We start from the raw sequence: 72,089 nt of genomic DNA, 5'->3' as shown, positions 1-72,089 counted from the left end.
GCATTCCATTGATGAGTGCTTTTTATACACTCCTACACACCCACGGTTACTTGACTCAGAGTTGATTAAAGTAATTATCATCACCTGTTCTGACACTGGAAGGGCAAGGCAACCCACGGATCAGGTTTGACCATTGTTTGTGATGCAACCCTCAGGAAAGAAGAATTGTAAACAGCACCATGAAGATGTGAACTAGAGGGGAGGAATAATTACCAGCTCCAGTCAATTTACGAACAGTCTGTACTTAGGCAAGCTCAGAGGATAAGGGCTGACCCATCACATATCCTCCACATTGAATATGATATATTGTGCTCTGACAGGCAATACAGAGCATCTCGCTGTAAACTCAACCATTTTACATTAATTTGGTCCTACCTCTATCAAACATTTAAACAATGTTGCTTGTGGCTATAGTAATTCTGGAACAGTTTGTGTTTTACTGGGCGGGGTGAGGGAAATGTGTTACGTGGAATATATTTTTACCATGGAGTGTGTGCAATTATTGTTGTAACTGATAAAGTTGGTGTTGTATTGTTTAGTTCACAATTGTCAAGGCATTATTTATGTGTGCAGCTTTGGAGTCCAAAGCAAATTTCCCTACGGGGACAATACAGTATATTGTATCGTAAAATATATTTAAGAAAAAGAGCAATACAGTTGCAGCAGCAAAGAACGTGAGCTGGCCATATAAAGACTGAATTGCCTCAGCATCCCAGAATGTTTTTGATTTTTTTCAACATGACTTTTCAAGTAAAATCTCAAAGTTTTAAATGGTTGACAGCCTAGTCTGACATCTCATTGCTATTCTAACAAGTAGGTAGAGCATGGGTGAGAGGCAAGCCAGCTCTTACTGTTCTTGTGTTGAGGTTCACTTGTCAGACCTGTACAGCTTCAGTCTGGATCTTGCAGAATATCTACACACACCTTCAGCTCCAAGGTAAAAGCAAGTTTTTTGACCTCTGCCTTACACTTTTAAGTGGAAGGACACCAAGCAGTGCAGAAATTATGCTCATTTGGAGCCAATGATCAAATAAACTTATAAATTGTATGGCAATCCAATTGGCTTTTCCTGCTTACATTTGGTACTGTTTAGGATTTTATTTTTTATGAATCCTTAAATCATTTAACCCTACTGCTTTAACAGACAGCGTGTGTACATTTTTTCCAGCCTGTTCTCATGAACCATTCGTTCAAAAAACTACAAAAACTTAAAGTGCTCATATGCTCATTTTCAGGTTCATAATTCTATTTAGAGGTTATATCAGAATAGGTTTGCATGGTTTTATTTTCAAAAACATGTATTTTCCTCTTTTCACCCTGTGTGTTGAGCTCTCTGTTTTAGCTACAGAGTGAGGCATCTGACTTCTGTTCCATCTTTGTTGGGAGTCGCACATATGCAGTAGCTAAGTCAGAAGCAGAGTATGAGGGCGTGCCATGCTAGCAGCTAGGCGAGCATTATGACGTGTGTTACAAAGTGACGCACGTTTGTCTCTGAAGTAAAGGCTGGACTACAGTAGAGCTGTTTGGAGCAGTTTGTGAACAGTGTTTTCTGTTGGAGATGGTAAGTCCCTTTGGGGGGGACTTTGCTGTATTCACTACACTGACGGCCGCTGTATAAGAACGCGGCTGGCCGTGTAGGAAGGTGGTCGGGGAGGATGCGTGTTCCTTGGTTTGTTTTAATCCAAACTACGATCTTTTTCCTAATCTTAACTAGTCGTTTTGTTGCGTAATCGTAACTTTCATCGCTGCAAAACTGTCATATTTTGTGGACTAAATTTAACCGTAATCTCCGCAAAAACAACCGGCAGCTCGCGGTGCTTTGTACCCCGCTCAAAGTCACCTATTTTTGGGTAACTGAAGCATGATCTACCGCTGATACAACAGAGGTCTGTAGCCAGGGTCACAAAGCTCTGTAGCAGCTTAAACAACTAGCACCTGCCGCTCGGCGTCAAGGAGTTCGTAGCCGGCGTAACGTGACCACCCGACATCACGTGCCGGTGGTCTCCTAATTTCGTAGGATATCATAGGATTTGGTGTGCATACATTTTCGTACGATATCATACGGACCCGTTCATGAGAATGCGTTAATTTTGACACAATGATAATATTGCGTTAACGCGCACATAGGAGGAGCAGCAGCTGACAGCAGCTCTTGATTACGTTATTTCACCCATTCACTAGACTATTAATCAGAATGTTCATTTTTATGACTCAATCCGCAGAGGATGGTTGCTATGGACGCTACTATTGCTGAAACAACGGAGCTTGCGTGTTTGAATCATGTTTTTAGGGCCTGAGAACAAAAGTGCAGGTGCCTCGCAATGAAAGGGGGTTAGAATGCACGAAAACTCAAAAAATATTTGCAGACATGTCAGACACTATGTTTGCTATCTCAAGACCTCAAGGATGAAGATTTGTTAAAATGAAGACTTTTTGTCAAACGGTGTAGGCGTGGCGTGGCGGCCATTTTGAGCATTTAGTGATGAACTAGAAAGCGGTTGTAACTCCATTGTACATTTTCCAATCTAGACATTATTTGTCACGACTGACAAGAGTCCAGGCCTGAGGACATCGACAGGCCAATATTGACTTTTGGTCATAACGCCCCCTGCTGGCAACAGGAAATCAGCCTTAAATGACAAACATCATCCGATTTACTTACAGTGCATTCGGAAAATATTCACAGCGCTTCTTTTTCCACATTTCATTATGTTACAGCCTTATTCCAAAATGGATTAAATTACTTTTTTTCGTCAAAATTCTACACACAATACCACATAATGAATTTTTTTTAAATGTTTGCAAATTTATTAGAAATAAAGAACGAAAATATAATATCTACATAAGTATTCACAGCCTATAATCAATACTTTGTTGTGGCACCTTTGGCAGCAATTACAGCCTCAAGTCTTTTGGAATATGAAGCCGCAAGCTTGGCACACCTCTCTTTGGCCAGTTTCACCCATTCCTCTTTACAGATGTCTTGAGCTGCATCAGGTTGAATGGGGAGCGTTGGTGTACAGCCATTTTCAGAGAGCCTTTCAGAGATGTTCAATGGGATTCAAGTCTGGGCTCTGGCTCGGTTACTCTAGGACATTTACAGAGTTGTCCTGAAGCCACTCCTTCGATATATTGGCTGTGTGTTTAGGGTCGTTGTCCTGTTGAAAGATGAACCGTCGTCCCAGTCTGAGGTCAAAAGCGCTCTGGAGCAGGTTTTCTTCCAGGATCTCTCTGTACATTGCTGCATTCATCTTTCCTTCAATCCTGACTAGTCTCCCACTTCCTGCCACTGAAAAACATCCCCACAGCATGATGCTGCCAGGGATGGTATTGGCCATGGGATGAACGGTGCCTGGTGTCCTCTAAACATAACGCTTGGCATTCACGCCAAAAAGTTCAATCTTTGTCTCATCAGACCAGAGAATTTAGTTTCTCATGGTCTGAGAGTCTTTCAGGTGCCTTTTGGCAAACTCCAGGCGGGCTGCCATGTGCCTTTTACTAAGGAGTGGCTTCTGTCTGGCCACTCTACCATACAGGCCTGATTGGTGGAGTGCTGCAGCAATGGTCGTCCTTCTGGAAGGTTCTCCTCTCTCCACAGAGGAACCCTGGAGCTCTGTCAGAGTGACCATCGGGTTATTGGTCACCTCCCTAACTAAAGCCCTTCTCCCCCAATCACTCAGTTTAGAGGGACGGCCAGCTCTAGGAAGAGTCCTGGTGGTTCCAAACTTCTTCCATTTACGGATGATGGAGGCCACTGTACTCATTGGGACCTTTAAAGCAGCAGAAATGTTTCTGTACCCTTCCCCGGGTCTGTACATTGAGACAATCCTGTCTCAGAGGTCTACAGACAATTCTTTCGACTTCATGCTGGTTTTGTGGTCTGACATGCACTGTTAACTGTGGGCTCTTATATAGACAGATGTGGGCCTTTCCAAATCATGTCCAATCAACTGAATTTACCACAGTTCGACTCCAGTTAAGCTGTAGAAACATCTCAAGGTTAAAATCATTATGGGGTATTATGTGTATTTTTTGAGGAAAAAAATTTATTTAATCCATTTTGGAATAAGGTTATAACATAATGTTGAAAAAGTGAAGCGCTGTGAATACTTTCCGTATGCACTGTAGGCTACTTATTCAACACAGTCTCACGCCCTACTTGTCAAATGTCTGACGCATGGTCAAGGACCCTTGGCGTTAAGTTTCAATGACAGGGGGGGTACCGGTTATAGGGGGTCCGTCAGATAGACATTTGTTATCCCTCACCGTCAGATATAGATAAAAAGAAAAAACACGCCGCCCTTAACTCGAAATCTGTGGCAGTTTTATCATTGGTATTTTTAACCCAATAACAGCTGTCTTAATCAACATTTATTCACGAGATCTTATCATGGTTTATATGTATTTCTCTTAATGTTTTTATTTTGGTCTATTTGGGGCAGGGAAGCTGGGTTGCTTTTTTGTTTATTTATATTTTTAAAACTATAACACTACATCTATCAATATTTATTTAGATGTTATCATGGTATTCATTTCTTATTACCTGTGAAATATTACATTATGCTGTAATACAGAACATTACGATATGATCTGAGCTAGACGCATTCAAAGCCAATATTGTTGTGTGGCAGGGAATAATAGGACCCAAACGCAGAGAGAGGCAGGCAGGAGAAAGTTGGCGTTGAGGATTTATTGTGAACAAAAAACGGCAGCACAGAGACTGGAAAAACACTGGGAAAAACTCACTAGGAAAAACACACAGGAACGAAAGAACGCAGGGAAGATTCCAAAACCAAGGCACCAGGCTAAGACACGCTGACAGGGCACAAACGGACAGGGAGGAAACACAAAACGACCTGACAAAAGACAAAGGAAACACAGAGGCTAAATAAACTAGGTAACAAGCAAACACGGGACAGACCAGGGCTGGGGAACAGGTGGAGCACATTAGATAATCACGCAGGCAGGAAAACACAGGAAGCAAAACTAGACACGACAAGACAGAAAACAGACTATAAAAATAAAACAGGAAACTGGAATATACACAATGCACAGAATACTACACAGTGAAAACAGGATAAACCGAAACAAACAATCCTCAGAATGATACAAAATCAATATACAAAACAGGAAACAGAAACAGAAATATACAAACAGGCAAAATCAATATACAAAACAGAAAACAGGAATATACAAACAGGCAACAGAAACATCCACAACCACGACATATATCCCACAATGCAATGCGGGCCTTCATTCACAGAATCGGACAGCGATCAACGACAGTATCACTTCAATGTACATATATACATTCACTGGTTTTGTCACCAGCAACAACACGTTTGTGTTCCAGTAAGTTATGCATCATAATAATATTTTTAAAAATCCGCGGAATTGACGTAGTAATTACCCCTCCTCGTCTGTGAAAAAATGTTGCACTTTGTACGTGAGAATTTACACAACAAAATACGAATAATGAAAAAATTGTGTTTTATGCTAAGCACTTTGATTTGCCTTGTATACTATATAAAAAACCTACAGTAGAGTGTTTAGAAATACAGCCTAATGGCTTGTTTGACTAATTAGCATTTGTTTTAACTCGTACTGTTGTGAAAAACAAAAAATAAACTATATACAAAGAGAAGCATTTTTTTTAATTTTATTTTCCATGCGTAGTTATTTAAAAACGCAATTTTCGAATTTTGCAGTTGTTGAATATTAATAGCAAAGACTAAAGGGGAAAAACAACCACAAGGATATTTATGTGTGGGGAAAATCACATTGCATTATTAGTTGTTTTAAATAAATGACTTTTTTGAAATATCAATTTATGGTAGGCCTAACATATTCATTATTATATTCAAAAGATGATCCTCATATCAACCACCATGGTTATAGATTGTAGCCATCCTAAGCTTTGTAGCCTTTTATCAAAATTAAAAAGGGACTATTTTTAGGAAGCATTTTCAAGAAATTATAAGGATAAGCACATTGTTGCTGAGGTTTTTGTTCACAGAGTAATATGTACTGTACATAGCTTTGTATATACAACATGTGTTTTGGCATTTTTGGCACACTTCTGCCTCAGCCTATATACTGCACACAGACACAAGGTTGTGGAGATGAAGGTTGTGGAGAGGAATAGACCCCAGGCAAGCACAGAGAATATGGTCTGATCTATCTTTATTCTCCATGCCAAGTATGAGCTCTTATCCTCTGGCAGAAGATATGGATACCCCAATCTAAACTTAACATTTCTAAACTATAGACCTATTCGGACCTACCTCAATTAAAACTTTAAATAATGTTGCTTGAGGCTGCAGGGGTTGTGGAATAGCTTCATGATATAATGCAAATGGTTGTGTGTTGCTCTTGTCACTGTTTGTGAAAGATGAGCAATAGATTGTGGCTGTGTGATGTGCTTCAGTCTGGCTACATATGACTTTGTTCATGTTGTTTTTTATTGTAAGTACAGTACAGGCCAAAAGTTTGGACACACCTCACTCAATGAGTTTCCTTTATTTTCATGACTATTTACATGGTAAATTCTCACTGAAGGCCTCAAAACTATGAATGAACACGTGGAATTATGTACTTAACAAAAAAGTGTGAAATAACTGAAAACATGTCTTATATTCTAGTTTCTTCAAAGTAGCCACCCTTTGCTCTGATTACTGCTTTGCACACTCTTGGCATTCTCTTGATGAGCTTCAAGAGGTAGTCACCTGAAATGGTTTTCCAACAGTCTTGAAGGAGTTCCCAGAGATGCTTAGCACTTGTTGGCCCTTTTGCCTTCACTCTGCGGTCCAGCTCACCCCAAACCATCTCGATTGGGTTCAGGTCCGGTGACTGTGTCGCACAAAGACACGGCGATTGGAACCAAAGATCTCAAATTTGGACTCATCAGACCAAAGCACAGATTTCCACTGGTCTAATGTCCATTCCTTGTGTTTCTTGGCCCAAACAAATCTCTTCTGCTTGTTGCCTCTCTTTAGCAGTGGTTTCCTAGCAGCTATTTGATCATGAAGGTCTGATTCGCGCAGTCTCCTCTTAACAGTTGTTCTAGAGATGTGTCTGCTGCTAGAACTCTGTGTGGCATTCATCTGGTCTCTAATCTGAGCTGCTGTTAACTTGCGATTTCTGAGGCTGGTGACTCAGTTGAACTTATCCTCAGCAGCAGAGGTGACTCTTGGTCTTCCTTTCCTGGGGTCCTCATGTGAGCCAGTTTCGTTGTAACGCTTGATGGTTTTTGCGACTGCACTTGGGGACACATTCAAAGTTTTCGCAATTTTCCAGACTGACTGACTGACCTTCATTTGTTAAAGTAATGATGGCCACTCATTTCTCTTTACTTAGCTGATTGGTTCTTGCCATAATATGAATTCTAACAGTTGTCCAATAGGGCTGTCGGCTGTGTATCAACCTGACTTCTGCACAACACAACCGATGGTCCCAACCCCATTAATAAGGGAAAGAAATTCCACTAATTAACCCTGACAAGGCACACCTGTGAAGTGAAAACCATTTCAGGTGACTACCTCATAAAGCTCATTGAGAGAACACCAAGGGTTTGCAGCGCTATCAAAAAAGCAAAGGGTGGCTACTTTGAAGAATCTAAAATATAAGACATGTTTTCAGTTATTTCACACTTTTTTGTTAAAGTGATGGTTCGGAGTAATTTCATCCTAGGGTCCTTTGCACCATGACCTCGAGCCAAACACCCCCCCAGAAGCTTTTTTCACCTGGGTCGAACATTGGGAGAGTTAGCGTAGAGTAGCGTTATCAGCTGAATAGCTTATTAGCGCAGGGGCTAAAGGACCCACGTTTGTATCTCGTAAATGACCCCACTAATAATGCCCGAAATGATACCAAACGTCTACAGTAGTACAAATAGGTTATGCACTCATAAAACGATGGATTGGAAAGTTTGTAAGTACACCAGAAGTTTATCTTGTAAACGAAAACTGTGACGAAATAGGTTTGTTTTTTTCCATGACCGCGATGAACCAATGACGAGTCCAACCGACGTCATGAGCTCAGCGGTATTAAAATACATTTGTCATGTATTTAGATTAACAGCTTCACAAGTTTTTATCATACATGCATGGCAAAAATATTGACAGAAACCTTAGATTTTATACATTCCTGTGTGTCCGCTGCTAAATAATGTGATTTTTAAAATGACGTGAATTAGAAAAAAAATAAGATTGTCACATTACTCAGTCACAGCAGGTAACAATCCATAGGGCCACCCGTATTTGCGTCTCTAGTCACATGCCGATTCATTTTGGTATTGCAGGAGGATTTAAGTCACACTTGAATACGCCCAAGTAAACCAGAGAAAATGCCATTTGGTATACTTGTTTTGGGGTGAAAGTACACTGGGCTGATTTTTCCTCGTAGAAGATATAGCTCCTCTCTTCTTCTGCTCCGTCTCTGTCCTGCTTGTGTGTGCTGCTGGGTGCTGCCGGGCCCGGCTGCTTGCTTGCTTGTTTGCCTGCCACCGCTGAGTCACGTGAGCCAAGTCGCCTCTTTGATGAAACCGCAGCGGTGCATACTGGAGAGAAACTAAAACTAAAGATTCTTCCAGATCAGGACAACAGTGCTGTCGAAACCCCGTTACATCATTACACCAGCACTTGTAAAAACAGATACCTCCACCTTTCGATTTGCCGGAGAGTTCTGCTCTGAACAACTCAAAGCCATCGGTTACGCTCGTTACTGTAACTACTACAATAAAACCATTAATCAAAAGCCAATACTTTATTAATACTTACCTGTTCAACAGGCTTAAGTAGTTTGTTGACAGTGGAGAATAAAGTCTGAGTGTTATTTTCACTGTTGCTAATAATGTCAGAAAAGGAGGATTTAGCAGCAGTCAGGGCACTTTTATATGAAAGAAGATGATCTGTATACATTTGCTGATGAATAGTTAGTGCAGTTTCTTTAATTTAACTCTTTAAAGAGTTTGGGGTCGTACCACGGAGAAGACCTAGTAAATTATACTGTACATGTTTTCAGAGGAGCCAAGAAATGTTGTGAATGTGATAGAAATCACCTGCTGCTGAACGTGGATCAGACCAGAGAGATGGTGATTGACTTCAGGAGGAAGGGAACGGCTTGCAGCCCCTTTGCATTCTGGAGATGGAGATGTGGACATGGTGGATGAGTACAGAAACCTGGGAGTTAACATCGACAGCACTGCGGTTTATAAAAAGGGGGTGAGCAGACTATTTCCTGAGGAAGCTGAGATCCTTCAACATGTGCAGCAGAATGTTGGAGATGTTCTACCTGTCTGTTGTGGCCAGCGCTCTGTTCTCCTCCGCCATCTGCTGGGGCGCAAACAGACTGCACACACTGATCAGTAAGGCTGGCTTACAGGCTGCAAACAGGAGACATTTGAAGCTGTGGTCGAGAGGAGGTCACTGAACAAATTGTTATCCATCACAGATAACCCCGACCACCCTCTCCACCCGACACTGGTCCACCAGAGGAGCACCTTCTCCACGAGGCTCCGACAGCTTCGATGTCGCACGGACTGCTACAAGAAATCATTCCTGCCTCAGTGAAATAGTATTGATATCGTCACAGTTAGTGTTCAATGATGTTGGTGTTGTCTCGTTATCGTCTCATCTTAGTCATGGAAAAAAGGTTAGTTGACGTACATATTTCCCCCGTTTTTGTTAACTAAATCAACACTGCATGCCAGTTCTGGATTGTATTTGAAATAAAACTTCCTCCTGAGATACTGTAAGACTAACATAAAAAATAATTACTGCTTTACTTTTCTTAATGAAATGCTTTGAAAATAATTTTACTGATAAAACCATACAATCACTTGATGTTGAATGTGATATTTTATGCCATTTTCAACAGATCATATGCACCAGTAAAATCAAAAATCAAATCTAACAAGGATTTGGTATGTATTTTTTTGATGATGCATTCAACAGTAAACATTATTAGCTGCAAAGGTCATATATTCAATAAAATAAGTTTGAATTCTAACTCATTACAGGTGATGGTCCTCAATCCATCTTTTATGAGGTATGTTCATTACATGTGGCTGGAAAAGAAAGGTTATTACCCCTCCACTGGCTTTATGGCTTTTTTTTAATCTATTTTTGCTTTTTTTTATTTGCAAAACTTTACAAAACAAGTTATACACTTTCTGAACAATACGGCTTTATGGCTTTGGTTCTTGCCCTGCATATGTGTGACATGGTAAGTTAATTTTTGGATTAGCGATTTCCTTGTGAATGTCAGCAAGTTTTTTTTCTTCTTTTATTTAGTGAGATTTTAGGCAGGCTCTTACTACGTCCTTGGTTTCTAACATTGGTTACTTTTGTTTTCCTAGGTCAGTGTGTTTGGTTATGGAGCAGACAGTGACGGAAACTGGAGTCATTACTGGGAAGAACTCATGGACAAAAAGTTCAAAACTGGACCACATCCTGGAGATACCGAGTATAGAATGATCCAGGAGCTAGATGAGCAACAGAAACTCAAATTTTATACAGGGTTCTGATGTTTCTCTCAGCATTTAAAGGAAGGTTAGTAGTAGATAACAGTAGAAGAACATGAAGGGATTTCTCAGCTGCCGATTGTCTATGGTTTAGACAGATACCGATCTTTGTGTTTTTGTATCTAAAACTGCTGCGCTTACTAGGCAGATGCTACTTCTGGATTATGTACTGTAGAATGCACAAGTTATAATTGTGATACAATAATTTGTTGAAACAAATGGTTAAATCTATAACGAGACTGTCCCTAAATTATCTGATGTAACCTAAAAAGTAATGGATAAAAAACTGTGCCAAAATGTCTTCTGTTTAGATTGAATCAGAAAGTCTGGGGTTATGATTAAGTATGATGTACGTTATTTAAAGTATTTACTGATGTGGTAACTGAATTAAAAACATGTTTTGTTTTTGGTGAACTTTTCTGTATGTTACTTGTTGCTATATGCATTTTAATGTTAAACACTTGAAAATACCTGCAAAGTTACATCAATGGTATTGTTTCCAATAAAAACTGTATCCCAAATATTTTCAGCTTCAGAAGAACCTCATGGTGGTGCTAGAGAAAAAGTTAGGGGATCACCAACGTCATTAGCATCCATTTCTAGAAACCATAAATATCTATGCCAAAGTTTGTGCCAATACATCCTTTAGATGTTCAGATATTTCAGTCTTGACCATGGATGGTGTTGGTTTTATATCCCATTGATCTGTACACTAAGTGATTTATTAGGCTCCTTTTAATTGCTTCAGATTAAGATTTTTCTTTGTTTCTCACGGCAGTTCGTGAAATGGTCACGTAATTTTTCATCTATTGATTCATGTACACGGACACGTTGATCTTGTTTTTTTCGTGATGGTCAGCACGTTTTTTAAACTAATGTATTTCAATGGGAAGCGCCTTTCGTGATCACAGCACGATTCCGGGTTGGGTTTAGGAAAATGTGACACGCGGGACATGATCCCCGGTCTCTGGGGGACGCGGGACAACAATGGGATGGTTGGGTTTAGGAAAAGAAGAATGGGACTGTTGGATTAGAAAAAGAAGAACGGGACGGTAGGGTTAGGTAAAGAAGAATGGGGAAAGGAAACGTGACACGAGGGACACAGTCCCCGGTCTCCGGGGTGAAAGTCCTGTGTTGTTTGACCCGTCCACCACCCCCACCAACCTCCCTACGCGGATTTCTGGCCTTTCATACTACTCGCTACCGTAGTCGCTCTTAATACATTAGTCTAAAAAACCTGCTGACCAGCATGAAAAAAACGAGATAACATGTCCGTGTACACAAATCAATAGATTAAATTACGTGACAATTTCATGAACTGCCGTGAGACTGTGTTGTATTCCGTGAGACTGGGTTGTTAAATACCTTGGACACCTCAGTTGTCCTCTATGTGTTGTCTATATAAAAAATGTGTTCAGTGTTGAGCACAGTTCCCACACATTCACAAACCTTTCCTTGTTTTGCAACTCGAATTTCATCAGTTGTGAATCAATTTAGCTTTTTTCAAAGAAAATATATTTGTTAACCTCACCCTATTTCTGTGGATTCTTGTGGGACTGTTTTATCGCGCTGTGTGTCAATGTGTCACAATTTGTAACTAGCATAACTGGCAACACCCAGTGCTCTCCAGTAGATGGTGGTAATGCAACATTTATGGATGCCAACTGCTGTTAAACTAATAAATAAGTAACTAAATAATGTGAATGTACATAGAAGAAGATGGGGTAACATAATATATATTTATAATAACCATCATTAATAAATGGTAAATTGATAGTTAATTAATCTTTAGTTAATTGTCATTTTACTTTTAACAAACAATGCAATTATAATTAATAATGTTTACTAATTATTAGTAGTGCTGTAAATTAACAGTTTATTGTTAAACACATTATATCCCTCATATACTATATTAGGTATCTGGTAATGATTAAAAAATGTTTGGAAACCTTTAAGAAACCATTTTTACAACATCTTTAAACATGACATAGATGGACCAGATATTCCTAACACTTTGTAAGGGTTACTAGTTGGTTTGTAAACCGTCTATAAACAGTGTCTGGATGGTAATTACAAAGTTGCAACAGATGACTATAATACCTTGTTAAATAGTTAATAAATACTTCGTAAACCATCTATAAATATTATCTGGATGGCTACTGTAAAGTTGCGACTGATGTTTTTCATAGTTATTGGTAAGTGTACATGTATATATATATATATATATCCTCGCCTATAGCTCCTCAATGATCCCGCCTCCATGCTCGGTCCTCAGGTCAGAAATAAGAGCTTTGAGACGGCCTTCACCGAGGAGGGACAGAACAACTTCCGGTTCAAAATCAAACTAAATCCGCAAATTACCACAGGCCTGCGTCAGCAGCAACCAAATTCACAGCTCTACCGTCAGAGAACAAAAAATCCACAACAGCAACCAACACCCCGTGTTGTCCCTCTAACCAGGACCAACTATCACGCTACCTACCTTCTAAATTATCTGACATCAAGCATTATTTTATTGATTTTACAGAGAGTTTTTGAATTCCCATTAAAATAAATAATATAAAAAAATATATTCAAATGTTGGTTGAGTGAGTTTAGCCTTCGGGAGGGGCGAAGGATTTGTCTCATTTGGAACACAAGACAAAATAAGAGTTTACTTGCAAAATGTGCAAATGAATTGCTTCTCTCGATTATATTGTTTTTGTGATCCTTAGGAGCCAGAATCCTGATCAAATTTGATTAATTGCGCAGCCCTAACTATTAAGATTAATTGTTACATTGCATTAGCTCAATTGGTAACATATAAATTGCTTTTAGTTTTTTCAACTCACTTTCAAGGGGAAAGGCAACAGAGACAAAAGGCAGGGCCAACAGAGAAACTGCCAGTGAAAAAAACAAATAGAAAATAGTAAGACCCCAAGCACCACAGTTTTCACTTCTTTTTTTCTTCTTATATGTGCTTTATTGAATTTTCCTTTCCTATTATCCTATTTATCAAAAGAGAGACCAGCTGATAACAAAAATCTGAAGTTCAGCTCAGCATAGACAAAGAAAACAAAAACAAAATAACCTCTAAAGGCACATCTGTCTGCACACTGCACATTTTGAGTCAATTATCACAGTATCACAACCAGTACCATAGTAGGGCCTTAGCACCTCATATACTTCATAAAAAAGCTCTGGTTAAAATGGCAGATACAAGAGTGGAATATGCTCCATTATTATCCTCTACCAACCGGAGATAGTTTACCCAGTTCCTGAAAATCTTTTTCTCACACATGCTCATACACTGCTAAAATACCGGCAATGATATCTGAATTAGTATAGTGTTATTAACAGTCTCAATAGTAACTTCCCTGATCAGTAATTTCAATGTTTGCCACCATCTGTTATGGTTGTAGCACGTTTTGGTGGACTCGCACTAATGACAGTGGATAGTGGATCCCAGAAACCTGAAGGTTTCCACAGCAGACACAGTGTTGTCCAGTATGATGATGGGGGCAGTGTTGGGCTGCTCCTCCTGTAGTCCATTGTCTTCTCCACAGTTTTTAGGAGCTTTCAGCTCCAGTTTGTTTTGACTGCACCAGAGGGCCATCTGTTCATCCTCCTCCGTCTCAATGCACACTCGTCACCGTCACAGATGAATTCAATTGCTTTAATCTGTTTCTTTGTTGTTGCTGAGCTGTGTTTGTTTAGTGCAAAGAAAATGCCCTGGGGCCACAGTCAGGCCACTGCACGTGCAAATAAACTGAATAGTGCTGCAGTTAGACTGCATGTTGAAAATCAAAATTAGCTTGTTGCGCATATTTTACATGGCCCACTGTTAATTTTATAATGAATTGCGCTGCTCAGGAAGTACATCCTCTGCTGGGCCTTATTCCTGGTGGTGTTTATATTGGAAGTCCACCTGAGGTCCTGATGGTGGATCCCAGAAACCTGAAGGTTTCCACAGCGGGCACAGTGTTGTCCAGTATGCTGCCGTTCAGGGGCGTCGCACCTGTGGGAGATGTGGGTGTTCTAACACCCACACTTTTCCCGGTGAGAGGGTTCAACACCTACACTTTTTCTGCAGTTTTTCCGCAGTTTTGCACAAACGCCTCGCGTCGAACTATATACCGTTGGAAAGCTCTCTCCTCTACAATGCTGTCGGATCCAAATATGGCAATTTCCTTTTCATCAGCAACCAATCGTGAAAGTAAAAGGGGGATTTGACTCTAAAAGGGCAATCTCATTGGCTGATGCCAATTTCTGACAACGTGATTCGCTTAGAATGGTCACGTGACGTGCTCTGACATTTCTGCGGTAGTTCAGAATGTCAAAAAAAGTGCGTCGAAAATGGTCGAAAATCACCTCAGAGAAGACAAAAACAGTTGTTATTAGTAAAAAGACCCAGCAGGGGATTACACACTGAGACAGCAGATGATGAAATACCTTCACATAGGACGTTGATGTGTCAACTGTCGTTCAGAAAACAGAGTTTTCAGACAGCGGAGGTAATTAGACTCTCTCTCTCTCTCTCTCTCTTTCTCTCTCCCTCTCTCTCTCAGCAGTTTACAGAAATTCATAGCCTACAATACATGTCATATATTAAATATGTAGGTGTCACATATATACTATTCTAATATAATTACTATACAATACTAAACAAATCTGTAATTTTGGGATCCTAAGTGGTTGTGAGTCCCTCAGGCAGGCAGATCCATGTTTAGCTGTCAGTAGAGCTGCTGTCCCCTCTCCTAGGAGAACTACCAGCTTCTCTTCTGGTGTTAACTTTGGGAAGTTTTATTTTTTGGGCTATTTTTCCAAGGTGTAAATCTCTTAGTGAAGTTTTTCCCAGTGAAGGAGGAAGTGCATCTCTGTCTGACCCGGTTGGTGGTCACTGAGCCTGTATTTAGTATGGATGGTAACTGCACCTTTTTAACTTCACTAGCAACGTTAAATGAAAGCTAATATGTACGAGTAGTTTCCCATGTAAGAAGTATAACGTTCTGTAACATTAGCTACATTATAGCATTCATAATAAACGGATCATAATATAATTACGTATGTGGTAATTTGCATAAATAGCACAACAGATCTAAATATTGGGTATAGCCAGGTGAAAATGTTTTATTGACATAAAACAGTAAAAGACATTTTCAGCTGGCTATACCCAATGTTTAGATCTGTTGTGCTATTTATGCAAATTACCACATACGTAATTAGATTATGCTCCGTTTGCCCATGTTAACAAACAGTACGACACCGTTCTCTCTACACAGACTTTAAACGCGAACTTATTTTTCATGTGTTTTTATACTTTTCTAGTATCACTCATTTAAATGGGAAGCTTTTTATATCTTGTATGTTATACATTTTGTACCCATCTGTCATTGTTTCCATAATTTTTATTGTTCATAAACAAATCACATCCATCCCCCTCACTTTTGAAAAGCTTGCTACGCCCCTGGCCGTGCAAAGGCAAAAGACCTTAACTTCAATTTTGGTCAAAAATTTGTTATTGCCATTTTTGGAACAATGGACATCAGTTTTATCATGTGGAAAAATATCTTGAGTCAATATTGTTGTTTTCTGCTAAAAATAAGATGTTCTTTTTGCCATAACTTCCAAAAGCATCAGTAACAGTCTTTTAGCTTTGTTCCGCTGCACTCTAGAACGCTGGAATTAAGTTACAGTGGCACTCTGCCTTTGTTTTACAGCTTTGATATTATTGGTATTTTTAGAACTATAACGCTATATCTATCAACATTTATTTAGCCGTTATCATGGTATGCATTTCTTTATTTTAATAATAGTATTTCGGTCTTATTGCCGGTGAAATATTACAGTAAATAAGACAGAACAGTAGGCTACGATATGAGCCGAGCTGGGCGCATTCAAAGCCGATGTCCCACAATGCAATGTGGGCATTCATTCACAGAATCAGACAGCGATCAGCGGGTCTTTAACGCTAGTATCGCTTCAATGTACGTAAGGGATAATGTAGAGCGAGGCGGTTGTTATAGCAAATACAACAACGACAGGGTGATCAGGACCCCGACACCAATCTTCTTTCAGCAGATTGATTGATAGCTCTCCTCCACCCAGACCATGGTATAATAGAATATAAGCAAGCCATTTAATAAATATATATAGTCAGTGGTTTTGTCACCAGCAACAACACGTTGCTCAGTTTTGTTCCATTAAGTTATGCACCGTAATAACATTTAAAAAAAAAAATCAGCTGAAGACTCCGGAAGTGACGTGGTAATTACCGCTCTGCGTCTGTGAAAGATTGCTGCACATAAAAAAATAAAACAAATTGCTGCACGTTGTACGTGAAAATTTATACAATAAAAATACCAATAATGAAAAAAATAGTGTTTTATGCTAAGCACTTTGATTTGCCTTGTCGCAGAAAAATACTAGGCCTATATAAACAAACTACAGTTGAGTGTTTAGAACTACAGCCTAATGGCTTGTTTGACTAATGTGCATTTGTTTTGACTTCTAGGCTACTGTTGTGAAAAACAAAAAATAAACTATATACAAAGAGAAGCATTTTTCATTTTATTTTATTATTTAAAAACGCAATTTTCAAATTTTGCAGTTGTTGAATGTTAATAGCAGAGACTAAAGGGAAAAAAATGTGTGGGACTTAGTTTGATTTAACATCACACTGCATTATTAGTTGTTTTAAATAAATGACTTTTTTTAAATATCAATTCATGGTAGGCCTAACATATTAATTATTATATTCAGAAGATGATCCTCATATCAATCACCATGGTTAAAAGTACAGCTTGTAGCTATAACGTTTGTAGCCTTTACTTAGACTACCTTTTCAAACTGAAGAAGGGACCAGTTTAGGAAGTATTTTCAGGAAATTAAAAGGATAAGCAGATTTTTGCTGAGGTTTTTGTTCACAGAGACGTATATAGCTTTGCATGGGTACAGTACACAACATGTGTTTTGGCATTTTTGGCACACTTTTACCTCAGCCTGTACAGACACAAGTACTTTTGCATAGTCTGCTAAAATAGAGACCTGTGGTGCCATGTCAACAATCTCATTCAACCATTTCACAAACTGAGGAGTTGGTCGTGACATGGACCAGAGGGTATCACAGGTCATAAATGATGAACCAATCAATCAGCTCTGCTCCTATAGGCACCTTGGTGTTGATATGGACAACACCTTTGGCTGGAAGGCCCGTGTTGAAAGTGTGTGTTATCATTTAGAGCTTACACTCACAGTGAATCAGAGGGTTTATGTTATACAAGGCTGCATTACAGAGAATTTTATATATATTTTATGTCAGCAATATCCAAAAACATCTCATTTAAAGCTTGCTTGTCAGGTGAGCACAGAGAATATGGTCTGATCTGTCTTTATTCTCCATGCCAATTAGCTTTTATCCTCTGGCAGAAGAAATGGGTACCCCAATGTAAACTAAATATTTCTAAACTATAGCCCTAATTTGGACCTACCTCAATTAAAACTTTAAATAATGTTGCTTGAGGCTGCAGGGGAATAGCTTCATGATATGATGCATATAGGGTTGTGAGTTGCTCTTGTCCCTGTTTGTGAAAGATGAGGAATAGATTGTGGCTGTGTGATGTGCTTCAGTCTGACTACATATCACTTTGTTCATGTTTTTTTTTTAAAGTAAGTATATGTCATCTGCCGGCGCACGGTTATCTTCTGCCTGCCCCTACAGCCCCGGGAGATAACGAGTTTTCCCTGGCCACCTCTGTTCCGACCCCGTTTTTAGGTAGGCCATATATTCCCGCTGCTGCCAATATCTCTGCCCGCTTGCGTGCGAAAATCTTGCAGGGCAAGGATGTGAATCTGGTGAGCCTGATTCTGCCTTCCCCGGAATGCGAGAGAAATCTGGTGTCTGGGGACGGGTTCTCTGCGGTGTTCAAGTCCACGGACCCCAGGCTGTGCAAGGATCTGTCCATAGGACAGTTCCTGGTTGCTTTCGGGTTGTTTCAGGACGTTATTTGCTCCGTGCACCCGGGCCGGAGACCAGAACTGGACTCCTATTTGGCGCTGTTTGGCGACCTGAACCTGAAGTATGGAAGGAATATTTTCTTCCAATAGCATAAGGTGTTTTCTAGCAAAGCTGCGTTGCATCTCGCACGGTCCAACGTCTGGGTGGACTGGTCCGTGGTGTAACTCGAGCTCCTCGTGATGCTCGTGAGCGGCGTGCAGGTCATTGCAGGCTTGCTGGATCACCTGCTCTCTGGGCTTTCTCAAGGTTTTAGAGTGGGCATGCTTGAGGTTCCTTCCGTCTCGTTCGTCGCTAAAAATCTGCTTTCCGCGGTCTCCGACCACGCTACTGTTTCCCGGCAGCTGGCGTCGGAGGTCGATAAGGGTTACGTCATCGGACCTTTCAGCTCGTCTCCGTTCACGGTGTTTTGCGTCATTCGCATCGGCGTGGCTTCTCGGAAGTATTCGGGGAAGAAACGCCTAATCTTTGATTTATCTGCGCCGCACAAAGGGCCTGTCGCAAGCATCAATAGTCTCATTCCGGCCGTCCCTTTTTCTCTGCATTATGCCACAGTACAATAACGCCATTAGATTGATTAAGCTGGCGGGGGTTGGCGCTTGGCTCTCCAAGGCGGACATCACTGACGCATTTAAAGTCGTGCCCATCATCCTTCGCAGTGGCCCCTTTTTGGCGTTAGGTGGGACTCTAAGTTCTATTTTGGGATGCGTTTCACCTTCGGATGCCGTAGCAGCCCGTGCATTTTTAACCACGTTTCCGAGGCCCTGTGCTGGATCCTGCTTAACAGGGTGCGGGTGCCCTCGGTGCTTCACTTGTTGGACGACTTTTTTCTCGTGGACCCCCCCCCACACGATGGCTCCGGGGCGTCCCTGGGCAGGTTGCGCCGCTGTTTTGGGTCCCTTGGCGTCCCCCTGTCCGAGGCAAAGACTATCGGTCCCGCCACCTGTTTGGAGTTTCTCTGCATTACCCTAGATTCCGTTGGCATGAAAGCGTCTATCCCGCTCGATAAATTGCTACGCATTCGCAGCATCGCTGAATCCCATTCTTCCGCCGTCATCATCTCTAAACATCAGTTGCTCTCCCTCCGTTGCTGGACACTGCGTCCTCCGTCTTTCAATTGCACGATCGCATATCTCTCGATGACGGGTGCCGCTCCGATTTGCGTTTTTGGTCTCATCTTCTGGAGCACTGGAACAGAGTTTCTTTCTTTTACGACGAGTTGGTGAACTCATCGGACTCCCTGCGGTTTTTTACCGACGCTGCCCCTTCTGCGTTTTTTTTTTTTTTTTTTTTCAAGACCAGTGGTTCGCAGGCCACTGGCCTCCCAAATGTTCCCAGTCTGATTCATCCGCCCTGCATGAGATCTACCCCATTGCTGTAGCTTGCCGCGTCTGGGGGTATCATTGTAAGCTTAAACGCATCTCAGTCATGTGTGATAATCAGGCAGTTGTCAGCATAATAAATAGAGGGCGTTCTTCGTGTAGGAAAATCATGTCATTCATGAGAAGCATCACATGGTCCGCGGTAATGAATAATTTCATCATCACTGCCCGCCATGTCCCCGCGGCTGATGCTCTGTCTCGTTTTCACTTTCAGACCTTTCGAAGCCTCTAGGCATACAAATATATTATGTTTTATAAATTACATATGTAACATTAATGTGTTTTTTAACTGTTTTAAGGCATATTTTGTCTTTATGTCTGTCCATACTTAACTAAGGAGACTCCAATATGGCCAATGCTTTTCTTATTTGTATGCTATTTATTCAAACAATTAGCATTTAAATTAATTCATAATGCTTTATTAATTGCTTTATAAGTACAGATTTGATGTTTTAAGGGAAATTCTGTTCTAGATGCCTATGTCCAACAACGAGAGGGCTGCAAAGTTTAGGGCCAAGAAAAATGAAGATCCAGTAGTTAGGGAGTTTCTTGCAAGAAAGAGAGCAAGGTATTATAGTGATAGTGAGCAGTTACAAGTGACCAGCGCTGTTAAATTAACACTAATTTTCTGAGCTATTTTGGATATTTTGCACCCATAGTTCAGTTACTATAAGCATAATACAATGCATAAATGTTAAGACTGAGCTGTAGCCCCATATTTATGGAGCAATGGTGGTTTACACTCAGTACGTTTACATGCACACCAATATTCCACTATTATTCTGAATATGACAATATTCTGAATTTGAAACAGCATATTCTGGTTGGATATTCAGAATAAGGCCTTTTTCCAAATATAGCATTTTCCGATTAATACATGTGGGATATTCTGGTATTATTCGGGTTTTAGAGGCATTCTTTGGACATGTATACAGTGCTTTTGGAATATGCGTCTCAATCGGGGTGTTCACTGCAGGCTTATGGTCAGCTCTGTGCGTTGCTATGGTTTCTGTACACAAACCAACCAGCCAACAGTTTGCAGGGCTGGAGACCCGATAAGAAGGAGAAACACAGCTACTTTTAAACATTATCAAATCTATGTAATGTTTATAGATGTTTTAAACATGGTTTCTTAAAGGTTTACAAACATTTTATAATCATTACCCGATATAATGTGTGTAACAATAAACTGTTAATTTATAATAATTGCATTGTTTGGTAACAGTAAAATGACTGTTTGCTAAGTTAAAGGACAATTAACTAAAGATTAATTAACTATCAATTTACCATCTATTAATGATGGTTATTATAAAGTGTTACCAAAACATCTCCAGATTTAGATCTAACTGAAGAAATAGTGGAAGCTAATTCCTTCTGTTTTCTATATTTAGCAAGTAGTTTTCCTGTTTCGACTACTGTTTTAATGTTAAAATTATGCATTTAAAATAAACATAAAAAGTTCAATGTTAAGTGTAAAAAATGTAACTCTACTTATTAATGATTGTCTACATTTCATTTCACAGGTTGCCAGGGCCTCTCACTTTGCATTTAATATGTACTAGTATTCAAGTATTCAAATACATCTTTGTTGCTGAAAACAACCTTTATTGTTCACCCCATGCAGAATCTCACAGTATGTCATTCGGCATAACGATGCCAACATTTCGGTTTTGTAAAAAACAAAACAGAAATTATTCTATTTTTTAAATTGTTGTGGTTGGTTTCTTTGGCATGATTATGTAGTTCAAGTTTGGTTTTAGTTTTTCTTGAAGTTTAGTTTTATTCAGTTTCAGACATCAAAATTATTTTTCACTGCTTATTGATGTTTTGTTTTTTTTACTAACCATGATCTGGACTGGTTGTGGCTAATTGTGGATAATGTACTCTACCTGTGCAGTATCGTTTGTAATTGACTCTTCACACGCTGAGGAAGGGCAGTGCACGAAACGCCTGTTGTGTGGCTATAAATTCTTTCAAACTGGAGTGCTGTCGTAGTAGTTTCATGTATCTCATCAATCCTTGCCACATGCTCAACAACAATAAAATGGGTTTGAATTAAAGTAGGTCATCAATACATGAGGTAACCAGTCTGTCAACAGATGTCTTTCAGCCTCCATTAATCTGTGTGGGGATGAAACATGAGTGCTGCTGATGGGTCTATCTGTATTTTTTTAATCACAATGTGAATTAAAAACCACAAAAAATATGTATGTTTATTGTGGCTTTGTTTTTATATTTAACTTTTTTGGGGCTTAGTGGAGCGGCTAAGTGCTTATGTTTGGCAGAATCGTTCAGTTTATGATACAAGCGTGAAAATTGGCATGAGCAGTCTCCATGGGTCACTTGACAAGAAAATTGTCCGAGCCACTTGAAATTTCAAGACTTCGGCCTTTTTTTTCAAGATTTCCACCACCTAAATGGAGCAGTTAAGCGATATAATTGTTTAGTTAGTGACATAAGCATGCAAATTGGTATGAGCAGTCTCTAAAGGTTGCTTGACAAGAAAACACTCTCAGCCACTTGAAATTTCTATTTTCAAGATGACCGACCCCTGGATCCTCAAAAGATCAATTTTCCGATAGAAATGTATTGTTTTTTTTTTTCATTAAGGACGATTTGGTGTCATTTTATTTTAAATGTTTTAGATTATTCTAAAGAACAACTTTTAACGCATCAAAATACAGTTGTTGATTTGTTGATTATAGATAGATTAGACAAGATTGAATGTCTGCACTACCAGGGCACACTGGTGATATATCACTGCTGTTAAACTCAGAGTGGGGTTCACTATGGTTCATGTCAGCTAATTGTAAAGTTAGTATCCCAAAATGCTGTCTAATCTACCCCAAAACAGTTAGATAGCCGCACCTGAATTGACAGGTTGTGCCAGCGCGGGAGAGCCGAGCCAAGGTTAATGGGGTTTTAGTTAACCGGATGGTGTACAGATCGCACGGGATATAAATGGCATTGGATGAACGATCGGACTAAGTGTAGGGTTGAGGCATGAACTTAGTTGTATCCCATACATGAAAGTGCTTGGTAAAAGGTGGTAAAAGGATAAACCCTCGCCGTCTGCCTATACATTTGCTGCAGACATGGCACTGTGAACGAGGCCAGGCTTGATCTCTTTGTCAGAAAGCAAAGACAATATGACTTGATCCCACCAACTCAAGCAGCACTCAAAGAGCATGCCACATGTGCTTCTTATGAGGCTGGATATGTGTGGGGACAGGCATTGAAGCGACATCCACAAATGCCGAGCCCATCCGACTGGGAATGGGTTAAAAAGGACAAAGAGTGGAAGGTCTTCTGGACTCCACTTCCACCTATTGCAGAGAGTTGTTGGGAGTTGACCAAATGTGGGTGCAACAAGGCATGTACTGGAAGGTGTAAGTGCTTCAGATATGGACTCAGTTTCACATGCCTATGTAGTTGCCCCTGCTAGAACCTATTTGCATGTTTATTTTGCCAGTGTTAGTCCTCTATGTTTTCCAGTGTAGGCCTATGGCTCGGCTTCCCCTCGCCACATCGGCGCATCATGTTTTATTTTGTCACCAGACTATCACTGTGACATTTTTCAGTTTAGTTCCTTAGTATTGTTTGAGATACTTTTTGTTTGTCATGGTTCCATGGCTGTGACAGCCAGAGTCACTGTTGCCTCTGGATCTGTTCTTATTGACATTCAGTATTAGTCATTGCTCAATTTTTAGTTTGGTGCACTGTCCGTTTAGCACCACAACTGTGCTAATTTATTAATCTTATTTTTGTTTCCGAACCTCTCAGTATTAATTTGACATGTTTAATAATTGTTAGTTTAAAGGGAGCTTGTGTACCTCAATGAACCCTGAGAGCTATGCCGGTGGGAGACAACTCCTGACAGGCTTTACCAAACTGGACAGGTCATGGGTGAGGAGTCAGACAAAACACAGTCAAACTACCTCTCTTGACAAAGTCTTTTGAGGAACCCAATACATTTCTATGAGAAAATGTATCATTTAAAGATCCACATGGCGGGTGGCAGTAATCCTGAAAAATTGCCGCCATCTTGAAATTTTATGTTGTTGTGGGCGGTTTCTTGTCAAATGACCCTTTGCGACAGCTCATGGCAATTTTCATGCTTGTATCACCAACTAAATGATTTCTTAAGCCTAATTGCTCCACTAAGGTGGTGGCCATCTTGAAAAATGGCCGCCATCTTAAAATTTCAAGTAGCTGTAGGTGGCTTATTGTCAAGTGACCCACAGAGACTGCTCATGCCAATTTTCATGCTTGTATCATCAAATAAACCACTATATCACTTAACTGCTCCACTAAGGTGTCGGCCATCTTGAAAAATGGCCACCATCTTGAAATTTCAAGTGGTTCAGACAATTTTCTTGTCAAGTGACCCATGGAGACTGCTCATGCCAATTTTCACGCTTGTATCATAAACTGAACGATATATCACTTAGCCACTCCACTAGCTTTTCCGCCTTTAATTTGACAGGACAGCTAGGTGAGAAAGGGGAAAGACATGCAGGAAATTGTCACAGGTCGGATTCGAACACTGGACCTCTGCGTCAAGGTATAAACCTCTCAGTATATGTGCACCTGCTCTACCCACTGAACCAACCCGGCCACTGTTCAACTAAATTTTAACTTGAGTTTATAGTTATGGTTCGCACTAGCAACAATTTGTTCCCTTCTTTGCCTTAAGCAAATAAATAAAAAGGCAAATTATTGCCTTCTTTTCTAGTCAAGGTTTCCATTGTCTCATTACATATGAACCAGGAGTTGAAATGTACTACATGGGACAATTGGGAGACTAAACAATATACAAACAATGAACAGTTTAGGTGTGTAGTACAAAGTTATGTGGGAAACAGCCTGAGGCAGTATTGCATCATTTGACAGTTGACAGTTTAATTACAGTGCAAAAGCAACACACCACTTTCCTTTTGGGAAAACAGTGATAACAGCAACCTACACACAACCCTATATGCATCATATTATGAAGTTATTGCACAACCCCTGCAGTAACATTATTAAAAGTTTTGAGGTAGGTCTGAATTAGGCCTATAGTTTGAAAATGTTAAGTTTACATTGGGGTACCCCATATCTCCTGCCAAAGGATTAGAGCTCATACTTGGCATGGAGAATAAAGATAGATCAGACCATATTCTCTGTGCTCGCCTGGAGACACTGGTTTCTATTCCTCTCCAGTGGTGGAATGTAACAAAGTACAAATACTTCGTTACTGTACTTAAGTACATTTTTCACATATCTGTACTTTACTTAAGTAGAATCAATAGTGCATACTTTTGACATTTACTTTGTTACATTTTGCAGCCATTAACTTTCTACTCCACTACATTTCTAGAACGTTCCATTACATTTTCGTTACATTTTCTGATCAGTTTTTCCCTCTGCCAAAACGTCTTCCTGACCGACACACGTTTGCAGTCCGCAGGGAAACCTTCAGCAGCTGCTCTTGCACCGCCACGCAAAGACCCACCCTTCAATAGCATTTAAGCGTAAAGTACACTGGCCGCTCCCAACCTGGCGTGCGCAAATGTGACGTCATGGAATTGCCATAACTGTTTATACTCGCGTGTGGTGGTTGCAACACTAGTTGCAGTCTTCTCCTGAACAGAGGTACCGCTAATGAGGAAAGGCTACCGTCTTTGCTATTTTTACGGACTAGAAGAAGAAGAAGAAAAAAATAACCAACGGCAGAACTGGTAGCAACATTGCCGTCAATGCTTCAATTTGATTCAATGTCGATGATTTGATTTGTCTGATCAAGCCTTTCATTCACCCCAAAAAAAAAAGAGTGGCACGCGCCAGCTTGGCTGCGGCTACTGTAAAATGGCCATTATTCTAGTACTACCACTACTCCCGTTACTGCTGCTGCTCCCGATACTCTGCTTGGTCATATGTGAAGCATCCGTTCACATAGGATTAATATACAACCTGCATATTTATCTCAAAAACACTCCCGGTCCTCCTCAGCTGTGAAGTTACGTACTTATTGTCCAAGCCCGTGTGTTCTCGCTAGATAAATGTGTGCAGCATTCACTGTCCCGTGGGAAATAATGCAAAGTCGAGCTTCATGCAGATCACCCTGATAGATAACCAGAATTGTAAGTCAGAATTTAAACTGGGCCACAGTTGGTAAGCACAATTAAATTAACCTAAAACTAACTTAATTAAAATGCCACAGCCCATACTGTTTTTTTAAATTATTAGAATATATACATTAAGAGAATAAATCATTATGCTAGTAGTTTTACTTTTAATACGTAAAGTACATTTAAAATGAGGTATTTTTACTTTTACTTAAGTAGGGTTGTCATTGTGGTACTTCTACCTTTACTAAAGTAAATATGTCTCTGGGTATTTGTACTTTTACTTAAGTACTAGTGATGTGCGGATCGATACTAAAGTATCGATATTTACGATCCCAACGTCTCCTGCTCTAGTATCGATTCTCATATAAAAAGATCGATATTTAAACTCAGTAATTTGGAGTGAGTGTTTATGTTATCATAAGTAACTTGTTGTCACCTGAAAAGTCTAATTATATCCGGTTAGGGGAATGAACTACTTCTCCTTCCGCCGGTCAGTTGTGTGTGCACTGCGGCTCTGTGACGGAGCCGGCCGCTGCAACAGCCCTTCTTTAATTTCCCGCTACGAAGACTGCAGAGTGACTATGGTACTGGCTGACCGCAAAATGAGTCATGTCTGGCTGTATTTTAGCTGTAAAGACAGCAGTGACGCTGTGTGTGTAATTTCTTTATTTGTGTGTAATTTTCAACCTCTGAGATTTTCTTTATAACGAGAGTAGTTTATTGTCTTGTCATTATGCAGCAGCCTACTTTTTTACTTTACTTTAAACTATTTGTCACATCACACTACAAATAAATGGTATCGGTATCGGCAATACCAGCCTGGGTATTACTTGGTATCGGATCAAATAGGAATTAAGTGGTATCGTACATCACTATTAAGTACTGTGATTTTAAATCAAACTAAGTCTCACACATAAATATGCTCATGTTTTTTCCCTTACTGCAAAATTAGAAAATTTTGTTTTTATATAATGATGCATGGAAAATAAAATAAAAAATGCTTCTTGTTGTGGTCATGGACATTTATGTTGCCTGTTATTGTAATTTAGTATGTTTCCTGTTTTGTTTATAGTTACTGTGTATATTTCGTTGTGTATATTTCTGTTTCCTTATTTCCCTGTTCATTGTATATTTCTGTTTCCTGTTTTATTTTGATAGTCTGTTTTCTGTCTTGTCTAGTTTTGCTTCCTGTGTTTTCCCGCCTTTGTTGATTTCTCTGTCTCTCCTAATGTGTTTCACCTGCTGTGTCACCTGCCTCTCGTTACCTCGTTACCCAGTGTATTTAGTTCTTGGGCGTTTTATCAATCTGTGTTCTTCTATTGACTTGTGTCCCTGTGTCCCTGTGAAACGTCATCTTGTGTTGCTAAAGTACTGTCCCAATACACAAGTTCACATTTCACCAAGAACAGTTAAGAATCGCAGAAAAGTTCTTGACACGCCGATTTTACCGAGAATGCACTGGTTGGTAACTTGTATGAACTTCGCAGTACCTGCATCTAGTGGTGGGCAGATCGAGGCTTCGTGAAACAATGAAACAGTTGAAGCAAATGTGCCATATTGTGTCGAGGCTTCGAAACAATCCAACACCCGTCTCAACGATGACACCTAGTGGTCACTTGCAGGTGTTGATCTGAAACAACCTTGACAACGAGTCATTAAAGAAATATATATATTTTTGTAATATGTGAAGCTTGTAAGGCTTGTAGGCTCCTCACTGTTTCACAGATACTATCATCAAAACTTTCCCATAAACTGTCCTGTGTTTCTACTGGTGTTGATGTTGATTATGATGGGCCTGATGTTGACATTTGTGGCTCTGAATGAAAATGAAAACAGAGCTTCCATTTTTATCTATCTATCTATCTATCTATCTATCTATCTATCTATCTATCTATTAATGTGTCACTGTATGTATACTCTGTCTGTCTCTAGCCTATCAGTCAATGTGTAAATTTAAATGTAAGCCTAAATATAACTAAACAAATCGCACTATAAATGTCACAATATCACCAAAAATCCGCTATCTCAAAATCAAACTCCTCTCACAAAAACCCACGAGGTCAAGATGTATTGTCTTCACTTTATACAGATGTGCGATTGTGTGGTTTGTTCCAGACCCTGTCAATCAAACGCTGATTCGGCGGACCATGCCACCTGTCGAAAAACACTTGTGAAACACTCCGATGCTTCATTTAGCCGTAGTCACGTGACATGGGTGTTTTGAATCACGCTTCGGATCAGTGTTTCGAAACTCTGCGCTTCGGGATCTCGACAAAACTTCGGAACGTCAGTTTCGCGTCAGCCATCCCTACCTGTATCCCAACATTCATTTCGGCATTCAATGATGGTCGGGTTTACGGTACCTAGACAGCCCAAAAACGGGACAGTTTTAAGAAGTTTCGCCATCTTATTCATCACTAAATTCACTTCTGAGAACATTTTAGGTGAGAAATGAACGGTTTAGACTTTGAATGTAGGCAGGTCTTGGGAAAATCTTTGCAGAATTGACAATTTGCTCAAAAGTTTTCGGTGCTCCATAAAGTGACGTGGCCGCCGGCTTGCGCCTGCCGGGGCCGCTAGTTCGTCGCTCGGACAGTCACACTCGGAGACCCCACTGTAAGCCGGAGGTCTTTTAGACCAGTCCCGTAAATAAGAGGCTTTTATTTCGCCGTTGACAGATCGTTTGTTTAAATATCACAACACATGTCCATCATAAGATTAACGGGAACCTGTGGTTAACTGTCGTTTCGGAGTTAAACTATACACACACAGACACACACACACACACACACACAGCGCAGCAGGCAGAGGCGGGGGAGAGAGACATACCCGTTTCTTTTCGGGAGACTTGTTTAAATTATGCCAGAGGCTATAGCCTACATTAGATTTGGTATTTAGTTCATATTTGTTTTCTGATTTATTAGAAGTCGAGTTTCAGTCTGTATGATAAATTAACAGTTGTACATAAAGTGGTAACATGCTATGACATGTTATGTAGACTAAAGGGGAGAACCAACCTTTATAATTTCCATCTCCCTGGGCATATACAGTGCACTACAATAATATAGAAATGATAATTCCACATAACACTAATAGGAACACATAGGATACACCAGTGCATGCCTATTTATTTTTTTATTTAAACAGACTTAAACTTATACCGTAAATAATAGTAGGGATCGCATTCCACTCTTTTGAATAAGGGGTGTTTGAGCTAAACCATAAACAATAAAGTTAAAGCTCAATTAGTTTTATTTTTCAATATTATTGCAATAGTTTTAATACAAAGTGGTTATATTGTTGTGGTTTTTATTTCTAGCTGGTATTTTGGAGCCCTGCAGGTAGCCTCTGTGCTGGGAGTGTAGAGCAATAACAGGAAGTTATTTTCTGTGCTTGTGAACTTGCGAGTTCATTCTTCCAAGAACAACCAGCAAGAACGTTCTCCCCAAGAAAACAAGTCCGTTCTTTGCATTCTTGAGATTGAGAAACACCCCTTGTGTTTCCCTTGTCTCTTGTCAGATCGTTTTGTGTCCGTGCCCTGCTAGTTTGTGTCCGTTTGTGTTTCCTCCCTGTCTGTTCGTGCCTCGTCAGCGTGTCTAAGCCTGGTGCCTTTCCTTTGGATTCTACCCTGCGTTGTTTTGTAAGTTTTCGCTGTGAGTTTTTTTCCTTGTGTTTTTTCCAGCGTTCAAACCTTTTGCCTGCCTGCCTGCCTGCCTTCTCCCTGCGTTTGGGTCCACTATTCTCTGCTTCCCGTAACAAGTTGCTTCAAGTAAAAGTCAAAACAAATGCAAATTTGTCAAACAAATATCCATTTAATATGAACATAGTCTTTAAAATTTGTTTATACTCACACTTACATACATACATATTTACATGTTTATATCCACCATAGAAAATTAATAATGAAAATCAAAAAAAGTAAATAAACAATAATTTGTGAGAATGTGCTGTGACGCAATGTGATCGACACATTTCATTTATCTTCTGGAGCTAAATATTTGGGACACACATTCATAGTTTTTAATGGAAACTTTTCAGGTAAGTTTAAGAGAATTTCATTGGCATAGCTAACTTCATAACATGCTTAAGTGCTTAACACTATATTGTATTTGGCAGCCAGTAACAAATACAGAATAATACAATGAGTAAAATACAGGAAAGTGCACATAAAAAAATGATATTGTTCAATTATCACATTAGTAAATACATTAAATTAGGTTCAGTATACTTCGCCATTTCCTTTCCTATTCACAAGAAGATGTTTTGACACAGATTTTTATCCATGACTTTTATTATGACTCCAATTACTTTTCACAATCACAACTTGTGCATTCTATAGTTGGCTTTATATGTGAGTATATAAATATATGTAAACACAGTGTCTCTACTTGTCAGTAATTCATGCAAATAATCCTTCAGAAGTGGCATTTGGCATTACATACGATTAACCTTCCTTTAAATGCTGAGGAACATCAGAACCCTGTATAAAACTTGAGTTTCTGTTGCTCATCTAGCTTCTGGATCATTCTATACTCTGTATCTCCAGGATGTGCTCCAGTTTTTAACTTTTTGTTCATGAGTTCTTCCCAGTAATGACTCCAGTTTCCATCACTGTCTGCTCCATAACCAAACACACTGACCTAGGAAAACAAAAGTTAACAATGTCAGAAACCGAGGATGTAGTACCAGCCTGCTTAAAGTCTCGCTAAATAATGACATTACTTGCTTTTCCATCCGCCATCAATTATATGCATCTGCTTGTCAATCATAAGTGTGTTCAAGCAACACTGGTGACATTCACAAGGAAATCTCTAATTTAAAAATAAACTTACCTCGTCTCAGATATGCAGGGCAAGAACCAAAGCCAGAAAGCCAGTGGAGGGGTAATAACCTTTATTTTCCAACCACATGTCATGAACATATTTTGTGAAAGCTGGATTAAGGATCATCACCTGTTATGAATCATAATTAGGCTTTAAACTTGTTTTTTATGAACTATGACTTTTGCAGCCAATACAAATTATTGTTGAATGTATTCAAAATAATACTCACTAAATCCTTGTTAGCGGTGATCTTTCTTCTTACTATCCATTTTGGCCTGTTAAAAAAAAAAAGAATGAAGAAAAGTAAAGCAGTGATTGCTCTTAATGTGAATGCCTTTGTTAGGGATTACAAAATGTCAGAACATTTATAGCATAATACAATATGCATATTCCAATTATTTTGTATTAACGAAAATTAGTGTATTTAACTTAATATCTGGAGATTCGGATACTGGTTTCCAGTGTTGTAATATTAGCCAATATTTCATGACAAAAAACAGGCTTGACTGAAGAGCAATATGTGCAAGTCAATTGTGGCTGCTTTAGCTTGTTTTTTGGTGCAGTATGTCCTCAAGTCAAAACTAGATTACTGCCATAATCAGCGGGTTCAATGGCATGATTAAAATGATTCAGAACAGCTAGTGGAGGAAAACTGATTTGGACTTTTGTAACATTGTAGCTGACCACATGCAGAAATGTGTTACTGGAGAGTCAGTTTTCTACTCCAAAGCATAAGAAACTGTCTGCAATTAATACAAATCATAGATAAAACACTGCCTGAAGCGGCTGCATCAAGGCCGATTGCACTGAACTGTAGTTTTGTACAGGAGGTGTAAACACCCTTCTCAGTGTAAAAGAGTGCTCTTTTTTTTTTATTTAACCTTTGATGTAATTGTTTTTATTTATAAAAACCTATATACCTGCACTATGCCTTTGGTTTGCATTCAGTTAGTTATACGTTGATGCGTTGTTCAGACATCAACAAATGGACATACTCTATACCTCAAATGTCAAAGTAGTAACTTTGGAAATAAATCTATATTTTTATGTTAATGAATGTATTTTAATGAAATTACTAACATATTTTGTTTGGTGCTTATGTTGAAGTGAAACTATTTAATAAAGATTCATAATGGAACTTAAAGCTATAGTACGTAGTTTCTGCCGCCCCCATGAACAATTCTAAGTAATAACACGTCCACATGATACAAGCCTTCCGTGACTGCGCGAGCGCCCCCACCCCTCCTCCACGCAGTTTCTAGTAGCCAGGAATAACAGGGAGGATTAAAAAAAACATGGACTCTTAAGAAGAGGTAATTATCTTCACTCGAGCTTCTGCACGCGAAAGTCACCGGACGCCACAATCTTCTGAACATAGACATGCTGAGAAATACAGAGAGAGTTGTGTGGAGCTGATAGTCTTAATTAGCTTTGTAGAAACTCATTTGGCAATGCTTTAATGTAACGGACGTTCATTAATATAAAAATGTGACGCACTAAAGCTGAGTACAATACATGTTTATTTGAAAGCTGGTGAGATATGTATATTACGTTTGGTATTTTTTGAAGATTTTTACTATTTACAAATGATTATGAAACTAACGCAACAACAATTAAAACATTATATATATATCTCTGTGGGTGTTGTGATGTAAAGCCAGATGCAGATTGAAACATCTAACATTTTCTGTTAATAAAATAGCTATTTAAGCATTGAGCATTTAAGCATTAAGCATTTGCAGACATAGCATTAAGTATTTACTCTTTGCTCTCTTGTTGTTTTCAAAAGGGTGAATTTGTATTCTTTCTTGTAACTATATACAGTGGGGGAAATAAGTATTTGACCCCTTGCTGATTTTGCAGGTTTGCCCACTTACAAAGAATGCAAAAATCTACAATTTTAATCATATGTACATTCTAACAGTGAAAGACAGAATCCCAAAGAAAATTCCAGAAAATCACATCATATGAATTTATTAAAATTGATAACCATCTGATGAGGAAAAACAAGTATTTGACCCCCTGGACAAACAGCAAGTATTCTGGCTCCTACAAGCCAGTTAGTCTTTCTTTAAGACACAGCCCCAATCCGAACCAATTATCTACATCAAATACACCTGCCTCACTTCGTTACCTGTATAAAAGACACCTGTCAACACCCAAACAACCAGCATCCAACATCACCACCATGGGCAAGACCAAAGAGCTTTCTACGGACATCAGGGACAAGATTGTTGATCTGCACAAGGCTGGGATGGGCTACAAGAGAATCAGAAAGCAACTTGGAGAGAAAAGATCAACTGTCGGTGCAGTTATCAGGAAATGGAAGAAGCACCACACCACCGCCAACCTCCCTCGGTCTGGGCCTCCACACAAGATCTTGCCTCGTGGGGTGTCCCTGATCATGCGAACGGTGAGGAATCATCCCAAAACCACAAGGGGGGAACTGATGATTCAACTGAAGGCAGCTGGGACCACAGTTACAAAAGAAACGGTTGGTAACACACTACGCCGTCATGGATTGAAATCCTGCAGCGCATGCAAGGTTCCCCTGCTCAAGAAGAAACATGTACAGGCCCGCATGAAGTTCGCCATTCACCACCTGGACGACTCAGAAGAGGCCTGGAAGAAGGTGATGTGGTCAGATAAGACCAAAATAGAACTTTTTGGCCTCAACTCAACTCGTCGTGTTTGGAGGGCAAAGAACACAGAGTACAACCCAAAGAACACCATCCCCACCGTCAAGCATGGTGGTGGCAACATCATGCTTTGGGGGTGCTTTTCAGCCAAGGGGACAGGACAACTCCATCGTATTGAGGGGAGGATGGACGGGGCCATGTATCGTGGAATTCTGGACCAACATCTCCTTCCCTTAGTGAGAGAGCTGAAGATGGGTCGAGGATGGGTGTTTCAGCACGACAACGACCCTAAGCACACCGCCAAAGCAACAAAAGAGTTGGGGGAGTCCAGGGGGTCAAATACTTGTTTTTCCTCATCAGATGGTTATCAATTTTAATAAATTCATATGATGTGATTTTCTGGAATTTTCTTTGGGATTCTGTCTTTCACTGTTAGAATGTACATATGATTAAAATTGTAGATTTTTGCATTCTTTGTAAGTGGGCAAACCTGCAAAATCAGCAAGGGGTCAAATACTTATTTCCCCCACTGTATGTTTAAGATACATCCAGATATATTGTTTAAATCTTGTTGATGGAAAATATTCAGTATGTTTGGATGTGGTCAAAAAAGATAGAATAATTTATAAAATGCAATGCCAGTGTTCTTATATTATACTGACTGTCAAATGCGGTGCAATATCAACATTAATGCAATATATAACAGTAATGCAAGTAGGGAAGATGCTACCTAAAGAAAATGCTTTCCCTCCCGCAATTCTTTGTTTTTATGATATAAAACTGTGAATGTGCACTAACCTATTTCTTCACCCCAAAACCCTCCTAAGCTATGCAAAAAGGAAGAAAAGGGCAAATAAAAGGATCCTTAGCATGTTAAATAGTAGTAGGCAACCCTTACAGAAATGGTTTAACCCTACTGCTTTGCAATGCATGGGAACTAATCAATCACACGTTCAACCTGGACCAGTGGCCAAATGCTCAGAACTACTTAGAATGTTGTCAATGTGTTGTTAACGTGTGGAAAATGAATGTGTTGATGACCCTTAAACAACAAAACATGTAGAAAACACATCGACAATATGTTGTTAATATGTTGTCTACGTGTCGTTTAAGTGACATCACATTAAGAAATCTCGTATATTTGAACTGGAGGGCTTTCCATACTCTTCTTTTTTGCCTCTGCCAAATGCCTACTGCTATGTGTGACAGCTACGCTGAGAGAGAGAGAGAGAGAGAGAGAGAGAGAGAGAGAGCAGCGGCGGTGCCAGGGAGGGGCTAGGGTGTGCTGTAGCTACCCCTAGGATTGCCATAGCACCCCCTTAGCACCCCCAAGAAATTGCTGTGGTTGATTTATAAATAAATAAAAAATCGTTAATGTGTAAATAGTATAATTTATATTTGGAAAATGAATAAATACATTAATAAAACAAACCGATTCTTTTTAGGCTGAAAAAACACAGGTAATAATATTCGGCCAAAGGGTGCAGCACCGCAGCACACATTGAACTTTGGACCTTACTTCTGCAGTAACGTATTCACACAGAAGAAGAAGAGCTCAATATTTGGAGCCGTTAGGATTAGAGAAGTGAGTTTAACGCTAGCAATGGATACATTTTTACTCCCTCAACGTCAAGGTGTGGAGACTTTATCAAAACCCGTAAATGAGACTGGGAGATATGGTGAACCTGTCACCAACCGGGACGAAGAAAAGCGGCCGGAGGAAGATGAGCTGACCGCGGCCGTGATTAGGCTACGGCTGAGGATGCTTAACGTCACCCTGCTGTACATGACATTAGACCAGGGGATCGCACAGCCAGGCCACAGTGGGTGAGTCAGCAGATAGGGGTCCATATAAGAACTTTACTCTTATCTCTGTCTCGTAGAAGAGCATTACAGTAAATGTGTTTTACAGAAATGTGAATAAATGGATCACCAAATCTAAAGTTACACAGCGCACTGGACATCGGTTCATTTTTAGTCCAGAAAACGTGTTCGCCCTCCGTGGCTTATTTAGATATATTAAGATATGACTACAGTATTTTGACCATACGTGCAAATGTGAAAACTGTGTGAGGATACATGCGCGTGTGTGGTGTATTTGGCCTGCTGCATTAATCTTCTGAGCCAGTGTATGAGAGCTGCAGTAATGATTTTTTTGAACCTGGCTTGTTGGCTGGTATTTGAAATATGTTTGGTGGGCTAATCAGAGTTCATTAATTCAATCTCTCTCGCTCGCTCGTTTAGTAAACCGCGGCGGAGGTAGGTGGGCATCTGCGCGAGTGTGTGTAACGTTAGCCTATTTGTGTCAAGGGAAACTTAAAATTTCAGAGCACCCTCACTGAAACGTCTAGCAACCCCAAAGCACCAGCAAAAGAAAATCTCTGGCGCCGCCACTGAGAGAGAGAGAGAGAGAGAGAAAACTACTTAACTACTTTTCACTCTTGTTTTTTTCTCATTATGCACGATATTGCATGATGAGAACGGCACGTGTCTCATCTTATTATAGAAAAAAAGGTTGTTAATGAACATATATAATAGTTTGTGTTTACAAAATGAACACTGCTGGGACCAATTATCACATAGTCCATACAAATATCACTCACATTGCTTTAAATCCTGTAGTGAGGGCCCCTGTGAGCCAGTCAAAGTCAACCGTCTTAAATGGAGCCAGCACAAGATGAGTGGTGTTATCTAAATCCACAGAACTCTCTGGATACATGACACGATGAGTTGTTCTGGTCCCAACATCTGCTTCAAAGCCTTTGATTCGACCAGCGTTCACTCTAAATAGTGCAGAGGGATATATTTCACATGTCACTGTCCTTGGCAGAAATACATCGGGGGACTGCTTGAATTTTGAGTTTTAGTTTCTGACATTGAGAAAAAAAAAAGACACTGACTCAAATCATTGTGACAATAATAGATTAAAACAGCTTTCTTTACCTTATAATGACATCATGGAAATCGATGAGAGGTCCATAATGTGATCTCCTCAAATTACCAGAATTCCCCACCACAGCACAAATCCTGCAGCGGTCAGGGCTGGATTCTAGAACATCTGGACTGGGCGGGACCATCAGAAACATCCTGTCCGCTGTTTCTCTGAAGGTACTGAAGTTGCCCTTTTCACCCTGTAATTCCTGTTAGGCACAAATGGTTATTAAAAACCTTTCTAAATTGTATTTTTTTTTCTATGTTGATGTGGATTTGCGCGATCAGGAAGACAGATATAAATGCTGAAGGGACTTGTTTTTGTTCTTTTTTTTCCATGAAAGAAATATTTAAAAGTAGCTCAGAGAAACCTTGTTGTGTTGTGTTGACAGCTGACTGAACTGAACAACACACGGCGCAAAGGACCAGACTATTACTGTACTGGGTGGCAGCGTAATTTCTTTTTCTAAAATAGAACATTTTACTGTACAATACTGAGTACACCAGGTTTGTGTGACTTCAAGCCGTTAAGATACACTATCTGGCTTTGAATAGGGTGTGGGGGGTTGTGTGTGTGTTCCTGCTGCTATAGAGATTAATGCATGCACAGAGGGGTGATGCGTTGGTGGCCCATCAGCCACACCAAAGGAAACAGATGCTGGCATTGAGTAGCATGCAAGAAAACATTCCACTCTAAAGGTACGGCAGCAGCATTGGTGGGTTTGCCACTAGCAGTTTCTCTTCAATGAGCACTGACAAGCAAAGAAAATAGGCTACATCGGTCTTCATTTTAGATCGACAACAGTCCTCTTAAAAGATTTTCCGTGAGTTTTTAAGAAGCGGTGGGTCAAGAAAGATGTCCCTGATGTGGACAACTTGACGTCCCACTTTTCGAAAGTTGCAGCTATGCTACATAGACAATGTAGCGTGGAAATGATGATGATTCTTTCATTTTATATTTATAGTTGGCTATAATGTATGTAAACTTGCCACCCTTAGGAACAGTGATTACATAACCTAACCTTCAAAACAAGCCATCATTTCATCATATACGCTGATCTCAATTAGTGAGTTCACCTGCGACTGTAACCCCATTGTAACCACGTGGTGAATTATTGTCAAGGAGAATGAGGCCTCTTGTGTGTTTTAGCCCACACTAGTCTCGCTTTGCCAGAACTTGTGGCTGTTCCACACAGCATCCCAGGATGGGAGAAAAACGTGCTCTGGTTTATTGCCATGTCTTTAAACCAATCACAATCGTCTTGGGCGGCGCTAAGCACCTGGCAGGGCCACGGTGCCTCTGCAAAATAGCCTCTGGAAGGAACTTGGGTCATATAATATAAAATAAGTGGAGCAGTGTGATTGAGCTAGTTTATTTTGTATACTTTATTTTTCTTGCTTTAAAATGTTATTGTTTGCTGTGGTTTTCCTATTGTTTGCTGTGGTTTTCCTATTGTTTGCTGTGGTTTTCCTATTGTTTGCTGTGGTTTTACGCTATATGTGCTGTGGACTATTTATTTTCCTCTCTCTCTCACAACCTGCAACAACAGACACTAATTGACACACCTGTAGAACCCTGTTCATCAGCTCTGATTTGCCAGCTGATCAGACCACTCCCAATAAAAGGAAGCTAGATTTCTTACCAGAACGCGCTGGATGGACGGACGTGCTGTACGCTGTACTGCAGTGGTTCTCAACCAGTGGGGCGCGTGTAGGCTACAGGATGGGAGGAAGAGAAAAAAAAAAAAAAAAAAGATTCAGAAAAAAAATGTCCCCCATGTTGAAATGCAAGTGGTTGGACTGTAACACGCAAACAAATCATCCTCCTGGCGACTTTTTTTGTCAAAAACTAATCTAGCGACTTTTACTGGTGTTATTGGAGACTTTCGTGGTGTTTGGAGACTCGAAAGCACGTATCACTCTGCAGCTACTGTGCTCAACGAGCAGCGGGTGCTGCCGTGAGCCCCTCCCCCGTCCAAAAGCACTCCCGGGCGGTCAGTCTCTCAGTAGCCTCGCGCAGCAGTCCCAGCCTGCAGCCGGACCAGAGAGGAGACACACACCGCTCCTCATAGAAACTCCGATGTTGCTCCTTGCAGACAGAGTGGACGCCTTCACACAAAAACTTGACCTCTGGCATGGCCGCATCAGTCGAGGGAACTGCGACATGTTCCCCAGCCTCGCAGACTTTATTTTATTTATTTCAATCAGCTGTCAGCAATGAGAGAACAGCCACTGACCAAGTGGGAGGGAGAACGGGTCAAATTAATTTCCTTGTTTCTGTAATGAAGACGATCGTGTGTGTGACTCGAACATCTCACATTTACCAACAAAACGTCAATGTACGCTGTAACGATTTTTCATTATATAGTCTCTGAAGCGGCTGCTGTTTTCATACTGTCTGCTCTCTGCAGCGGGCGGGGCTGCTGCTCCATTTCCCCCGCGACTGACGCGGGCACACACACACACACACACACACACACACACACACACACACACATGGTGGATGCAGGAAAAAACGCATATGACCTAAATTGAGGACAGCTATGTTCGTTATTGTAAGTGCAATGATAAGTTAAAGTCTTTATCAAACCGTGTGTGTGTGTGTGTGTGTGTGTGTGTGTGTGTGTGTGTGTGTGTGTGTGTGTGTGTGTGGCCAGGATAGGTAAAGATCAACAAGCCACTGACAGTGACAGATATGTTCATATTTGATTCATTCAATAAAATATTATTTTTTGTCTTAAATCCACCAGCCATTTTCCTATTATAACATTTGCAGCATCCAGAGCCTTTTAAGGTTCCTCGGAAATCTCAGCCCAGAGTAATTAATTAATAGTAATAATAATTATTCTCCCCAAAACAAGTTTCCTTTTTATTTTTAAAGAACTATAAAAAGACTGCCCTTGTGTGTTTTTTCATGTGTTATGATGCTCATTCACCAGTGTTTTTTTGTTGTTGCTGTGGTGCGCATAGGCTACTCCTGATGTTGTCAGTCATCTCATCTCTTATATGCTGTGTCTCTATGATCCTCTCCTGTCCTATTCATGGTAGCCTACTCATGGACATTGCGCCGTCATCACATGCTGTAGTAGGGGGGGCCCGCCTTGATAATCTTGGGTTAGGGGCCCGGTGTTGGCTAGTTACGCCCTGACCTCCTGCCCTCTTTCGTCATTCTGGGCGGCATTGATGCAGGAATACTCTCAACTCTGTGACGTCACCTTGAATATTCTCCTCCCTTTTCCTGGTCCCGGACTTCTGGATGTGGAACGGACTATTTGAAGCACCGTGGGAGCGAGACATTCTGTGCCGGCGGCAGAGGAAAACCCGGAGCTAACGCCAGTCTGGGCTGAACTTGGATAGGCTTTTACCCTGGGACAGAGCATTGAATCATTCCTTGGGTTTAATTGTCTCCTGGGTTTTATTTGAGCTGTTATTTTAATGTTTAAACTTAACTTTTAAAAGTAATAAATGACTATTTTATTTATCTATCTATCTATCTATCTATCTATCTATCTATCTATCTATCTATTGTCTGGTCATTTCTCGCTGTGTTGGTGTGGCCCGGGAATCTAGTTTTATTTAAAAGTAGCAAACTTCTTCTAGAAGCAGCTGCTCCACTTGTTTTGGTGGAATATGTGTACATACATTCAAAAGTTGTTTTAGTCGTGCAACTGAAAACTCAGATTAGACAGTCTAGCTAGCTCATAAATGCACCGGAGTTTAAAATTCCAACACAAAGAAAGCAGAAGGTACCGGCCAAAATATATCCGGCGGCAATGGAGCAATCCCAGAAGTGGAGCGTAGTGGATATAGACTAGCCCACACATTCTATAAATAGCTATTCCTATTTAAAGCCATATTCCTGACTGATCAGAACTTTTGTAATAAGGAGTCATTTTACTTATTTATTGACACCTTCAATGTAATCTTTATCAAGACATGCCACAATGATGATTAATATATTGTTTTACTAGAAACATAGTTGTAGGGAGTTCGGTTACATCTTCTGATCTGAAGTGCAGGTTGAACAAGTTAACAACTTACCTTCCACCAGTTGAAAATGTCCTCTGAGAGATTGTAGTTTGCTGACAAAAATGGTTCAACAGATTTGTTGAAATGCTTCATAAACCCCGGATCATCTTCAGATAAACATCGCTCACAAGCACAGAGTCTTTCGTCCTGAGGCAGGGAGTATAACATATGTCCTCTCCAAGACACATATATAGTAGTCACGCACAGCAGGACAATGAGGGCCCTCACTTTTAATTTCATCTTGGCTGTGTGATGCTTCTGATTGGGAAACAGCACCTCCAATCTGTAGACAAAGTGTGTGGAGAAATAAACAAAGAGTCTTCAGTCATAAATGAGGAAAAACTTTTATACTGTTCATAGATAAACTCATCTTTATATCAAGTGAATACAGCTGCTAGTCATGAAATAACTATCACAGTTTGCTTTTTTGCTCTGATGACGGTTGAGGATTTAAAAAAGCAAAAATTGTTTTATTATCAATAAGAATATTTATGATACGTTTATTATGAATGTTTACTTTTTTGTCCTACCTGATCAGAGAGTAAATCCACTTCTACTCCAGTTGTGTTGAGTCAGACGTCTGACTTTACGAGTAGTTCCTGGTGAAACAAACTGGTTGAACACTCAGTTTCCCTTGACATCACTTCCAGGACGAGTTCTTCTCATGGGGAGTGGTTTGTCCACAGGTGTATATCATTCCTCCAAACACTAACATTGAGAAACGGAACAAAAGATTCTGCACAAAGTTTTTGATTTTCAGCCTTCTTCTTTGATCATATGAACATTTAAATGTATATCTAAATGAAACCGGTTTTACTGTTGTTGTTCTTTAGTTCACTTCCTTGTGCACTAACTGCCATTTTGTGGTATGAATGACCTAAATCAAAAGAAATGTGTTGCATCGACATCCCATGGATCTGATGATTCAAGTTTGCACTGAACTGGTATGTTGTTCCATGCTAAAAAAAAAGCTCTGTACAAAAGGTACTGTATTTCAGCTGTCAACGAATCACGCAATGCTGTCTCAGGCTGTGACCACAGCAACATAAGTTTGTACGACACCTTAACTGTTCATTGTTTGATCTTGTGATATTGTCCCATATAGTACATTTGACTGCAACAATAGCTGCCAGCTTGTTGGTTAGCCACCGGTATTTGCATTTTGTAATAACCTCAAAATGAATCTTTACAATTGTTGTCTTACACTTTATTTGATGGAAACAGACAGAATATTGTGTTGCAGGTTGCACATTAATTATTAGCTATGTTTAACATTTTGAATCCAGTTTGAAAATTTGTTGAAGGAAGATAGATGGGGCAGGAGCACCAATAAGCACCAATTTCTTTTCTTCTATTCTGTTCTTTATTTTTAATTTTATTAATTTTAACTTTATTCCGGAAGTTTTTTGGCTCTGCGTAACTTCTGTATAATTTCAGCTATTTAAACCATTCAACTTTTTAAATGTTCAGCTCTTTCAGCTAATGAGTAACCTGACTCCCCCAGATGGATTGCTTCGCATTTCCTCGGCATATCCATCTGGGAACTTTCCGTTGGAAAACTTTTGGGAAGGGGCGGAAATACTGGTTAGCTGATTGGATGAACTATCTGTCTATCACCTATGTTGGTGATAGACGGGCCAAATCAACCAATCAGATCCTCGAAGCGTATGAAAATACAACCACAAGCCCGGCCCTGCTGCTACAGGCAAAGCATAGCTCGTTAGCTCAGCAAGCAAGCAACATGTCGGTAAAGGATATTTGCCGTTTGTGTAACGAGAATTTAGGAATAAAAGATACCATTTCAGGTTCCCGGACCATATTCCAAAAGAAGGATCCAAGAGAAAAAAAGCATTAGCGAGCGGCTAACAGAATTAGGGCTACCGCTGTCTGAAAATACTGGTTAGCTGATTGGATAAACCATCTGTCTATCACCACCTAACCCACCTCAAAACCAACGCTGATTGGCCCGGTCGTTTGGCTAACGGCTCCAAATTTTCTCTGCCTCAAGATGCCAGACTGATCTGCGAGTGGAAAACTGGAGCTCGCCAGATCAGGACGGTCTCACGAGGCTACTAATGATGGGACTTCTTCAACTTTTTTTCTACTATTTATACTTTTTAAAATTTTAAGCTTTTTAACACTTTTTTTTAACATTGAAGTGAATCAGAGCAGCCTTCAACTCCTTAAAATCTTCTTCCGCTCCCAAAATTTTCAGCTCCTTCAAACTTTCACCTACAGACGCCAAACAAACTTTAAAATGTTCACAAAATATTCAGCTATCAGGATATGGCTTTTCAGTTTGATATCTTTTACAGTTTTTGTGAAAAAGCTGTTGAAGTTTAGTGATTATTTCAGGAAATTTTATCGACTAAACAGAGTGTGTATTGCGCTGCTTAGAGTGATGATGTCATCATCCAGAGTGTGAAGCTTCGAAAAAATTATCTTAGTTCTTTCTTTATAAATTGCTCTCCTGCCCACAATATCTACTTGTCATACATAATTTATACATCAAAAAGTAGGTATTTTTGTCTAGTTTCAGAAAATTTGTTCAGCTTTGTGAAACGCCTTTTACTGTTGGCTGGTTGAGCTTCCAAATGACAAGAAGTCCAAATCTTTCTCCATTGGCTCCAATAGAACTCCTGGATATTTCCCAGCGAAACACTGAACAAACCACTTTTTTAAATCGCTGATATACCCACATTTTTATGTTTAGCCATATAAATTTTATACCGATACGTTCACAAAGGCCGTGTGTCTCTAACGGTCAAGTCGCTGTTTCGATAGCATGTACTGTTGTGGATTTATTAAGGCATGTTTGAAGGGTTCTCTCACACTGTCTCTCACTCATTAGGTGTGGTCTCACTCATTAGGTGTGGAGATCAATGATCAAAGGGAGGCTTTATAAGTACTCAAGGAACATTGTTTACCTGCCTGACTATAGCACAGTGGTCATGGTACATGGCTGTGGTGTGGATGGACTGGGTTCAAATCCCACTGTGGCACATTAGCCAATATGTCCTTGGCCAGGATGGCAATTGACTTCTTCAACTGCTTTCAACTTATTCTTATGGATTTAAGCTATTCATCCAGTTCAGCTTTAGCTGTTCATGTTTTATTTTGCAAACACACTCACACACACACAAACACACACACATATACACACACAAAGAAACACACATAGAGACACACTCACACACACACACACACAGACAGACAGACAGACACACAGACCCACACTCAAAGACAAAGTCACACACACACACACACACACACACACACACACATACACACACACACACACACACACATACACACACACAAACACACACAGACACACACACACACACACACAGACACACACATAGCCACACACACACAAACACACACAGACTCACACTCAAACACAGACACACACAGACACAGACACACACACACAGACACACACACACATAGCCACACACACACAGGCACACACAGACACACTGCTGAAAAAAGCACAGCTGACAATGATAACCTTAACGATGACTCAATTCCATCAAGTGTTCCAGTAAGATATTTCCGTGAGTCAGCATGCACAATACCAGGACCTCTCCTAAGTGGAATGCAGCCATAATTAATGGTTTAATACCAGGACCTCTCCTAAGTGGAATGCAGCCATCATTAATGGTTTAATACCAGGACCTCTCCTAAGTGGAATGCAGCCATCCGTAATGGTTTAATACCAGGACCTCTCCTAAGTGGAATGCAGCCATAATTAATGATTTAATACCAGGGCCTCTCCTAAGTGGAATGCAGCCATCATTAATGGTTTAATACCAGGACCTGTCCTAAGTGGAATGCAGTCATCCTTAATGGTTTAATACCAGGACCTCTCCTAAGTGGAATGCAGCCATCATTAATGGTTTAATACCAGGACCTCTCCTAAGTGGAATGCAGCCATCATTAATGGTTTAATACCAGGACCTCTCCTAAGTGGAATGCAACCATCATTAATGGTTTAATACCAGGGCCTCTCCTAAGTGGAATGCAGCCATCATTAATGGTTCAATACCAGGGTCTCTCCTAAGTGGAATGCAGCCATCATTGATGGTTTAATACCAGGACCTCTCCTAAGTGGAATGCAGCCATCATTAATGGTTTAATACCAGGACCTCTCCTAAGTGGAATGCAGCCATCATTAATGGTTTAATACCAGGACCTCTCCTAAGTGGAATGCAGCCATCATTAATGGTTTAATACCAGGACCTCTCCTAAGTGGAATGCAGCCATCAGTAATGGTTTTAATACCAGGGCCTCTCCTAAGTGGAATGCAGCCATCATTAATGGTTTAATACCAGGGCCTTTCCTAAATGGAATGCAGCCATCATTAATGGTTTAATACCAGGGCCTCTCCTAAGTGGAATGCAGCCATCATTAATGGTTTAATACCAGGGTCTCTCCTAAGTGGAATGCAGCCATCATTAATGGTTTAATACCAGGGCCTCTCCTAAGTGGAATGCAGCCATCATTAATGGTTTAATACCAGGACCTCTCCTAAGTGGAATGCAGCCATCATTAATGGTTTAATACCAGGACCTCTCCTAAGTGGAATGCAGCCATCATTAATGGTTTAATACCAGGACCTCTCCTAAGTGGAATGCAGCCATCAGTAATGGTTTTAATACCAGGGCCTCTCCTAAGTGGAATGCAGCCATCATTAATGGTTTAATACCAGGGCCTCTCCTAAATGGAATGCAGCCATCATTAATGGTTTAATACCAGGGCCTCTCCTAAGTGGAATGCAGCCATCATTAATGGTTTAATACCAGGGTCTCTCCTAAGTGGAATGCAGCCATCATTAATGGTTTAATACCAGGGCCTCTCCTAAGTGGAATGCAGCCATCAGTAATGGTTTAATACCAGGACCTCTCCTAAGTGGAATGCAGCCATCAGTAATGGTTTTAATACCAGGGCCTCTCCTAAGTGGAATGCAGCCATCAGTAATGGTTTAATACCAGGGCCTCTCCTAAGTGGAATGCAGCCATCAGTAATGGTTTAATACCAGGACCTCTCCTAAGTGGAATGCAGCCATTAGTAATGGTTTTGAATACATGTGCTTTTCCTGCTATGACATGTTAACATCTCTGCCGTGAAAAAGGTCTATACAGCTTTCTGCATTTTTATCTGTTTCTCACAGTATTTGTCATCTTCTCTCCTCTTCTGTCCTTTTATCCTCTCTTCTCCCTTCTCTCCTTCTCTCTTTCCTCTATTTCCACTTATTCGGCCCCATTCTTTTCACACACTATATTTCACATCTCATCTCAGATTGATGCTTTTTCGTTCTATGCAGTGCATATCTGATAATAATGAAAATATTTCTTCTTTCAGCCTTTTCAACTTTCATCTTTAACAGTATTACATTATTAATTTGTTTCATATTTCTGCATATGTGAGTCATTATCATTTAGAAAATCTACTCAGACCTCACACTGTTCTACATATTTTGTCATTATTCAACCTTTAAAGCAAACAGTTCAGTTTAGCATAAACTTTTAACTTTTTTATGAAATTCATACTTATTAAAACAATTTCCGCTTTTTCAACTATTTTCACTACTTCAACTTCTTCTTGCGGATTTAAGCTATTCAACCAGTTTAGCTTTAGCAATTCAGCTATTCAGCATTCCCACGCATTTTCTGCAGGAAATGCATTTTCTAGTTATTACTTTTTCTATTGAGCAGCAGCACTATTTTGTTTGACTTACATCTTTAAAAAGGATTTACTTGAATGAATGATCACCAATGAACCTTACCTTTCCTAAACTAACACAGCTCAGCAACAACAAAGAAACGGATTAAACCAATTGAATTAATCTGTGATGGTGACGAGTGTGCATACAGATGGGAGGATAAACAGATGGCTCTCTGGTGCAGTCAGAACAAGAGCTAAAAGCTCCTAAAAAACTGTGGAGTAAACAGTGGACTACAGGAGGAGCAGCCCAACACTGCCCCCCCCCCCCCCCGGCTGTGGAAACCTTTAGGTTTCTGTGATCCACCATCTGGCAGGACCTCAATAAACACCACCAGGAAAAAGGCCCCAAAAAAAGGAGCTGCTGATCCAGATCTACTCTGCAATTATTCAGTCTGTTATCTTCGATCAGCCATCAAACATGTCAGGAACAGACTAAACATGACAGTCAGGACACACACAACCTGTTTCACCCTCTGGTAGGAGACAACCCGACACGAGAACAGTTTATTCCTGCAGGCCATTACTCTGATGAACAGTAAAGATCAGTCCTTATTGGCAATAACCACCAAACATCCACTGTACTTCACTGTACCAGTAAATTATACATATTTTGTATATTTATAGTTTATACAGGTTTTTGTTAAGATATATTGATAGATTGCATTGAACTGATGCATACAACATGCTGTAAATAAAGACAATGAACTCAGTTTTGAACTGATGAACACATCACTGACACCCATAAGCGATCCCAGCAAAGACTCCATGCCATATGCAAACTCAGAGCATTGTCTGTTGCTGCCTGCTGTTGCTTTGCAAAAGATTACTCCAACCCATCCTGCTGTAAAATTTAGATTTCAGTACAAGTACACAGTACAAAGTACAAGTACAAACTGTAGGTGCCTATAGTAATAGTGAAAAAGTGTTGAAAAGCATTTTGAACTCAAATAAATTTATATATGTAATGTAAATGGACTGTATTTATAAAGCGCTTTTCTAGTCTTTTTTTGGGCATTTCTGCCTTTAATGGATAGAACAGCTAGACATGAAAGGGGAAGAGAGAGGGGAAATGCAGGAAATTGTCACAGGTCAGACTCAAACCCAACTGAGCTAAACTGGCCACGCTTTTCTAGTCTTAACGACTACTCAAAGCGCTTTTACGTAGTACGGGAACCATTCACATACATTCATTATTAACGGCGTTAACGCAAACCCATTTTAAACGGTTTCAAACGGTGCCCCATTTGTAAGGAACATGCATTTGTGGGAGGAGCAGCAGAGCTCAGTATGTGGGTTTTGCCCATGAAACATTTTTCAAATCGTTTCTGACAATGCCAAACAGCTTTTCTTTGCTGTTGCTTTTGACTCTTGTTTTGAGCTTCTGCTACCCCCAGGTGCTGACAATCAGGTGCCTGATTCTGCAACCAGTGGCCATCCCATATCTCCACAGTCTGGGACCAAACTCTATCCTCCAAGATGACAGTGCTCGTCCCCACAGAGCGGGGTTTATCAGAGACTACCTCCAGAATGTGGGGGTGGAGAGGATGGAATGGCCTGCCAGCAGTCCTGACCTCAACCCCATTGAACACTTGTGGGATCAGCTTGGGCGTGCTGTTTGTGACAGAGTGACCAACACAACCACGTTGGCTGACTTGGCGACAAATGCTGGTTGAAGAATGGGATGCCATCCCACAGCAGTGCGTGAGACCAGGCTGGTGACCAGCATGAGGAGGAGGTGCCAGGCTGTCGTGGCTGTGTATGGTTCTTCCACACGCTAATGAGGCTCCTGTTTGTTAAATGAATACATTGATAAATTGCCAATATGTCTTGTTTCTTCAAACTTCAATCATCCAATCCACCAAACACCAAACGAGTCAACGGCAGAATAAGCTGTTTGGCATTGGCAGAGAAGATTTGGCACATTTTTCATGAGCACAACCCATATACTCAGCTCTGTTTCTCATCCCACAAATGCATGTTCCTTACAAATGGGGCACCATTTGAAAGGGAACTAAACAGGCTTTCCAACGGTATAAGATTTATTGCCAAAAAGCATTGTTACCACAGAGAAATAATCTACCAAACACAAATTTCCTTACTTTTTGTTTTAAGTTAATTTATAGATGTCATGTGCAGTGTACTTCACACAACTCACTATTATTAGTGCAAGTCCACCAAAAAGTCATAACAGACAAACATTTGAATTACTGATCAGGGAAGTTACTCTTGAGACTGGTAATAACACTATACTAATTCAGATATCATTTCTGTTATTTTAGCAGTAAAAGTTTTTTAGGAACTGGGACAGACCAGGGAGAGGGAACTGGGTGTAACATATTTGGTTGGTAGAGGATAATAATGGAGCATATTCCGCTCTCCCACCTCCTGACTTGTCTAATACACTCAAAAACAGCTGACTTTAACAAAAAGTGGAAACCTTTTCTTGAACATGTGAATGCATCTGCCATTTTAAACGGAGCTTTTTCAAGAAGTAAATGAGGTGCTAAGGCCCTGGTTGTTGTTGTGTTACTGTGACTCAAAATGATGTGCATGTGAGCAGACAGATGTGCCTGTAGAGAAGGGGTTGTCATTCTTTGTCTATGCTAAGCTGAACAGTGTTGCATTCTAAATGTTTTGTTATCAGTTTCTCAGTCTCGCTTTTTTCAATGGAAAAAGGAAAACTCAGTAAAGCACATTTGAAAAGAATAAATAAAAGTAAAAGAAATTGTTTTTCTTTATTACACCTCCGGGATGCAGTTACTTTGACAGTAAAAGACAGATTCATGTAAGTGGCCGTATAGCAGCAGGCCTATGTCTAAGCAAACACTAATTGTCAGTTTTCAGATGAACACACAGATTAAGTACTTTTTTCTTTTTAAAATCAAGTTAACAAGTAAGATTAACACAATTGCTTTAAAATTAAGTTGAAAAAACTGAATTAACTTGCTATTGAAGTAATGCAAGGTAATAATGTTTATTAGTTCACAAAAGTTCAAACTGGACAGGTGTTGTCCATTCCACCCAGAGGTGTAGCTGGAGGTGGAGGGAGGTTTTCAACACAGAAATTCCTTTTGCATATAAAGAAAAAATTTACCTGTTTTATTTTTAGTGGTGTAACATTGTCACACCTGGAAATAATATATATTTATTTATATAAGGATTGTCTTCATGAAAGGAACACATTTCTTTGCCAAGGTGTGTTGTGAAGTAATGATACAGTATTGTGCTGTTTTTAATAATGCTGACAATACTCCACAATCTACTGATCGCTATTTCCAACACTGATGTTTGTACATGTTGCTGGAGTTTTCTTCCCATTTATTTTTCTTCTCTTCTCTCCCTAGCAGAGGCTTGTTCTGCTCTGTCCTTACTTCTGGATAACTGATCGACTCATTTTAAAATGTTACCTTGATGTGGTATTTGGCATGTCAGCACAGAGGTGAATTCCGTGCCAGCACTGTAGGAAATTCCGTGTACACATAGTATACAGAATCTCATTTAGTTTGACAGCATTATACCTGACTAGCTGCATTACACCTGACTAATCTGTATAAAGTAATTCATGGTCATGATGTCTTCTACTGTCATGACTTCTGTGACAAATATTAACAACGTAAAACCTTTTGCATTGATTTTCTGGTGACAAGTAGGACAAGTAAAGAAGGAGAATTTGCCAAATGAAATTATTCCTTGTATTGCATATCAATGGATTAAATGCAGTACTAGTTGAAGAAAGAAAAAAGGGTGTTTTCGACTCTCACTCTGCAAACTCCAAAAGATATTGAGCAGTGATTTGTATCCAAACAGTTAAACTATTCCATATATAGGTCATCCTCCCCCTGTATTGTTTTGTGCAATGTCTCTGGAGGAAGACTTTTTACACAGTGACGTTTTGGGAAAGATGCCCTTCTTCCACTGAGCCACAGCCGTATTCTGGCAGAATACACGCTGAAGAAAAAGGGGTCTTGACATACACTGGAAATGGACTTTTGATGTGAAAATGTTTGAATAGTCAGATACTGGAGTATGTTTTAATGAGGTAACTGAACTTTTTTTGGTGAAGTAAAAAACATCATACTGTGATGAAAACTAAATTAAACATAATAACAGCCAGTTAAAAAAACATCCAAACCCTCCCCACATCCATAAATAGTCTCCAAGTGCTAAAGTCAACGTTGTCACAGGAATCCAAAAAAACAAAACAGCACCTCTTGGACACACACACACACACACACACACACACACACACACACACACACACACACACACACACACAGAAACTGTCTGGTCATGCCTTGCTAAACTGGTAAAACCAGTCTCATTTAAGCGTTACTATGGGGACTGTCAAATAAAGGCTTAACTTCCCATCCATGTCAAAATACCTGGAATATACTGAAACACCCACATGGGCATTTCCACACCTGTGCATGACAAGCCTGTTTTGTTTATTCACGGTAATTGACATTTCCCATAATCCTGTACAGCACAAATACATCCCTGTCAGAAAAGCTCAGTGTTATTACCTAGTGTGACTGTAAACACCAGTCTAACACTGCGTGTCGGTGTAGGGGGTGTCCTCGCTCCCCAATCATGGTAGCCTACCATTGTCTATCGGCCACAGGTAGCAGAGTGATTTTGCTCAGGCTAACGTGGTGTGTATCAACAGTGTGCGACCAACTTTTAACAGCTAATGTACCAGTGAAGAAAGTGTTCTCGCTTCCCCCTCACTGCATGTAATGTTTATTATTTGGCTCTGTCAGTTAAAGTTTAAGGTTAAATACGACACTATACGTGATTTTTGTTTTTTTCTCTTAGCGGAGTGCTCTCGCTCTGACTGCCTTTGGCCATCACTCGGTGGTGGAGTTTCTTCACCGTTGTTATGGACTCTCATAGTTGTAGTGTTTGTTTGGCTCCTCTTCAATCCGAGGACGGCCATGACCTCTGCCCCCCCTTGTCTTGGGGTTGAACATCTGAGGGAGGTCCTCTCAGAGGACCCCTGCATGAACTGCAGCGACATGCCCCGCGCAGTGAGGGCTGCTAGGCTGTCCAAGGTGGAACTCCTGGGGGGTCATTCTGATTTGTCTTTTTCAGAGCAGTTGACCCCAGCCCAACCTGCCCCATCCAAATGTCAGACCACAGAGGCTGCGTGGTGCTCCTTCCAGGAAGAAGGCTAAATCTAGCAGGCTGTCTGCTAAGGTAGACTTGCTGGCCGCTGAGCTGGGCCAGATGAAGTCTCTCCTTCTGGCTCTCCATTCCAGGGCTGGTACAGTGGACGCTGCGCCACCCAATCTGCCCGCTGCTGAGCTTGCGGCTGAAGAGGATATGGTTTCCTTGGCGGCTTCAGCCACTCTCTTTAATGAGTATGCTCAGGGCCTGGCTCTCGTTCCTCGGCTCATAGCTCATTGGATGGGGCCGATGCCAGCTCCATGGGGTCCATCATTCGCACGCTTGCAGCTGTATGTGGGGCACCCCGAACCAGTGCAGGCTAGTGCTTTCTTCAGGTGCACTCCAGCCCCTGCTGCCTTTAATGTTCCTCTCTCTGATGAATATCTCAAGGAGCTACATGCATGTTGAAGGGACACTAAAGCTCTCTCCCATCCTACAGCCGATGGAAGAACTCTGGCAGTCATGCAGGACGCGGCAAAATTCGGCCTGGATTGCATGCCAGCTGTTGAGCCAACTATTGCCTCCTTCATAGTTTCCCCTAATGAGGCTCTGAGGCCGGATGCCAGGTGCCCTCGACCCCAGTGTCAGGTCACTGACGACCTTCTGTGTAAGGCTCATGACACTGTGGCACGTATGGGCCGCATTGGTAACTCCCTCTCTCACCTCATGCATGCCCTCTCGGCTTCTCTGCAGCAAGCAGCATTCAACGCTTCCTCCACCAGCCTCAGTGATGATTCTCTGCAGGCTTTTGCTCTTATGTCTAGGGAACTTGGGCACCCAATGTCCACTTTGGTTCAGACTCACCGCCTGGTGTGCCCTGTGCAGTCATCACTGTCTGAGACATGTAGGCGGACCCTCTGTACTGTTCCTGCTGAGCCCGGGGAACTTTTCGGCTCGGCTGCTACAAGCGCTTGAACGGACTGCCCAGGCTAGTCAGACCAGGCAGCAATTCACTGCCCCCTCCTGGCTCCTCGCTTCCAATCACCGGCTTACCCCAGGGGCCAACATGGGCTTCAGCGCCCCAATGAGAGATTGGAATTGGAATATACAGGTATCTGTCAATATGAGCATGAGAAATATGAAGCTGAGCTGAAAACATTTGACTAAACAGAACATAAAATACATGAAATGGAAAATGACATTGATCCTGAGAACCATCTCTACAATATTAACAATGATAGTCTCACTTTGTCACTGTGGTGCTGTAAAGGAGGGTCTGGTGAATCCACACAGCATTCAGTGGGTGGGAAAAAAAATACTCTGGTTTATTGGCATTTCTTTAAACCGATCACAATCGTCTTGGGCGGCACTAAGCGCCATATGGAGCAAAATAGCCTTGGGAAGGAACTTGTTTGGGTGGAACATGTGTTCACATAATTCTGGAAGTGGAAAATCGAAGATATAGATTATAATACCGATGACCAATTCAAAAGAAATGTTATTATGGAAGGAACATTGTGAATAATACACTTCAACAGCACAAGTCTCTATAAAAACTTCACAAAAATCAAGGACTATGAGTCAATATGACATGTTTAGTGTAATTGCTGAAACCTGGGGTCCGTTTCAGAAAGCAGGTTTAGTGAAAACTCTGAGTTTGTTAACCCTGAGATGAGGGTAACACTGGGTTTTCTGTTTCAGAAAGAGAGTTAACTTCACCTCAGAGTCACTTACTATGGTAACTGAGCCTGTGAACCTAACCTGGTCGGGAGCAGGTTTTCTTCAAGAAACCCAGAGTTTGTCTCAGTCTCCTCCCTCTGACACAGCGCTCTTTCATTTCCTCTTTCATTCATTCAGTCTGTATCAGGCGCATTTTAGCGCAGTTTATCAGCATGAATAAAAAAAATATATGTTGGTTTATTAACCATGTTAGGTAGACTATAAAACATTTTATTTCTCAAAACAGGGCATTTCCTTTTGTCTACGATCCCATTGATGAAGAAGCTGCTTTACTTCACAGAGAGTTAAACACGTCGGGAGATGATATTGAAGCCTTGAAGCAAAAACTTTCCTATTGCATTTAACCCCGACTTTCTAGCTCTCTCTCAAACTGACTTTCGAAATTGGTCACTTCATGGTTTGAAAACTTTTTCAGATATGTTTGATGAAGACTCTCAATCCGTTAAATCCTTTACTGCTATTTGTGCAGAATATCAAATTCCTAGAACAGATTTTTTTTTAAATACTTGCAGGTTTGTCACATCATTGTATCTTTATATAAAAAGGTACAACTTAGACTCTATCCCACTGAGCTAGAACAATTCATTATTTCTGCTAGATATCTCACTTGTATAGAATTTTGTCTGAAAGTTCCCAGAACTCTTTTTCTTCTTTGAGAACAAATTGGGAATTAGAGCTTAAAAAGAAGTTTAGTGAAAGAGAATGGCTAACTCTGTGTACGGAATTGACCTCACCTTTAACTATAAACATTAAAGGAAACTAATTATAAATTCCTGTATAAATACTATATAACTCCAGTTAAGCTTAATAACTTCAATCATATAAATTCTCCTACGTGTAGGAAATGTGGAACTGAATTGGGAACATTCATGCATTTATTTTGGTATTGTAAAGCTGTTTATTCCTTTTGGCAGAAGATTCATAAAGTGTGTGTAACTGTACTTTTGAGTTATGCCCTATGTTATATTTGTTGAATTGAATGATGTGGAAAATAAGTTTCCCTATATAAGAAAATGTGTGTTTACAATGTTTTCCTATTTTGCCAAAAAATGTATACTTACTACATGGATTTCCCAGTCAGGACCCACATTGGATCAATGGCTGGAGCAGATAATAGACTTGTTGCCCATTGAATAAATTACAAGTAAACGACATTAAAGCATATAAACTCACACATTTTTGAATGACCACCAATATGGTTTCAGATCCAACCGTTCCACTACAATGGCAGTTATGGAAGCAGTAAAGGAAATATCAACAGCAATAGAAAATGAAAAATTCACAGTAGGAGTATTTATGGACCAAAAAAACATTTGACACCATAGATCATGTCATATTGTTGACTAGAAAACTAGAAAAATATGGCATTAGAGGCGTAGCACACAAATGGCTTAGTAACTATCTTGTGAACAGACAGCGGTATGTATTGTAATGGTTTTTGTTCCAGTTTTCTAGTTCCTTTTTGTGTGTTTTCTACAGTGGCTCTGCCTTTTTTTCTGTCTCCTGTGTTTTTCCCCCTCCTGCCTGCTCCTGCGTGCTACTGCCAGCTGACTACGCACACCTGCCAGCCATCTACAATCAAGCCCAGTATTTGAACCCCGGATCCACTCATTGGGCGTGTTCTCAATACCAAGAATGCAAAGTACGGACTTGTGTTCTTGGGGAGAACGTTCTTGCTGGTTGTTTTTGGAAGAATAAACTTGCAAGTTCACAAGCACAGGAAACGCCGTTAACAGTTTGAGACGATGCATTCTTCCTGTTATTGCTCAACACCCCCAGCACAGAGGCTACATGCAGGGCTCCAAAATATCAGCTAGAAATAAAAACCACAACCATATAACCACTTTGTATTAAAACAATCTCTGGACAAGAAAACCTCATAATGCTACAACTATTGCAATAATATTGAAAAATAAAACTAATTGAGCTTTAATTTTATTGTTTATGGTTTAGCTCAAACACCCCTTACTTATTCAAAAGAGTGGAACACGATCCCTATCATTAGTGTATAAGTTTAAGTCAGTTTAAATTAAAAAAATTTGCACTGGTGTATCCTATGTGTTCCTATTAGTATTATGTGGAATTATCATTTCTATATTATTGTAGTGCACTGTATATGCCCAGGGAGATGGAAATTAGCAATTCAAATTATAAAGGTTGGTGTCTCCCCTTTAGTCTACATAACATGTCATAGCATGTTACCACTTTATGTACAACTGTTAATTTATCATACAGACTGAAACTCAACTTCTAATAAATCAGAAAAAAATACACCAAAAATATGAACTAAATACAAAATATAATGTAGGTTATAGCCTATGGCATAATTTAAACAAGTCTCCCGAAAAGAAACAGGTATATCTCATAGACTAATAATATACAGTCTATGGTATATCTCTCCTCTGCCTGCTACGGTGTGTGTATGTGTGTGCTTGTTGAGTTTAACTCCGAAAAGACAGTTAACACAGGTTCCCGTTAATCTGAACGGTGAAATAAATTTATTTACGGGACCTCCGAGCAGGGTCTCCGAGTGTGACTGTCCGAGCGCCGAGCTAGTGGCCCCGGCAGGCACAAGCTGGCAGCCGCGTCAATTTATGGAGCTCCGAAAACTTTGGAGCAAAATGTCAATTCGGCAACGATTTTCGCAAGACTGCCTATATTCGAAATCTAAACCTTTTAATTTCTCGCCTAAAATGTTCTCAGAAATGAATTTAGAGATGAATAAGATGGCGAAAATTGTTAAAATCGTTTTTGGGCTGTCCATGTACTGGAAATCCAACCATCATTGAATGCCGAAATGAATGTTGGGATACAGTGTGGTGGCAAATTTTATTTTAACCATTTGTTTAATGATATTGACCATTTGTTTAAAGATTGTTTTAAACCTCCACATAATCTTGTTCCTTCCTGTAGACTTAAAGGCACCAGTGAGAGAGCTGGCCTTGTAGACTGTGAGCAATAGCATAAGTTATTTTCACTAAAGAAATTGCAGCTCCTCATTTGTTTATTTCTCTCAGATAAAGTGAAGAAGGCGATAACACTGTGTGAACCGTATCTCTTTCTGTCTCCTGAGATAAGCAGGTGTTTAGTCTAATGTAGGAGACACAGGAGCAGAATGGAAGGTTGTAAAATCATCTGACTGTCTATGGTATTTTTTAGAAAAGTGGCAGCATGCTAAAGATATTTGAAGAGGGGTGGCTTAACGAGAGATTCTTCACTATAAGATGTTTTGATTTTTAGGTTTCTAGTTAGGAAAGACATTTTCAGTTGTGCTGCGTGTACCTTTGAAACTGTGTTTTCTCCATTTGCAAATGTGAATAAATACTCAAAGACCAAACTTTGGTTTAATTCTCAAACTTTCGTTATTCGTTTTCATTTGATCATTGATATTTCTAAACGCTGCTGCTTCATAGGAAAACTTCCACCACAACAGGTGCTGCGAAGTACATACAAGTTAGCAACCGATGTATCCTCGGTAAATGGGCGTGTCAAGAATACATCCGGGAATTACCGGGGGTTACCCCATGCCTTCATTTAAGCCAGTGGTAGCATTGGTTCTAGCATGCTAAGCTAACCCTAGCATGAGCATTAGCATATGACTGGTAGCATTAGCATTACCATTAGCATGTGGGCTAGCATCAATGGACACATGGCTTGTCAATTCATGTTATTTCCTTAAGAGTAGAAAGTAGTGATGTTACCCGTGAACCCTCTGCTTCGAGGCATGTATCGAAAACATGAACCAATTTGGAATGAAGCTTTGTATCGGAGCTCGATTCGTTTGGAGATAATCACGTGACCAGTGACGTCCGAAGCTTCGTTTCACACACACCCACGTTACTGCTTCGAAGTTCAATTCAAAAGCTGCGCGAGCAGCGCGACCCGGGGCTGGGGTTTTTGCAGTAGAGAGTCAACAGAGTCAGGAAAGTTAGTTAATAGAGAGATTATTATAGCCAGTAAGAAAGGGTATAGCCAATAGAAAGTTCATAGCGAGTAGCCTAGTTTATAGTGAGTAGAGAGTTTATAAAAGAGAGTTTAGCCTTGCACTGCCTATCTCACCTATTTGGCTGAGGAGACAATGTTTCTCTAGGCTACATAGGCCTAATCACAGAAATGAGTGTGCAATGTGTTCTTCATTCATTTCCCTCCCAAATTGATGTATTTGTTTTCAAACACAAGACAGTTCACAACCAAAATCCTAACTTTATAGTTCTTTTTTTTGGCGGAGAAGGCAATTACATTTTTATTTATGCAAGGTCCCACATATAGGCTTAGTTATTTGTCATTATTTATTTATCAATGAATTCATAATCAAAATGTGTTCATCTTCAACTCTAAAGTAGAGTTTAGATTCTCTGCCCAAGCCTGAACCCGCCAGACTTTGGGGCCGGGCCGTTATTTTCCCGTTTTTTATATATGTGTCAATGTATTTTCCGCCACTATTCTGGGCCGAGCCGGGCCAGGCCGGGCCCTTGATCAAGCTTTTGTGTTTTTTACTAGGCCTATAGCCTAATTGGGTGGGGAGAAAGCTATGTTATAATCAGAAATTGGAGAATTACCTTTGAGCAAGTTTGGAGGAAAGTCGGAGGTATGGAACCACAAGTCGTGGGCAGTGACAATATGTGTTGGCTTTGTTGAGTGCATTAAGTGCGGCACGCTGTCGCCTATAACAGCAAATAAAACGGGGACTTGAAGATGATAAGTCAGCCTTCAACGTCCTCATTTGTTACTTCTCCAAGCGTGAGGGCGAGGCAAGCCCTCACAGAGAAATACGTAGAGTTTTTTTTTTTACGTTTCTTCATTCAGATCCATTTGCGATCCGTTCCAGTCTGAATAAACAAACAGCGCAGTTTACATGCTTTGTCCTTGTTGCATTATTCATTAAGATCATTTTAAACAGATTTCTGCAGTTCAAACAACTCTGAATTGTATGAGAACGTCAGACGTATTAAAAAAGTGTCGGGTTAAAATCGGGCTCATGATTCCAGTTAATGTGTCAGGCCGGGCTTGGACACAACGCGCACGGGCTCGGGTTGGGTCGGGCTTACTCTAAAGACATTCATGGCTAATAACTGTGAAACAGTTTGTGACACAATGCTATCCCTAACTTCACCACCAGATGTCCTCATAGAGTTCTGAAGCTTCGAGTAGTGAACCTTTTTTCGATACAATTGGCTTGAAAGCTTCACTGCTTCAGAAAGCTTCAGTTCGCCATCACTAGTAGAAAGCATGATTTGATAAATACGACTCATACACAGTTCATTTCAAGGCATTTATTTTAGGTTAGTGGATTTACCCAAGGTCATCAAAATGTTTCATTCACCTGTTCTCATGTTCAAGCAGGGTGCTGGGTCGAAGCGGCAAACAGGAAGTGACAGAGTCCGGAGTAATTTGTAGGGGGGAGGACCTGGAACAGTCCAAGTGTAAGCCAGTACAGAGGGGGTGTGCTGGAGTGTCTATGTTTTCTGTTTTTGAGAAGCTTGTTCAGCATAACATTTAATTGCTGGTTTTATAGTTGGTATCTTGTGTATCGATGTAGCCAGAAATGTTGTGGAATGTTGGGGTAACATGATGAGGTTGATTGATTTCCAATTAACTTTGGTTTATCTTGTAGGAGGAGCTTCAGGTATAAAGGAAGGAGGCAGAGGCTCCTCAGGGGGAGAAAACAGTTTTGGCCTGGAAGGGTGCAGGTGCTAGAGCCCAATAGTCAGGGCCTGATTTAGGCTTTTGTTTTGTTTAATATTTGTTTAGTATTATAATTTAAATAGTTTGTACTTAGTTTCTTTATTGTTTTTGTTATTTTTGATATATTTTTATAATAATTCATCCATGCACTATCGCACTTCCCCATGAATGGGGGAGAAATAAAACAAAGCACCCGGTGAAGAACTCCTGAGTCCATGTCTCCTCCTTCCACCATGGGGCTAAACCTTACAGGGACAGTACTTTGGCAACACAAGATGACGTTTCACAGGGACACAAGAACACAAGCCAATAGAAGAACACATATTGGGAAATGCCCATTATCTTCGCTGTGCCATACTGGTGACACGCGCTACAAACGCTCGCTTCAAACAGGTGTAGACTTACCTGTCATTATCCGGTGCCTGTCCTTACCTCTCCTTGTGTTTCTCCCCGCAGTCATCGGCTCCACACCTTGCTCCCGCCTCCAGTCAGCTGGCCTCACTGTTCGGTCCCCATCTCACAGCTCCCTGTTCTACCCTGCCTCCGCTCCAGCCATCCCCTCTTCAACTCACCTGTTCCCCGGACTCCAGTGCCTCCTCCTCGGTTCCCTCAGCCCCGGTTTCCCCGCGCTCCCTGAGCTCCCTTGTCATCCTATCCCAGTGAGTCCCTTGCCATCCCATCCCAGTGAGCTCCCTTGTCATCCTATCCCAGTAAGCTCCCTCACCATCCTATCCCAGTCCCAGAGCCCTCACTCCTGTCCTTGGTGTTCTCCTCCCCTCACCTCCTTCCACATTTTGTTGTTAATAAACCCATTTTGTTGTTGAGCCAACACATGGTTACACGTAGCAACCAACAAGGAGCCCAGGCCATCCATAAAGAACTCTAGAGGCAGAAACAGACATTCGCCCATTTAGAATAGCGCCTGCTTGTATCATGGCCAACAAAAAACTGAAATAGTGTGGACTTACTGCCACTTGGACTCCAAGCTTTGTCTGGGTTTAGACCTACCTGAGTGTGCTACCCTCTGGAGCTTAGGGTCAAATCCAACCGTTTGGAAAGTATCTGTATCAGTACCAGAAAGAAGTTGACCACCCCACTGGCCAGAAAGCATTGTGGGTATCCAGGAACTGAGTGGAACTTTGCATTGGACTTCCTGTACAGGCAGCCCCATCCTTCCTTATAGAGAAGAGAGAAATAAAACGGGTTCCCTTGTACTGTCCTGCCTAGCTAATAAGAAAAAGAGAAGAATACCCGGATGTCGTACTGATTTGGAGAAAGTCTCCATTATGCCTCGGACCAGTCTATCTCGCCTACTGTATCCTACAATGCAAAAACTATCGCAAACTATCGTTCCGACAACTGGAAACTTTTTACAATATTTGTCTATTTCATCAATAAATTGACTTTTTTTTTATGCAAGAAATCCTCTATGTAGAGCTTGACTATGGGCAGTGTTACAAAAATTGATGTCTATTTGCAAATTTGTTCTGATGGTGTTGGTTCAGAAGCTCCACAGTCTGACATGACAGCCGGCGGGTGCTTGTCGGGGGTGCTGGTTTCCCGGTCAGCCTGTCCACCTTCACAGACTTGTGAGCTGGCTGAAGCTCTCTCAAGAGACCCGCAGACAAGAAGCGTTTATTTTCCTGATTGTTTGTTTAAATAACATAAATATCCATTATAAGATTACCTGGAACCTGTGGTTGTCTGCCTTTTTGGAGTTATAAAGCTCCACAAGTGATTGCGTGTCCGTAGGGCAGAGAGATACCAGTCTCTCTTTGACAGTCTTGTATATAAATTTCTACAAGTTACATATTCCTTTTTTACTTTTTTGTTCTCCTTCTTTCCTTTTCATTAATATCAAAAAGTTCATGACAGGTTCAAATTGTTTCACTTGATGTCACAGAAAATTATTCATGACACAATTATAATGCTCTCATGGTAGCCAATGTAAAAACTAACCTATTAATGACATTTTAATGTAATGTTAACACATGAAGATAAATAGTTTAAAGTTTGATGAGTGGGCCTGTGATGACATATTTATGACTGGTTATGTTGTCTAGGTTAAGGTCAAGTTGACATTACAAAGACATTGACAGGCTGTACTGTCTTGTTTAATGTCAAGTGTCGTAACACAGAGATGATTGTCTTCATTAATGTCAAGTTGTCATGACAAAGACATCTCGGATAATGCTAGCTTTGCATTAAAAGTGTCATAATAATTTACCGAATGACAATGACAAAAGTCATGAACGCTCAAAATTACTCCTTCATGTTCATGACAGATGTCATGCCATAATGACAGTGTCATGTCTTATGAACACCCCTTAAAATAAAATGTTACCGTTGTGGTATGTAGTGGGAGGATGAGGACCCAAATGCAGAGGGAGGCAGACAGCAGGAGATGGTCGAACTCAGGGATTTATTAACAAAAAGGTGGCAGTACAAAGACTGGAGAAACCCACAAAAATAACAAATTGACAGGCAAAACACAGGCAGGGGTAAACTGATGAACGCAGGAACAGACACCAGACACAGGGAAGCAGCACAAGGGCATGGACACAAAACGATCTGACAAGACTCAAAGGGATTCACAGAGGTTAAATACATGAGGTAGGGAGCAAACAAGGAACAGGTGGTAACATCAGGTGAAACACATCAGGGCGGGGCAGGACAATCAAAAAAGGCGGGAAAACTCAGGAAGTAAATCGGACAAGACAGAAAACCAGACTATCAAAATAAAACAGGAAACAGGAACACAGACAGAAAACATGACATCAACTAAACACAGACACTTGACAAACCACTAAGCAACACAAGGAATAACAGAGAAGACAGGAATAGCCGAAATACACAGACCAGAATACATCAACACAACTGGGAACAGAAATAAACAAAATGCAAAGCAAAACACCGAAATCATAACATGTTGTTTTTTATCTAACGTTTAACCAGCCAATTAATTTGCTAAAAAGACACATTCACGTATATTTCTTTTTGGGTGTAGTGACGGGTGAAGTTAGATGTTATGGTGGTCGTATCTGTGATTTCTCGTAGTCAATGCATAATTATCTCCATCTCTCTTCGGGCTCTATACTCTCAAGAAATCTTCTCAGAAATTGGTGTCCCTCCTTTCTGAAAAAAAAACAAACACTGCATTCTTTCAAATTATCTTCCAGCAGACGGATGCGTCAGCTACTAGCCCTCCTTAGCCATCTCAATTATGCGGTATGCTTAATCCCATAGGCAAAACCCTTCCTTTCTACCATTCTGGTTACAGCCCTCTCTTCGGGGCACTATAGTTCTAATGTTGCATGTAAAAAAAAAAAAAAAAATACAAAAATTAAAATGAGATAAAATGGAGATGTGCCTGTCTTCTTGGAACGGCATCTACTTCTTCTAGGATCATGTCATCACCTAACCTGAAGACATCAAACTTTATACTGAAGCAGCTCCTTCTGCAGTTTTCGGAAGGAGACGCTTTGCAAGTGTCATATCCCATCATTACAGCCAGTGTTGGGAAGGATACTTTCAAAACGTATTTCGTTACAGAATACAGAATACATGCCCACAAATGTAATTTGTAACGTATTCTGAATACTTGGATTACTTCAGGATTACTTCTACATTGAATTGCGTTTTATAAGTGTAGGAATGCGGCTATCACATCCAGCTTACTAAACTGGCCTATAATGGTGTGTTCTTTTTATTCCAACTAGCTGAATGTGTACCTGAACAAGCAGATAGATTATTGTAGTGGTAGTCCCGAACTGCATACTACAAAAAATCTAACATGGGTCTAAGCTACCATAAGCTAATTTTAGCTAACGTTAGTTAGCATGTCAAACGGGGCTGTCAGTCTTTAAACGGCTCTGGAGCTAGTAAATCAGCACGTATACGTATAGGAGAATGTAAAGTCCCACGTCAATGTTAAAATAGCAAGGTGACCAGTAAAACTACAGCAGACGACTACCCTTGGCTAATTAAAAAAATAACTTACTTTAAGATGCTTCATCAGGTTGGAGGTGGAGTAATTTGGAGCTGAAAGGAGGTTGGTTGCTGGCAAGCAGAGGCTGCACGGCACAGTTAGCTGTATTTCATTCTCCCTGTTTGTTCTTTAACGTGAAATGCTGTTTGAATTTCCAAGATAGAAACTTATTGCTGCCTTGGGTCTGTCGTGCCGGTTCCGACTCCATTGTGACTGATCACGGAGCTAATTTTTTCAATTTCATATCGGGGCTTCTGGAAAATGCGATAGAGTGGCCTTTTATTCAGAGTGAATAAACTTGTGAAACAGAGAAGTATCGTCAGGTAATCCATTGATTTTAACAATGTAACTGTATTCTAAATACCAACTATTTAAATTGTAACTGTAACGGAATACAGTTACTCATAATTTGTATTCTGAATACATAACGCCGTTACATGTATTCCGTTACTCCCCAACACTGATTACAGCTGCCTTACTTTGGGGGCACAAACGGTCCAGGAAGGCCATACGCCATATACTCCAATAACACAGCAGTTGTAGAGGTCCTAAACAAAGGTTGTTCTCATTAATCAGCCATCATGCAGTTCCTGCGCAGATGAACCTAATCTTAGCCCTACACCAGTTCATCCTCAGAGCAGCTCACATTCTTGGTCACCACAACAGCATTACTGATTTGCTTCTAGGTTCTCCTTCCAGAAATTCAGACACTCTGCACCATAATCAGATTTCTATTCCGCAGCAGTCCCACGAATCGAACAGAGTTTGACAACGGCAAAACACAGAGAGTGGAAGGCAAGGGACATGTGAGGCAATCAGGGGCATAGCACCAGACCCTGTGCCCTTTGCATAGGCAGTCCTGATGGGCCCCCATGTTCCTCAACCCCACCCCCGTCCCACCCAAAAAAAAATTAAAAAAAAGAATCTGGCCTCTGTACACATGAAGGCCTAGATGTTTATAGGGTAATAACTATTAAGTGTACTGCTTAGAGTAGCCTGATAACACACATTTCAAACCTCCTTTGTCAACATTCTCTAGCCTACTTTACTGTGGTTACTACTACATTTTGTTGGTTTTCTCTGTACCTTTACTTGCCAGCCTGCATACTATGGTGTCTCTCTGATCATCTGTTAGTTTATCTGGCCATAGTCCTGGATCCTCTGGCAAAAACTGGTCTGCACTGGTCTGCCTACTTTCCAGTTCCTCAGCTCTCATTTCTACACTGTGCTCAGAGCAACACTCATGCTCCCTGCTGTCTTCACTCCCATCATCCTCAATCAGATCTATCATCTTTCTCTATGAAGGATACATTTGATATTAACCTCTTATCCTAATTGTAACCTAATATAATAAAACACACTAAGATGTTAGTGTTACTTAACACCTTTCAGTCAAAATGGCTAAAGATGGTTTGCTTTCATTTTGATATAAGCTTCCCTTGTTTCAAATCCAAAAAGGAGGCTGAGGGGTCTGTTGCTCCCTGCTGTGACAGTTTCTGAAACTGAGGGCCATGTGTTTCACAATGTTAACATCTGCTGAATCTGACATAACTATAATGTTGACATGATATGTATCTACCGATGAGTTACCAAGCTACCTATGACACTGATTAGCCTATTATTGCTAATTATAGACATTATAGCCTATTAATTTAAAATTAAACATGTTTTAAATTAGGCTATTACAATGGTGTGTTATATGCAAACAGCATTGCTAGTGTAGTTTATTTATTTAGCCTTTACGTCAGATTACAAGTATAACCAAATTATCATTTGAAAGTGTATGTTCTGCTCTTTATATGGGTTGTCTCAGTCCGTTTTTAGCACTAACAGCCACGGAGATATTCAAGCAGTTTAGCACCATGGATTTGTTTTTTTAGTTTGTGCTCACCTTTCTTTGAAAAGAAGTCAGTTACCAATTGTTTCCCCTCATTTAGTTTTTTCTCCTTCTCTTGTCTTTCCTTTCTTTTTTGGTAGCATGATTTGGCTTTCTTTGAGAAAGACATTTCTACAGTAGAAGTTTGCGCTCCACCAGACGCTCAACTGCGTGCAGATGGACTAAACCATTTGGCACAGTAGCATGGGGTGGGTGAGACCTTAGTCTTTTTTTGTATACAAAATGTAGTTAGTCAATCAACCAAGTTATTCAGCCAATACACTAACTTTACATTTCATCTGACATGCATTAGGAAATTTAATTAGGAAATGAAAATATCCAGGTGGGCCCTGGTAATCAGTATCGGTTTTACCCCCAGTCCGACGCCCCTGGAGGCAATTACGTTGGAAATGTACCCTCTAGACTAGGTATAGTCTGTTCCTGTCATGTTTGATGGCCGATCTTTTTTTGGCATGGAACAACATACTAGTTCAAGGCAGGTATAAATACCTTGAATTTTTAGATCCATGTGATGTCACTGGATCTCTTTTCTTTTGATTAAAGTCATTCATAACAAAACGGCAGTTAGGGCACACTTAAATGAACAAAAGAACAACAACAATACAACCTGTTTCGTAGTTATATATTTAAAAGATAGCCTTGTTTGATACATTTACATTTCTTCTTGAAAGGTGAATAGCCTATGTTGGATGAATGATGTACACCTGTGTAGAAACCACATCCACTCAGAGGAACCGCTCCTGGCTTTTATGACAAGCGAACCAATGGTATTAAACCAGTTTACATAACTAGCTTATTTCACTCTGCTGCGGTACTCTTAAGTCAGACATCTGACTCAATATAACTTGAATAGAAGTGGATTTTCACTCTGATTAGGTAGGTCAATAGAAAACATTTATACAATTTAACTTTATAATAATAATAATAATAATAATAATAATAATAATAATAATAATAATATCAAGGTGTGTCATTATTAGTTGATAATGTCAGAGGACATGGTCCGGGCTAATGATGTGTATGATGCTATAATTATGCTGGATAACAAGGCTTGAGGTATAGACTGCATTACTGTAGAACATGTCAGTTATAGGCTCTGCTCTTTGCTTTCCATGTGTTTTACTGGTCTTTTAGTTCATGGTGTCCTACCTGATTTTATTGTGTCTGTAGTATTAGTACCTGGCATCAAGGATAAGGCTGCTAAACTAAATATCATTGACAGCCCTTGCAAGTATTCTTTCCAACGTGCTGGAAAGAATATTTGCTTACAAGTTTGGAAAAGTTTGTTCTCACTACTGATAACCAATTTGGATTTAAAAGGAAACATAGCACTGATATGTGTATTTATGCTTTGAAATTGGAAATTGTTGCCAAATATAGAATCCTAAATTCCACTGTCATTATTTGTTTTATTGATGCATCCAAGGCATGTAACAGAATGAATCATGAAAAATTATTTATGAAATTATTTTCTAGAAGTGTCCCAAGGTATAAAATTAGAATATCAGTTGTAGTTGGTATGCCAGTCAGACAATGCAGGTTAAATGGGGCAATGCAGTTCGACAAGGGGAAATTCTGTCTCCTATATTGTTTAAAGCTTTAGTGTGTAACTTTTTAAATATTAACCCTTGTGTTGTCCTTGGGTCAAATTTGACCTGTTTTCAAAGTTTTTTTTTAATCAGAAATATGGGTTTCTTACAACCAAATTGTCCCAAAATAACTTGGATGCACCATGCTTCATAGGCAAATTCATAGGAATTTTTGTTTTGTTTTATTCAATGTCATAGCATTTAAAAAAAAATGTTGAAATGGTTTTAAAACAGTATTTTGACTAAACTTTGACATAAACCAGTCTGTGATTCACTCAGCATCCTCTGACCTTAAAGGTACTCTAAGCGATGTTATGCGTTTTTTAGGCTACAACATTTTTTGTCACATACAGCAAACCTCTCCTCACTATCTAGGGTCCACAAACGGCAACAAAAACAAAGTGGCCAACCTGAGGTCTGTTTCAGGAAGGAGGTTTAACAAACTCTGAGTGTAACCCTGATGTATGAGTTGATTTATCCTGAGATGGGAAACTCTGAGTTTTCAGTTTCAGATCAGCTGATATGAGTTGGTTCAATCAACTCGGAGTATGTTCACGCGCGTGCGCCACCACAATAAAAAGCAGCATGAATGGAGCCATGATTCTATGATTCACCACCAAACGGGTCATGGAAATACTCATACACACAAACAGGGAGTTTGAACATGCATTTTGTCAAAAAAGCAAGACAGCGGCTGTTGCTGCAAAAGAGAGAGAATTGGTGTGGGAGAAAATTGCTGCTCGAGTCAATGCATAAGCATTAACAGTGTATTAATTTCATATTTAATCAAAGTTAACTTATAATATTACTGGTGAAAACTGGAATTGTATTGTACACCTATAATTTCATTTAGGTGCAATCCTGCGGGCGAAAAAGTAAACTACTACTAATCCCATTCTGAGTATGCAGCACCATGATCATTAACAGAACTATAATGCATAATCATTTATTTCTTTTTAATGGCTCTCACTGGTTTGTGTCCAGGGAACACTACAAAAACGCTTAAAAAACGTTTCGGAGCAAGTCACACTTTTCTGACTGCTCTGCATACAGTGGCTTTACTATTACAGTAGGCTATGATCCACATTACCACTGTTATAAAGAAAACTGCCGTTTGCAAAATGTGACACAAAGAATCTGCTCGGATGTAAAGCCTGTCCACGATGGTTGATGTTAGTGATATGAGGACAGATAAGGTATCTACATATCTAATGGACTGTGATAAAAAATACCTCTCAAATCGGTTATGTGGAAATGAAAATACATCTAGTCGGGACTCAATATCATCTCCCGACGGAAACTCTCTGTGAAGTAATACATCTTTTTCATCAATGGGATCGTTGACAAAAGGACATGACATGTTTGAGAAAAAAACGTTCTATAATCTGCCTAACATAAACCAATATTTGTAAAATATTATATATAAATACAAATTTTTTTATTCATGCAGATAAATTGCATTAAAATGCACCTCGAAAAAACTCGAAACCTGCTCCCGACCAGGTTAGGTTCACAGGCTCAGTTACCATATTAACTGACTCTGAGGTTAAGTTACCTCTCTGTCTGAAACGGAAAACCCAGAGTTTCACTCATCTCAGGGTTAACAAACTAAAAACCTCGGCAGACCCAGACTCTTGGTAGGCGGTGTCTGACGGGGCCGGTTGGGGGTGTGATGGCGATAATAGTCGCATTAAAGATAGTGGAACAGTGACTTTGAAGGTCGTCGTAGTTCATGTCACAGCAGGACGTTGCGGGATGAAACGTGGCGCTGCAGAGCACGGGTGGGTGCAGCAGACGCAGCAGGACGCGGCCGGGCGTTGAAGGGAAGAAGAAGAAACATAAGGACTCCGGGGAGTAAACTCCCCAGAGCTAGGTTAGTAACAAGCAGTTCTGGGACAGGATGCATACAAAAGGAAACAAATGAAAAGATTGATGAGAGGCTGTACTGGCCTGCTTACCTCTACTCTCACTATATTATTGATTATATGATCAATAAATCTGATGACTACGAAGAGAAGCAGGTGGGCCGGGTTAGGCGGATGCTGCAACTCCTCACTTCTTAACTATAAGCTTTATCAAAGAGGAGAGTTTTCAGTTTATTCTTAAATGAGGTGATGGTGTCTGCCCCCCTAACCCAGACTGGGAGCTGGTTCCACAGGAAAGGAGCCTGGTAGCTGAAGGCTCTGGCTCCCATTCTACTTTTAGAGACTCTAGGAACCCCCAGTAACTCTGCATTTTGGGAGCGCAGTGCTCTAGTGGGACAATAAGGTACTAGGAGCTGTTCTAGATAGGATGGTGCTTGACCATTTAGGGCTTTGTAGGTCAGGAGAAGGACTTTAAAGTCAATCCTGAATTTCACAGGAAGCCAATGCAGAGAAGCTAAAACAAGAGAAATATGATCTCTTTTCTTAGTTCTCGTCAGAACACGTGCTGCAGCATTCTGGATCAGCTGGAAAGTATTAAGGGACTTATTTGAGCAACCTGACAGTAGGGAATTATAATAGTCCAGCCTGGAAGTAACGAATGCATGGACTAGTTTTTCAGCATCGTTTTGAGACAGGATATTCCTAATTTTGGCAATGTTACGAAGATGAAAAAAGGCTGTTCTCGATGATTGTTTTAGATGGGCGTTAAAGGATATATCCTGATCAAAAATAACTCCTAGATTTCTGACCGTAGTGCTGGAGGCCAGGACAACACCATCCAGAGTAGCTATATCTTTAGATAATGAAGTTCGGAGGTGTTTAGGGCCCAGCACAATAACTTCAGTTTTGTTACAGTTTAACATCAGAAAATTATAGGTCATCCAGGATTTTGTATCTTTAATACATGCTTGAAGTTTAGCTAACTGACTTGTTTTGTCTGGTTTGATTGATTGAAGTATAATTGGGTGTCGTCCGCATAGCAGTGATGGTTAATTGAGTGTTTCCTAATGATATTACCAAGAGGAAGCATATATAAGGAGAATAAAATTGGTCCAATCACTGAGCCTTGTGGAACGCCATGTTTAACTTTTGCGTACTTAGAGGATTTATCATTAATATTAACAAATTGAGATCGATCAGAGAAATAAGACTTAAACCAGCTTAGTGCAATTCCTTTAATTCCGACTAAGTGTTCTAATCTCTGTAACAGGATTGTATGGTCAATAGTGTCAAAAGCAGCACTAAGATCTAGTAAAATAAGTATGGAGATAAGTCCTTTGTCTGCAGCAGTTAGAACGTTGTTAGTAATTTTTACCAGTGCCGTCTCTGTGCTATGATTCTTACTAAATCCTGATTGAAAGTCTTCAAATAAGCTGTTGCTATGGAGAAAATCACATAACTGATTAGCAACTACTTTTCTCAAGGATCTTGGAGAGAAAGGGAAGGTTAGATATAGGTCTATAGTTTGCTAAGACCTTAGGATCGAAGGTGGGTTTTTTCAGAAGAGGTTTCATCACAGCTACTTTAAATGACTACGGTACATGACCTGTTAATAAGGACATATTGATCATATCTAGTAGAGAGGTGTTAACCACGGGTAACGCTTCTTTGAGTAGCCTCGTTGGGATCGGGTCTAAGAGACAGGTAGATGGCTTTGCTGAAGATACCTTTACCATTAGTTGTTGAAGGTCTATAGGATAAAAACAGTAGGGCTGAACGATTAATTGCATTTGCGATAATATCGCGATATGTTAAAACGCGATTTCCTAATCGCAAAGGCTGCGATTTGGTCTCGATTTGATGACTCGCGAGAGCAAAGCAGTCTTCACTGCGCAGAGAAAGCACCAACTTAGCACGCTAACGCTACACCGTACCTTGAGCGGATCTCTGTCATTCAAACAACTCTGAGTTGAAGTTTAAATATTTTACAGCCAGTTTAATAAAATGAAGGGTTTTGCTCGGGCTCGAGTCCATACATGCAGTTAATGGACACAGGCACGCAGAACTGAAGGCTCGGTTGGCAACGAGCTAGCTCTGATTAGCGGTTAGCTCCGGTTAGCGGTTAGCTCCGTTATAAAGATATGGGTGGAGGAGCTGCCACTGAGAGGGGTAACAACCAGACCGATAAATGACGGTTCAGGGAGCTTTCACAGCAGTGTGGCCGCGGGGATTCAACGGTGTCATTAGTACAGTTAATCCCACGGCAAGACCAGCAGCAGCTAACGTAACATTAGCCTCTCTGAGCTAGAGCTAACGTAAGGATAGCCTCTCTGAGGTAGTGCAATGTTGACGGTGTCGGCACGCAACTTCACGAGGGGGAGGGGCTGGAGGCAGCTCCTCTCTGTGCACTGTAAAAAAATGTGTGTATGTATATGTGTGTGTGTATGTATGTATATGTGTGTGTGTGTATGTATGTACATATGTGTGTGTGTATGTATGTATATGTGTGTATGTGTGTGTGTATGTATGTATATGTGTGTGTGTGTATCTATGTATGTATATGTGTATGTATGTGTGTGTATATGTATGTGTATGTATATATATATGTGTGTGTATATATATATATATATATATCTATGTGTGTGTATATGTGTATATATACATATGTATATGTGTGTGTGTGTGTGTGTGTGTATATATATATATTAATATATATATATATGTAGATATATATATATATATGTGTATGTATGTATGTATGTATGTATGTATATATATATATATGTGTGTATATATGTGTGTATATATGTATGTATGGGTTTTTACTTAACTGTCTAGTGTGTAATTGTGTGTTGTTCATACTATACAATGTATTATTCAACAAAGACAAACAATAAATCAGAAGACAAAGAGCTTAAAAAAAATAATCGAATATCGAATCGCAATCGCAATATTTGGGGAAAAAAACGCAATTAGATTATTTTCAAAATTCGTTCAGCCCTAAAAAACAGTCTAAGTATATGTCAGGTCTAGTCGTTCTTTCTAGCAGTCCTGCATTGAAAGGTGAACAATTAGAAGTTGAGGGCAAAAGGTGATGAATTTTATCTATAATTGTTTTTATTTTATCATTAAAGAAGCTTATGAAGTCATCACTACTCAGAGCTAGAGGAATAGATGGCTCAATAGAGCTGTGACTATCTGTCAGCCTGGCTACAGTGCTGAAAAGAAACCTTGGGTTGTTCTTGTTTTCTTCTATTAATGATGAGTAATAGTCTGATCTGGCATGTCTGAGGGCCATCCTATAGGTTTTCAGACTGTCTTGCCAGTCCAAACGAGACTCTTCCATTTTGGTGGAGCGCCATTTGCTTTCAAGTTTTCCCGAGTTTTGCTTTAATTTACGAGTTTGGGAGTTATACCAAGGTGTTAGTTTCCTTTGCTTCATCTTCTTCTTTTTGAGTGGAGCAACAGAGTCTAAAGTAGTCCGTAGGCAGGCCGTAATACCATCTACACAATTGTCGATTTGAGAGGGACTAAAGTTTACATAAAGGTCCTCTGTTGTATTAAAACAAGGTAATGAGTTTAGTGCTGTTGGAATGTCTTCCTTAAATTTAGCTATAGCACTGTCAGATAGACATCTAGTATAGTAGCTTTTATCTAATTTCGTATAATCGGGTATTAAGAATTCGAAAGTAATTAGGAAGTGGTCTGATAATAAAGGATTTTGCGGGAATACTAATACATACTAAACCATATGCCAGCACGAGGTCGAGGGTGTGGTTAAAACAGTGCGTGGCCTCATGCACACTCTGACTGAAGCCAATATAATCTAGTAGTGAGTTGAAAGCAGTAGTAAGGCTATTGCTGTCAACATCCACATGGATATTAAAATCACCTACAATAAGTACTTTGTCTGATTTAAGGACTACACATGATAAAAACTCTGAGAATTCAGATAAAAATTCAGAATACGGACCTGGAGCTCGGTAGACAACAACGAATATAATTGGCTGTACTGATTTCCGTGTTGGATGTTGAAGATTAAGAACAAGGCTTTCAAAAG

The 72,089-nt window shown here is 40.2% G+C and overlaps 2 pseudogenes; one reads left to right on the top strand and one right to left on the bottom strand.

Annotated features, from left to right (window-relative positions):
• The first annotated feature begins 18,697 nt into the window (after window positions 1-18,697).
• On the top strand, window positions 18,698-19,741 carry LOC114567777 (uncharacterized; annotated as a pseudogene).
• A 10,257-nt stretch (window positions 19,742-29,998) lies between these two features.
• LOC114567776 (CMP-N-acetylneuraminate-beta-galactosamide-alpha-2,3-sialyltransferase 1-like) lies at window positions 29,999-37,495 on the bottom strand (annotated as a pseudogene).
• Window positions 37,496-72,089: the final 34,594 nt, after the last annotated feature.

This window comes from Perca flavescens, chromosome 14 (genome assembly GCF_004354835.1).
Source record: "Perca flavescens isolate YP-PL-M2 chromosome 14, PFLA_1.0, whole genome shotgun sequence".
Taxonomy (NCBI): Eukaryota; Metazoa; Chordata; class Actinopteri; order Perciformes; family Percidae; genus Perca; species Perca flavescens.
The sequence above is the reverse complement of the archived record's forward strand: the minus strand, read 5'-3'. Positions and strand labels throughout refer to the sequence as shown.